The 72089-nt window shown below is 43.6% G+C and overlaps 2 protein-coding genes across 4 annotated transcripts; both read left to right on the forward strand.

Annotated features, from left to right (window-relative positions):
- The first annotated feature begins 10918 nt into the window (after window positions 1-10918).
- Window positions 10919-16233, forward strand: LOC142748461 (uncharacterized). Its single transcript, XM_075855553.1, has 2 exons — window positions 10919-11805; window positions 14821-16233. The coding sequence occupies exons 1-2, from the start codon at window positions 11097-11099 to the stop codon at window positions 15414-15416; spliced, it is 1305 nt and encodes a 434-aa protein (XP_075711668.1). The 5' UTR covers window positions 10919-11096; the 3' UTR covers window positions 15417-16233.
- A 7274-nt stretch (window positions 16234-23507) lies between these two features.
- C3H17orf114 (chromosome 3 C17orf114 homolog) lies at window positions 23508-46209 on the forward strand. 3 transcript variants are annotated; one of them, XM_075855554.1, is made up of 4 exons: window positions 23508-24649; window positions 35568-35637; window positions 44020-44099; window positions 45338-46209. In XM_075855554.1, the coding sequence occupies exons 3-4, from the start codon at window positions 44021-44023 to the stop codon at window positions 45508-45510; spliced, it is 252 nt and encodes an 83-aa protein (XP_075711669.1). In that variant the 5' UTR covers window positions 23508-24649; window positions 35568-35637; window position 44020; the 3' UTR covers window positions 45511-46209. The 3 variants fall into 3 exon arrangements, with proteins under 3 accessions (XP_075711669.1, XP_075711671.1, XP_075711670.1); XM_075855556.1 differs by lacking the exon at window positions 23508-24649 and adding an exon at window positions 32505-32591; XM_075855555.1 differs by lacking the exon at window positions 23508-24649 and having other exon boundaries at window positions 35448-35637.
- The last annotated feature ends 25880 nt before the right edge of the window (window positions 46210-72089 follow it).

Genomic DNA, 72089 nt, shown 5'->3' on the forward strand with positions numbered 1-72089 from the left:
AACAGAACACCGGTTTCCCATTGCAATCATTGGGCAGATGTTCGGAGGCGTTCTGCTTCCGATTTTACGGCCCGAAAAACAGCCGAAAATAAGCCGTGTGAACGTACCCTAATTCTCCTTTGCTCCCCCCCCCCCGCCTCTCCTTAAAGATCTGCTGCTTCAATGAAGATCAAATAAACTATTTTAATTTAAAAATAAAAAAATATATAAAGACCTCCATTGTATGGACTTCAAACTGATACATTTTTACCTGCGCTGATCCATTGTAACAAACTGTTAGGCTCCATGCACACGATCGTATTTTTCATTCATTCCTATTGGTCACGGACACATTGAGGCATTTTTACTGATGGTCGTTCGTGCTGAAAAAAATGCTAGAACCCGTCCTATTCCTGTCAGTAATTACAGCACAGACTCCCCCCTATAGAAGTCTATGGGATGTTCCGCAATTACGGACAGCTGCGGATGTGCGTCCGTATACAGTCTGTATTTACGGAAGCGTTGCTAGGTAACGTGTTATCATTTGCAACCTCCCTCTCTTTGTCTGGATCCGCATTTACGGACAGTATTTCGGGATAGATGAAAATACGATCATGTGCCTGGGGTCTCAGTCAGGATGATTAGCTAAACGGTTCAGACTGACACAATCGGGTCCGGCTAGATGAGAAGTTTTAGGTCTCTACAACCCCTGGATGTAAATAAGAATGATTCTATTCACTGAACGCAAGCAGTGATCTTAAAAATGGAAAGTAATTGATAGAAAAAAAATAGATTGGAAGTTTTAAAACACTTGTAATCGGATAGTTGCCCAGGTGTGATGTCACTACCAAACGCCGCCGCCCCCCCCCTCAACAGGGTGCAGGTTCTCCTTGTAGAGAGAAATAGAAAGGTAAGGAGATCGAAAAGCAAAGCTTTCTGGGAAAGTACCCAGAAGGAAGACTCTATCGCCACCTATAGGCTAGTCATATCATGACCAATCAGAACGCCTCAGTTCTGGCTACAGATGTGGGGTTTGTGGCATTGGCGTGGTACTGGGGGCACCATTGAGAACATGGCGGGCAGGTGGTTGGGCAGGAGGGGTTAGAACTGAATCTAGGGCTCATGGGTGACATCTGTTGGTGGTCTTATACCGCCATAGCCATAGTGATACAGCTTTTCCGGACCCCTGACTGGTAGATCTGACTGCTGTAATGCTCCATTGAGGCAACAAGTATGTGCAGGTTTATCATTCAGGGGTCTGGAAAAGCTGGGTGACGGCTCCTGAGTGGAGCCCTGATGACCATAGTGGTTGTCACCCAGCTTTTCCAGACCTCTGCAGGGTAAATGTGTCTAGTGCTTGTTATCCGGCTCTTATACCAGTGGTCACTATATGTGCGGCTGTAGGATGGGGTGAGGGGTGATGCCGTCGCCCACAGACGTGACTATGGAGGCCTCGGAGCAGGACGCCCGCCGTAACAATTCTCTATAGCGATCTCTCTCTATTCTGATAACCTTTGTTAACCCTTAGTCCACCTGGGAGCGCCCCAAATAACGTTACACCCACAACTCTGCAAATATTGTAAGAGGGCGTGATTATTTAAAGTGCTTCATGTCCTCAACATGAGGCCAAAAGGGGTTTAAAGGGACACTACCCCTGCAGCCTGTCCATGATGCGGCCTATCTGCTGTCATTCAGTGCAGTCTACTGTTCCCTGTTATCAGCCGTTCGGCTGGTTGTTTATAAATGGGATTTTTAAAGATGTTTTCACCACTTTCAAGACTTCTGCTTGCTGTCAGTGCTTAGAAGCATTTTGGTTTTTACTTCCACAGGCTCAAAAAAGAAAACCTACCTTGACTTAATATTTTTCTCAGCTGAATGTTTGTTACAATTATTTCACGTCTAGGCTGCTTATGAGCTAAACATCCTGGACTCCAGACTGATACATTGTAACAAAACTGTCCGGACAGGAGAGATTTGTGCTGCAGAGGATTGTCTAGACTGGATACAATTGTAACAAGACCTCAGCTGTACGAGCAGAATCAGGTCAGAATCCGTTTTTAACTGGATGGGAATGAGAATGCTTCTGTTCACTGACCGCAAGCAGAGATCTTGAGTTGACAAGAAATTGATACCAAAAGTTGCTTAGAATGCTTCAGAACCTTGCAATTGGGAAGACGGGCACTCAATAAACAGGAGCCCAGGTGCCACATTAGTCCCAAGTGTGTGTTTCCGTTCACTGACCAGAAGCAGAGTTTCTGAAAGGGTGAGGAATTAAAACACACCGTGTATTGGAAAGTTGCAGCACGTTTTGTTGGACAGTGATTGGTCATAATTATTGTAAGATTGGACTGGCCCTTTAATGATACGGTTGCAGTTATCTTGATGCAGATGTGTATGTAGCCTGCGTCTATCTCCTGATCACATGACTTCCGATCCTGGACTCCGGAGACGTCGTATGTAAATGATCTGTAAATATCTGATTAATGCTCTCGTGTGATCCAACCCCCAAGGGAGCCGCGAGATGTCTGGAGATGGACGGTCAGCAATGTTACTATCCCCCCAGCAGTCATATACAATGTTACTATCCCCCCAGCAGTCATATACAATGTTACTATCCCCCCAGCAGGCGTATATAATGTTACTATCCCCCCCAGCAGTCATATACAATGTTACTATCCCCCCAGCAGTCATATATAATGTTACTATCCCCCCAGCAGTCATATACAATGTTACTATCCCCCCAGCAGTCATATACAATGTTACTATCCCCCCAGCAGTCATATACAATGTTACTATCCCCCCAGCAGTCATATATAATGTTACTATCCCCCCAGCAGTCATATATAATGTTACTATCCCCCCAGCAGTCATATACAATGTTACTATCCCCCCAGCAGTCATATATAATGTTACTATCCCCCCAGCAGTCATATATAATGTTACTATCCCCCCAGCAGTCATATACAATGTTACTATCCCCCCAGCAGTCATATATAATGTTACTATCCCCCCAGCAGTCATATATAATGTTACTATCCCCCCAGCAGTCATATATAATGTTACTATCCCCCCAGCAGTCATATATAATGTTACTATCCCCCCAGCAGTCATATACAATGTTACTATGTCCCGTCCCCCCCTGTCGGATACAATGTTACACTCTGACCACCTGTCGGATACCATGTCACTACCTGCACACCTGTCTGATACAATGTTACTATCAACTCACTTTTTGGATACAATATTACTATCTGCCCACCTATCGGAAATAATGTTACTATCCGCCCACCTATCGGATACAATGTTACTATCTGCCCACCTGTCGGATACAATGTTACTATCTGCCCACCTATCGGATACAATGTTACTATCTGCCCACCTATCGGATACAATGTTACTATCTGCCCACCTATCGGAAATAATGTTACTATCCGCCCACCTATCGGATACAATGTTACTATCTGCCCACCTATCGGATATAATGTTACTATCCGCCCACCTATCGGATACAATGTTACTATCCGCCCACCTGTCGGATACAATGTTACTATCTGCCCCCCTGTCGGATACAATGTTACTATCTGCCCACCTGTCGGATACAATGTTACTATCTGCCCACCTATCGGATACAATGTTACTATCTGCCCACCTGTCAGATACAATGTTACTATCTGCCCACCTGTCGGATACAATGTTACTATCTGCCCACCTGTCGGATACAATGTTACTATCTGCCCACCTGTCGGATACAATGTTACTATCTGCCCACCTATCGGATACAATGTTACTATCTGCCCACCTGTCAGATACAATGTTACTATCTGCCCACCTGTCGGATACAATGTTACTATCTGCCCACCTGTCGGATACAATGTTACTATCTGCCCACCTATCGGATACAATGTTACTATCTGCCCACCTGTCGGATACAATGTTACTATCTGCCCACCTGTCAGATACAATGTTACTATCTTCCCACCTGTCGGATACAATGTTACTATCTGCCCACCTGTCGGATACAATGTTACTATCTGCCCCCTGTCGGATACAATGTTACTATCTTCCCACCTGTCGGATACAATGTTACTATCTGCCCACCTGTCGGATACAATGTTACTATCTGCCCCCTGTCGGATACAATGTTACTATCTGCCCACCTGTCGGATACAAAGTTACTATCTGCCCACCTGTCAGATACAATGTTACTATCTGCCCACCTGTCAGATACAATGTTACTATCTGCCCACCTGTTCTATACACTGTTTCATATGTGTAAATATACAATGACATTGGTCCATATTGCCAAATCCTGACCCCTCGTCACTACAGATATGATACAAGGGTCACCCTAAATGGAAATTAAGCAGGAACACCCCAAAGTTATCAGATGACCGGAGGGCACACGGGGGAGACTTTTTTCATGATCAACCATTATCCTGGTGGATGAACAAGGGGGCAAATGAAGCAATCCATGCACCAGATCCTGGGTTCAAAAACATTAAGTTGGTGTCCTCCTTTTATCATGTCATTTTCAGTCTAACATTGATGTTTTTATAATATATCTTTATAGCGATCAGAGCTTCACCTATCTGATACATTGCTCCAAATCCTCTGCACAGAAGAAGAGCTAAATACAATTCTGCTGCCTGCAGCCACCAGTAGAGGGAGCTCACTACATACAGATATATACAGCTCCCAGAGAGTTACATTATAAGATTCTGCTGCCTGCAGCCACCAGTAGAGGGAGCTCACTACATACAGATATATACAGCGCCCATAGAGTTACATAAGATTCTACTGCCTATAGCGACAACTAGAGGGAGCTCACTGCATATGTTTTTATTATTGAGTTCAATGTATTGCCAGTATGCATTGAGCTGTCCTGCCAACTGCTCGTCCCCCAACCTAACCTGATGGGCCTTCGCCACTGTCCATCTCTACAAGTATATAGAAGTGATTTAGATATAGTCTAGGATTAGTTAGAAGGACTTATCCATTGTTCTAGATGTTCCACAATCCATAATAATGAACGTTATTTACAGTCCGCAGAACATTGACTCTGGGATGAGAGCACCTGCAGAGCGTGCGCAGTGTACATAATGTTCTGCACTGTCGTTGCTGTGTATTTTCAGTATCGGGAAACAGATTAGAAAATACTCCGTACAATATGGGACACAATGGAAGGACAAGTGGAGAATGTAAAGCACGATATACCGGGGGAGGGGCAGAGGGAACATTTACCTTTACATGTAGGTTATAGGCATCCGGTCAGTGTAGGATGTAAAAACCCTGCGTTATGTCCTATGCTTGTATATATGACCCAGACATTGACTATTGATTGCGAGGTTCAGGATGGCACTATGGCAGTCGGGATCCCTGAGCAAATAGGGGAGGGGGAGAACATTACTGCTGACTGTTCATTTCACTATTGCAAAGCTTAAAGCGAATATCCATCCTTGAACTCTAAAAGGGTCTGGTATTATGGCCCCAAATTCCCTGCATAGACCTAAATGAAAACAATTCTGTCTGCCTGAAGTCACCACTAGGGAGCGCTCAGGAGCTTACAGCAGACGGTGTATAGTCAAACTCATTTTTCACTGAGGGCCACATCAGCCTTATGTCTGCCTTCAAAGGGTCGATTGTAAGGCCCCATGCACACGAACGTAAAGACGCCCGTAATTGCGGCACGTTTTTACGGGCCCATGGACTTCTATTGGCCACGGGTACCTCCCCGTATGCTTATGGAAAGGTGCCCGTGCCGTTGAAAAATATAGAACATGTCCTATTTCAGGCCGTAATTACGGCACGGGTAGCCCATAGAAGTCTATGGGGCTCCCGTAATTACGGGTGACTACGTGTGTGCACCCGTAATTACGGGAGCGTTGCTAGGCGACGTCAGTAAATAGTCACTGTCCAGTGTGCTGAAAGAGTTAAACGATCGGCAGTAACTGTTTCAGCACCCTGGACAGTGACTACCGATCCCAATATACAGCTACCTGTAAAAAAAAAAAAAAAGACGTTCATACTTACCCAGAACTCCCTGCTTCTTCCTCCAGTCCGGCCTCCTGGGATGACATTTCAGCCCATGTGACCGCTGCAGCCAATCACAGGCCAATTACTGGCTGCAGCCAATCACAGGCCAATCACTGGCTGCAGCGGTCACATGGACTGTCGTGTCATCCAGGGAGGTCGGGCTGGATGTCAAGAGAGGGACGCGTCACCAAGACAACGGCCGGGTAAGTATGAATTTATTTTTACTTTTATTATGGAAAGGGCTGTCCCTTCTCTCTATCCTGCACTGATAGAGAGAAGGGGCTGCCGATTAGTGCAGTGTAATTTTGCAGCGAAAACGTGCCCGTAAATACTGGTGCAATACGGGTCGAATACGTGTGACCAAGGACCCGTACTTACGGAAGGAAAAAAATAAGTTCGTGTGCATGAGGCCTAAGACTGTATAAATGTAATGGCGCACTTAGCTGTTAAGGAGAATTTACATGTATATTAATCCACTGTGCCCCAGATGGTAATAATGATCCCTCAGTGTTCGACACAATAAAAGTGCCCCCTCAGTAATAATGCCCCAGTTGAGCCCCCTGTAGATAGCACTACACACACATCGCCACCTGTAGAGAGTGTCACACAGCCACCCACTGTAGAGAGTGTCACACAGCCCCCCCTGTAGAGAGTGTCACACCGCCCCCCCTGTAGAGAGGGTCACACCGCCCCCCCTGTAGAGAGTGTCACACCGCCCCCCCTGTAGAGAGGGTCACACAGCCCCCCCTGTAGAGAGGGTCACACAGCCCCCCCTGTAGAGAGGGTCACACAGCCCCCCCTGTAGAGAGGGTCACACAGCCCCCCCTGTAGAGAGGGTCACACAGCCCCCCCTGTAGAGAGGGTCACACAGCCCCCCTGTAGATAGTGTCACACAGCGCCCCCCTGTAGATAGTGTCACACAGCGCCCCCTGTAGATAGTGTCACACAGAGCCCCCTGTAGATAGTGTCACACAGCGCCCCCCTGTAGAGAGTGTCACACAGCGCCCCCCTGTAGAGAGTGTCACACAGCGCCCCCCTGTAGATAGTGTCACACAGCGCCCCCCTGTAGAGTGTCACACAGCGCCCCCCTGTAGAGTCACACAGCCCCCTGTAGAGAGTGTCACACAGCCCCCTGTAGAGAGTGTCACACAGCCCCCTGTAGATAGTGTCACACAGCGCCCCCCTGTAGAGAGTGTCACACAGCGCCCCCCTGTAGAGAGTGTCACACAGCGCCCCCCTGTAGATAGTGTCACACAGCGCCCCCCTGTAGAGTGTCACACAGCGCCCCCCTGTAGAGTCACACAGCCCCCTGTAGAGAGTGTCACACAGCCCCCTGTAGAGAGTGTCACACAGCCCCCTGTAGAGAGTGTCACACAGCCCCCTGTAGAGAGTGTCACACAGCCCCCTGTAGAGAGTGTCACACAGCCCCCTGTAGAGAGTGTCACACAGCCCCCCTGTAGATAGTGTCACACAGCGCCCCCCTGTAGATAGTGTCACACAGCGCCCCCCTGTAGAGTGTCACACAGCGCCCCCCTGTAGAGTGTCACACAGCGCCCCCTGTAGATAGTGTCACACAGCGCCCCCTGTAGATAGTGTCACACAGCGCCCCCCTGTAGAGAGTGTCACACAGCGCCCCCCTGTAGAGAGTGTCACACAGCCCCCTGTAGAGAGTGTCACACAGCCCCCTGTAGAGAGTGTCACACAGCCCCCTGTAGAGAGTGTCACACAGCCCCCTGTAGAGTGTCACACAGCCCCCTGTAGAGAGTGTCACACAGCCCCCTGTAGAGAGTGTCACACAGCCCCCTGTAGAGAGTGTCACACAGCCCCCTGTAGAGAGTGTCACACAGCCCCCCCTATAGATAGGGTCAAACAGCGCCCCCCTGTAGATAGGGTCAAACAGCGCCCCCCTGTAGAGAGTGTCACACAGCCCCCTGTAGAGTGTCACACAGCCCCCTGTAGAGTGTCACACAGCCCTCCCTGTAGATAGTGTCACACAGCGCCCCCCTGTAGAGAGTGTCACACAGCGCCCCCCTGTAGAGTGTCACACAGCCCCCTGTAGAGAGTGTCACACAGCCCCCTGTAGAGAGTGTCACACAGCCCCCTGTAGAGAGTGTCACACAGCCCCCTGTAGAGAGTGTCACACAGCCCCCTGTAGAGAGTGTCACACAGCCCCCTGTAGAGAGTGTCACACAGCCCCCTGTAGAGAGTGTCACACAGCCCCCTGTAGAGTGTCACACAGCGCCCCCTATAGATAGGGTCAAACAGCGCCCCCCTGTAGATAGGGTCAAACAGCGCCCCCCTGTAGAGAGTGTCACACAGCCCCCTGTAGAGAGTGTCACACAGCCCCCTGTAGAGAGTGTCACACAGCCCCCTGTAGAGTGTCACACAGCCCCCTGTAGAGAGTGTCACACAGCCCCCTGTAGAGAGTGTCACAAAGCCCCGCATGTAGATAGTGTCACACAGCCCTCCCTGTAGATAGTGCCACACAGCCCCCCCTTGTAGATAGTGTCACACAGCGCCCCCCTCTAGATAGTGTCACACAGCCCCCCCTTGTAGATAGTGTCACACAGCGCCCCCCTCTAGATAGTGTCACACAGCCCCCTGTAGATAGTGTCACTCAGCCCCCTGTAGAGTATCACACAGCCCCCTGTAGAGTGTCACACAGCCCCCTGTAGTGTCACACAGCCCCCTGTAGAGTCACACAGCCCCCTGTAGAGAGTGTCACACAGCCCCCTGTAGAGTGTCACACAGCCCCCTGTAGAGAGTGTCACTCAGCCCCCCCCCTGTAGATAGTATCACAAAGCCCCCCCTGTAGATAGTGCCACACAGCCCCCCCCCCTGTAGATGGTGTCACACAGCCCCCCCCTGTAGAGAGTGTCACACAGCCCTCCCTGTAGATAGTGCCACACAGTCCGCCCCTTCTAGATAGTCCCACACGTAGGCCCCTGAGCGGAGAGCAGTAGCTTACTGCTGTTGCTCTCCACTCTGCCTGTCGTGATTCACATTTAGCAGGTCACGCGGCGGTGGTCTGAGTGAGGTCGAGGGACCGGCCTGGGAATGAAACAGTCCAGTCACCTGATCTGAGTAAGTCACCTGACCTCACGTCACTGACGTGAGGTCAGATGACTGGAGTGGACTACTCCTGGCAATGACCTCACTCAGATTTAATCACTTGGCCGCGGCCTGCATATTTTCTGATTGAAAATATGCCCGCGACCGCCTACTCTTCCCTTTGTACTGTGCATGTCTTTTTTGGTGCATGCGCAGAGCAATGCTCCGGGAGAACTATTTTTGCGGACTTAGAAGTCCTGCTGTTGTGGAGCTGCATGTAAAAACCTGATTAAGGTTTTTGCATGCACCGGACCTCGCCGGCGACAAAATGAGTTAGCGGGCCGGACACGGCCTTATGTTTGACGTGTGGCATATACATAGAGCTCAATAATTACATAATATGCGGTAAGCTCCCTCTAGTGGTGACGGCAGGCAGCTACAATTTTATCATTAATGTGATCCTCCAGTCCCCCCACAAAAAAAATTGAGTATACATTGTAGTAGTATAGTCAACTTACCTGCTGCTTCGCTCCATTCCTGCGTTCCGGCCCGCCGTTTTCCACTCTCCAAGATGACTGTTTCAGACTTGGCTATGGAGAGCTTCTTTGCAAGTCTGAGTTGCCTCCACCCCCTCTCCTGCTATACAATGGTCCATCACTGATGACGTCAGAGTTGCTGAACACAGAGTAGACGTGGGTTGACTACATCCGCACTGGTCCATCGGAAAGAGGGGAGGTCTATCTTAGGCTTCCAAAGAAGCTCCAAACAGCAAAGTCCGAGTCTGTGGTGGCCATCTTGGAGAGCGGAAATCAGGGAACCAGAACGGTCTATGGCGGGAAGTTGCAGCTCTAGATCAGAAAAACGGAGTTAAGATCTCTATGAAGTTATATCAAGAAGTAAAAAACAAATGGTGGAATCCATTGTAATCCTGTGTAATGTAGGGCCCCAGTGGTCACCAAAGTGAGGCCCCTTCTTTGTTGCAGCGCTACATTCTGGTTAACCCCTTCCTGACATCTGTTGTGTATATATACGGCGGAGGCCGTGGGGGAGGGATATAGCGCAGACTCACAGGCTGAGCTTGCTTTATAAGTTTAGCGTGTCGGCTGTAAGAAAAGGCCAAGACTTGCGTGCAACGAGCAGGATCCAGCTCCTTAAACCACTAAGATGTCGTGTTTTAATAGCGACCGCGGCATCTAAAAAAAATAAAAAAAATGTATTTGCTCCAAAAGCAACATAAAATAAAAAGTTATTAATATAACTGGTATCACCGAGTACGTAAGAGTCTGAACTATAAACCATTACTATATCACATTACACCATTTCATTATTGCTGTTTTTTGGTCACCTCATGTGCCTCAAAAATCTTTGCTCAAATTTGACCGGCAGAAAAAAAGTTAACAATTTTTTGTACCACATGGTGAACGCCGTAAAAATGAAACTCAAAACAATGGAGAAATCCACATTTATTGGCCCATTCCACAAATTTATTTTTTTCGCACATTCCCAGTATGTTATATGGTACAATAAATGTGCCGTAATAACCAAAACTTGTGCTGCAAAAAACAAGCCCTCATACGGCAATATCAATGTAAAAATAAAAACATTATGGCTTTTGGAAGGTGAGGAGGAAAAAGCAAAAATAAAAACACCTTCCCCAGCAGCCGCTTTTTGTTTTTAAGTGTTGTGGGTAAAGGGTTAACTCTCCTGCTCCCCTCTTCATTCCCACTGCTGCGCTCTTCTTATAACTATCGCAATCTCTAACCAAAAATAAAATTTTAACTCTAATATCATGGAGTCATTAATGATTAATTGGCCCAGGGAGACATGAGCTGAAGTGATAAGGAATGTAGGCAGGAAAGCTGCCACTTCACATAGTTCAGATAACAGAAGGAACGTGAGAGGAGACCAAGTGCTGAAGAAGAGGAGAACTTCCAGAACATCGATAGAGAAAAAGACCCTTAAAGTCATTGGGAGAAGGTGGACATTTTTGATAAGACCACCTGAAGACTCCAGAAACCCAACGTTGGCTCGACATGAATCTGTCTCGACGGATCTCCTCCATCCTTCAACTGCAGAGACCAACGTCTTCTAATCTCCATCTTCTCAAAGAAAACCAACCTCTCCAGACGTTGCAACTCCCAAGCCAAGTGGAGCTTACAGGAGCTCGAACCATTGTCCTGGAGGAATTGAATGATCTGTTCCAAGAAAGGATCTGTAATCTAGGAGGAAAGGAGAACATACTACTGGTGGGGGAGGCTGGATACAGTGCAGAAGATGATGGAGCGAGCAGTGGGATTTTAGAAGAATTGTCTTCTGCTCTCTTTCAATCACCCATAAAGCCCAACGTTCAGAAAGCCAACAAAAGCACTTTAGATGGACCCAACACGTCTCTGACTTGTACCACCTCAAAATCTCCATCTAAATCGAGGATTCTGGAATTTCCCATCATTCTGGCAGTGTTTCGGGTACGACTAATAATGGACTCTTCTAATTTGATTAAAGAGATCTTGAAGGATATCCGGCTGAGGACGAGGGAATTTGGATCGGCTGTTGTGGGAATTGTCTACTCTTGGGAAACATTTAAAGATGAGAAAAAGGTGGAGCCCAAGGAACAGCTGAGAAGCTTAATGAGCCAGGTCTTCAAAGACCAGCCATGGGGAGTCTGCTGCTACAACAGTTCTGAAACGAAGTCCATCTTGGAGGTAAAGCAGATCATTACTGAAACTATGGGAGTTACGACAGGTAAATACATAATTTCTCTAGCTGAAATAAAATGTTCCAGATAAAAATTATACTGTACTGATCCAGAGTTACATCCTGTATTATACTCCAGAGCTGCACTCACTATTCTGCTGGTGGAGTCACTGTGTACATACATTACATTACTTATCCTGTACTGATCCTGAGTTATATCCTGTATTATACTCCAGAGCTGCACTCACTATTCTGCTGGTGGAGTCACTGTGTACATACATTACATTACTTATTCTGTACTGATCCTGGGATACATCCTGTATTATACTCCAGAGCTGCACTCACTATTCTGCTGGTGGAGTCACTGTGTACATACATTACATTACTTATCCTGTACTGATGCTGAGTTATATCCTGTATTATACCCCAGAGCTGCACTCACTATTCTGCTGGTGGAGTCACTGTGTACATACATTACATTACTTATCCTGTACTGATCCTGAGTTATATCCTGTATTATACTCCAGAGCTGCACTCACTATTCTGCTGGTGGAGTCAGTGTGTACATACATTACATTACTTATCCTGTACTGATGCTGAGTTATATCCTGTATCATACTCCAGAGCTGCACTCACTATTCTGCTGCTGGAGTCACTGTGTACATACATTACATTACTTATCCTGTACTCATCCTGAGTTACTGTCACGAAGGGTCTGTGGACCCACTGGGCCGTACCGCCTTGGCGGTAAGGCAGCTGGCCAACAGGGAGCAGGTGAAAGTCTATAGTTCTATAGGTACCTGTGGCAGCTCAGAAAGCAGCAGGGCGGGCTCGGCAGGGACTTAGGTGTCAGGCGAGGTGAAGCAGGTCAGACATGGATGCAGAACGGCACGACTATGGCACAGCTCCGTGCTAGACCAGGAAGGTATGGATTGTTAGGAACAGGAACTGGAAACAGGTATAGGGACAGGGACTGGAACAGGAAACACACTAGGAGGCCATCACATAGACAAACTATAGGGAACACAACAACGCTCAGGCATAGAACTAGGGGGCTGGACCCCTTTTATAGTCCAGGGTACTCAAGGGTCAATGTTCATCCATGAGGTCCGGTGCGCGCGCTGCCCCTTTAAGAGCGGGCACGAACGTGCGCGCGCACCCTACCGGATCCGGCAGAGGTGAGTGGACGTGAGCGCTGGCGTCTCTTGAGGAGGAGGCTGGGGCCAGCGCTTGCCGACTCGTGGCTGCGGCTGTCAGGTGGAGGTTGGAGCTGACAGCCCACAGCCACGGACATTACAGCTACATCCTGTATTATACTCCGGAGCTGCACTCACTATTCTGCTGGTGGAATCACTATGTACATTCATTACATTACTTATCCTGTACTGATCCTGAGTTACATCCTGTATTATAATCCAGAGCTGCACTCACTATTCTGCTGGTGGAGTCACTGTGTACATACATTACATTACTTATCCTGTACTGATCCTGAGATACATCCTGTATTATACTCCAGAGCTGCACTCACTATTCTGCTGGTTACACTCCTGGTAAACCCCTGTCTTTTTCATATGTAAACTGTAACATTGTTAACATGAATTTTAGGCTATTTTTCCAGTGAAATCTAGAATAGAAACCTCATGAGTGTATTGGGTAATATTGGTATTTAGCCTGCGTCACATGACAAATAATTATACAATCGGGGGAGCCGTGTACGTTATTTCTTATTAAATTCTTGTGAATTAATACATTTTCCGGGATACAAATCCATGACCCATCCATTTTTTAGAATATTATTTTACGGACTAAATCTACAATCGGTTCTCATTTTGTCTCAAATTGATTGATTAAAAATAAATAATGCTGAATTTTGAGAAATATTTTGGTTTCACCTCAATTCTACTAAACTTTGGACTGGTGTCTGTAATTCTCGAGATGCCTCCTATCATGATGTCTATACCAGTGGGTTAACTCTGCCCGTCCCACCATTATTTTATTTCTATGAAGCCCATACTATATTATTGACTCCAGCCTGCCCCTCCCCCATCATTCCACTTCTTCCTTATCGTTTTACACTGCTCTGTGTTTAATCATGGAGGAGAGCCTGATAACAAAACATAACTGTGGCCAAGTGATATTTATTTTAAGATTTGCTGGAAAAATACCATTGATTTGACACTGTCGGGGGAGGGTAAAACTTCTAATTTACCTCGTCCTTACCCCTCAAGGAAATGGACAGACTTCTGGTTCCTTGTCCATATTAGATCATTAAAAGTGCCATCAAGACGTCTTAGACTTGGCAGCTAGATCAATAAAGATCTTCCATAATGTCTTGTCTTCTGGTTGGGTCTTCACGCTATTACTGGTAAACCTTTCTGTCTTGTCCCCTTAACTCTTCCAACCATAGTTGTCTACTCAGAGTATATCCATAATCTATGGCTTTAGTCTGCTAGCATTTCTTCTGCAGTTTTGCTATCAGTGTGTGAAGAGTGGGAGAAGAGGGTTGCATTGACAATCCAACACAATGGGCAGCACTTTGAACACATTTTATAAGTGGTCAGAAACTTGTAAATAACTCATGAAAGAATAAAGTAACGTTAAAACTAAGCACACCATTGTTTTTCTTGTGAAATTCTCGATAAGTTTGATGTGTCACATGACCCTCTTCCCCATTGAAAAACTAAAGTTGGATACAAAATGGCCGACTTCAAAATGGCCGCCATGGTCAACACCCAGCTTGAAAAGTTTCCCCCCTCCCATATACTAATGTGCCACAAACAGGAAGTTAATATCCCCAACCATTCCCATTTTATTTAGGTGTATCCATATAAATGGCCCACCCTTTAGACTGTACATGGCAGTATTATCTTGGCACTATATGACAGTATGGTAGTACTTTGTGGGCTGCAATTATAAAGAAAAAATTGGGCCTCCTTTGCTTGATGCCTAGGGCCCCCTTTTCTATTGAACTGGCCCTGTAACATTGATAGGTTTTACACAAATCCATCAATTTCTTTAGTAATCAATATAATTCCAATGCAATTTCATTTTTTTTTTCCACAGATGGATATCAGATAATAGAAGATGATGGAATTCAGCTAGGAAGATCATTTCGAGAACTGGTTGGCCAGTTGGGAGGTAAAGAGAGATTTCTCCTCCTGGGGAACATCTGTCCATCAGCCCGTAACTCCGAAAAAGCTCGGGTTTTCAAAGAGATTACCCAAGCCTTATTTGACGATGGCCTCTATAAAATGGACATCCAAGAAGAAGTGGACAAAACATGGAGACCAGAGAGGGAAAAGAAGCCAACCAAGGAGTGTATACAGCTCCCCAAACCAAGTTCTTTCCCTTACCCGCTTATCTTGGTGGTCTTTCGCTCAACGTTCCTCGAGGAGGAGGTCAATGTGGTTCAGATCAAAGAGATACTTGCTGACATCAAAATAAGGATTACAAGGCGTTCTACCCATGTGATTGGGGTGGTTTGTAGTGACAAGAGTCTGGAGCGTATGAAGGAGCAGAAATACCAGATTCTGTTGCAGAAGATCCTACGTCAGACGTTCAGTTGCCCGACAGGCGTCTGCAGCTTTGTGAGGACAAACCTAGAATCGGTGGAGGGAGTGAAGAGATGCCTGTGCAATGTCTTAAATAATAGGAATTAATTTCTTCAATATAATCTGATGGGGTCATTTAATATTCCTTATACAGTGAAATCTCCACAAAGGACCACCTCTTTGAGAAAACCTCATCTTTATCTAGAAGAGATTTTCTGTAATAGATTTTTAATTCCATCATATGTATATTTGCTGCCATTTTTGAGAGGACCAACCTTCTAGAAGACCATTTTTCAATGCAGTTTTTGGTGGTTATCTTTAAGAGGTTTCACTGTATATCATCAAAGACTGAAATGTCTCAAACTTCTTTCTATACTTGGTGGCTTTTTGCTCAACATCCCTATAGGATAAAATCAAGATGGCTCCGGTCAAAGTTATATTGAGCTGAAAATGTCATCTACTCAAATAGTTGAGATTTTTGAAGCAAAAAGCAACGAGGGATCAAGGAGCTCTGACCGAGGAGCTGCAAGGGGGCTATGCAGCCCATAGTTTGGGGTTTAGGAGGTTCAGTTCCGCTTGGTACCGATGGTGGTTCAATAAAGATGGCGAAGACCGCATGAGATGTCTGGAAGAGGGGAGTGTTGAGTATCAAGATTTTGGTGAGGTCTAAAGGTGGGAAGAAAGGGGAAGCGTGAAAGGTATGAAAGAGTAGGGGACTAGACAGGGTTTCCTGTGGGCAGGCACAGGTGAGGTCAAGTGGAACGTATTAGGACCATCCCATGTGAGTCCATCATGGGTATGAATGGCAAACTAGAGCCGGAGAAGACTTGTTTATCTAGAAAGGCATTGGTGGGCTGGAGGCCGGAGCGGGTTGTTCATTGAGTAAAACGTGAGGGGCCGGAGGTTGGGGAGGGAGATGTAATAGAAGGCTTGTTTTGACCTAAGTAGAGGGGGGGGGGGGGGTCATTTGTCATGACTGAGCGAGTCTCTTAGTGGGAAGCCGTATAGCTGCTTTGACCAGCAAGGTCTGCAGTGAGTATCCCGAAGAATTCTTAGTGTCCCACAGCAAAACTCAGAATGGTGTAACACAGAGCTCCGCCTACTACGCCTTCATTGGTGCAAATCAGGAATGTTGCTAGCCTGAAAATATCTAGGACATTTTGGGGCACCGGTTTACCAAGTTCATCCCTGCACAGTTTACCACCCAGCCTCCATGCTTTCATACAGCATACCTTCCGTGACAGCCACGGCTTGCTACCACAGCACCCACAATGCCCCTTATATCAGCCACAAAGCCCTTTATCTTACCAAGAATGCCCCTATGCCAGGCACAATGCCTCCTCTCTTCCGGAAACCCATCCCACGCTTACCTCTTGTGGATGGGTTTTTCTGTCTTATATCGCAACACAAACATCCACACGACAGAATGAGCAACTCTTGGGGCTAATTCACACGAGTATTTTGGCGCTGTTTTTGACGTGGAAACCGCAACAAAAAGCATACAAAATTGCCTCCCATTGATTTCAATGGGAGGCGGAGGCATTTTTTTCCTGCAAGCGGTAAAATACACTTGGGAAAAAAAGAAGCGACACGTCCTCTCTTCGGGCGATTCTGTCTCTAATCTCCCATTGACGTCAATAGAAGGCAGAGATCGGGTTTTTTGTGTCAACTGCTGGCCCAAGACAGCCGGGGCACATGCCCTGGCCTAGTGTTGCCACTGCAGTTAATATACATTATTTTGATTTTAGGTACAAAATTCTGCGCTACTTAATTTCATAATATATCTGTTTTAGATTTTTTTTTTTTCCTTGCTTAATTATAAAATTCTTCCTGACTGCAGCCACCACTAGAGGGAGTTACCTGTACACGGATTTACACAGCTAGTACTGAACGCAATGGGAGCTGTATAAATCTGTAAATACTGTGAGCTTCCCCTAGTGGCGGCTTCTGGTTGCTGCTATGACAATCTCGAAGAAAGCAGGGGAAGCAGTTAAAAAGGGCTGTCCACTCTCCTGTGTGGTGTAGTATAGAGGATCTGTCCCATCCTGACTTGCCTGTTTCAGGAACTACTTACATTCCCCATGAAATCACAATTCTGTCTAATCTTTTCTTAGAACTCTGTATTGTGCCGTTCCTCTATTATTCTTCCTGGAAATTTCTGAATGTATTGACAACTGGGTGTTACCAGTTGGGGGTGTGTCCCTACACAGACTGACACTGTCCAATCAGTGCTGACAGAGTGAGACTGTAGGGACACGCCCCTTTGACCAGCGGAATGGTATCACCCAGTTGTCAATTCATTCATAAACATCAAAGAGGAATAACAGAGGAACGGCACAACAGAGTTCTACGAAAAGGAGCTCCAGAATTAATATTTCAGTGGAAATACAAGTATTTACCAAAATAGACAAGTCATGAGAGGTGACCGGTCCCCTTTAAGTGCACGGACCCCATAACATTTCCTGGTTGAGTACACGACTCACTAATGTTCAGTACAATATTTACTTTGCATTGATGCTTCCTTGTGTAATGCCAAAGCGGGGGTGAAGTGAGAATCTTGTGCAAATGCTCGACTAATGTTAATAAACTTTTCCTGAATTACGGCCCCGTATCGCCTACATTGTCTATAGAAGAGTCCTGTGTATTCCGGTTGTAGATCTTTGTCTTAGGGTCTATTACTCAATACTGGGCCAGGTTTATAGCTCTTTTCTATCAGTATCTCCTTTCTTTGTAATAGAGTTTACAGACTAAGAGGAGATGACTTGACTTTCTAGCTCCCCGGGCATGTGTGGGCTGTCATGTGGCCATTCCAACATCAGTACATGATCCAATTAGGCACAAGGTTGAATCGAGATTATTTAAAAAGTGTAATTAAGAATTGTACTTGAAATGCTGCTTATCTGACAGCCGTGCACGTTAATTTTAGGCTGGGTTCACGCGACCATGTTACGTCCGTAAAGTACGGAACGTATTTCGGCCGGAAGACCCGGCCCGAACACAGTGCAGGGAGCCGGGCTCCTAGCATCATAGTGATGTACGATGCTAGGAGTCCCTGCCTCTGCGTGGAATTACTGTCCCGTACTGTAATCATGATTACAGTACGGGACAGTTGTCCTGCAGCGAGGCAGGGACTCCTAGCATCGTACATAACTATGATGCTAGGAGCCCGGCTCCCTGCACTGTGTTCGGGCCGGGTCTTCCGGCCGAAATACGTTCCGTACTTTACAGACGTAACATGGTCGTGTGAACCCAGCCTTAATGGTTGTCACTTGTCTCCAGCGAGAATAAGGATCGGGCACGTCCCAGGGAGAGTTGGGACCCTCCCATACACAATCGATCGTCTGCCAATCCTGTCAAAATCAGTGGGTTTGGGCAACTTTTATCTGTTTATTAGCACCTTTAACACGTCGTCTTCCCACAATGCACTGCCGAATGGCAAAAGAAAAATTTGCAACATTGTAAAATGCCCCACATGGAGAACTATTACTGATCCACAGAGTCCATTTCACTAGAACTTCTCCATGTTGAAACTGTCGGGGTCCTACCAGATTTTTTTTTAATTGTCTCTATGACTGGAAAACCATGTCCAAATGTATGAACATTGTCTGTACCCCCGACCCAACACATTATTGATGATGAAGTGACCCCTTACCAAATGACTGGTGGGGCTTTAGATCTGGTGCTCCCTTATTACTGGTGATGAAACCAACCGAAGTGCCCACTGGCCAGAGACTGCACTGAGTTGGGATTGTGGGATACTGTGCAACCAACAAAAACTGCAACCCCCAAAAACATTTCCCACACAAATTAAAGATGTTCCCACAGGCCCCCCTTTACTACACAGAATAATAATAAATAATAATAATCTTTATTTATATAGCGCCAACATATTACGCAGCATTTTACAATTTAGAGGGGACATGAAACAAACAATATCAGACATTACATAGTGACAAAGTTCATTTACAATTCAAACCTGGGGAGTGAGGACCCTGCTCGCAAGAGCTTACAATCTATGAGGACATAAGGGAGACACAAAGTGTAATAGTGTTTGTTCTGTACAATGGTCCGGCCATTTTTATACACATGCGGTGGTAACATAAAGCTGCACGAGCCGGTCACCAGCCAGTATCCGTGTATGACGGACATGAAGAGAAGGAGTGTGAGGGAATCTTATTCTGATGACTAATCTAAAAGGAGGGCCATGGAAAGGAGTCAGATTAGGGAATGTTATAGGCCTGTCTAAATAGATGTGTTTTCAGGGCACGTTTAAAACTGTGGATATTGGGAATTAATCGGATTGTCTGGGGTAGCACATTCCAGAGAACTGGTGCAGCACGAGAGAAATCCTGGAGACGGTAGTGGGAGGTTCGCATTATGGAGGATTTTAATCTAAGGTCGTTGGCAGAACGTAGAGCCCGAGTAGGGTGGTAGACAGAGATGAGGGAGGAGATGTAAGGAGGTGCAGCACTGGGGAGAGCTTTGTGGGTGAGAGTAATAAGTTTGAATTTTATTCGGAAGGGGATGGGCAACCAGTGCAGTGACTGGCACAGATTAGAGGCGTTGGTGTAGCGGTTGGTCATAAAGATGAGCCGGGCTGCTGCATTGAGGATAGATTGGAGAGGGGAGAGTTTAGTGAGGGGAAGACCGACTAGTAATGAGTTACAGTAGTCAAGACGAGAGTGAATCAGAGCAACAATGAGAGTTTTGGCAGTTTCCTCCGTAAGAAAAGAGCGGATTCTGGAGATGTTTTTGAGGTGAAAATGACAGGAGCGTGAAAGTGATTGTATGTGAGGAGTAAAGGAAAGATCTGAGTCAAAAATAACCCCGAGACAGCGGGCGTGCTGCTTAGGAGTGATGGTAGTGCCACACACAGAGATGGAGACATCAGGTTTAAGGAGGTTAGTAGATGGTGGGAACACAAGGAGCACAGTTTTAGAAAGATTCAGTTTCAGATAGAGAGAGGACATGATGTTAGAGACAGCGGACAGACAATCACTGGTGTTCTGTATTAGAGCAGGGGTGATGTCACGGGAAGAGGTATATAATTGGGTGTCATCAGCGTAGAGATGGCACTGGAAGCCAAATCTGCTGATGGTTTGTCCAATAGGAGCTGTGTAGAGAGAAAAGAACAGCGGACCTAGGACTGATCCCTGAGGAACCCCGATAGCAAGGGGAAGAGGAGAAGAGGTGGAACCAGCAAATGACACACTGAATGAGCGGTCAGAGAGATAGGAGGAAAACCAAGAGAGAGCCGCGTCCTGGAGGCCAATAGAATGGAGCATGTTAAGTAGGAGTTTGTGGTCTACAGTGTCACAGGCTGCAGAGAGATCCAGAAGAATCAGGAGAGAGGATTTACCGTCCGATTTAGCCGCCAAGAGATCATTTGAGACTTTAGTAAGGGCAGTTTCTGTGGAGTGTAGAGTGCGGAAACCAGATTGTAAGGGGTCAAGAATGGAGTTAGCAGAGAGATAGCAGATAAGGCGAGAGTAGACCAAGCGTTCCAGGAGTTTGGAGATGAAGGGCAGATTAGAGACTGGTCGGTAGTTGGCAGCGCTGGATGTGTCAAGAGTTGGTTTTTTCAATAATGGGTTTATAATGGCGTGTTTAAAAGCGGAGGGAAAGATACCAGAGGAAAGAGAGAGGTTAAATATTTTAGTCAGGTGACCAGTGACAGCTGGGGAGAGGGACTGGAGGAGGTGTGAGGGGAGAGGATCACTAGGAGGACGACACATGGGCGTTATATTAGAAGGTTAAGGACTTGGGACCCCGTCTGACTACCCTGAGCTGAGAGACGCTGCGAAGAACAACTCGGCCGCTACCAGCGGATCAATGGGAGACAACCCTGTTATTGAGAGATCGGGCACCATCCGCGACCAAGGCCATACAGCCTACAATTATGAACCGCCAAAAAAACTTCAGCCAAATTATTGCAAACCAAAAAAAAAGTTGCCCGTTCTGGCCTATGTGCGGGCGTCTCATGTGGGGAACGGAGCCATCAGGTGAATATTCTTCTGTCAGCTGATAATAGACGCAGGAGGGCGATGAGGAGACGTCACATTATTCAGCGTCTGCTGTGAAGAGGGAGTGGGGGAAAGTTCTGGTCATGTGAAATTCCTCCATCTGACTCAATAATCTCAGTATCACAATCACAAATCACTGACAGCAAGAAGATGAGACCCTACCAGAAGGACGACGGATAGGAAATGTCTGACACTTGGGGTACAGGATAAGGACACTGATACTTGGGGTACAGGATAATGACACTGACACTTGGGGTACAGGATAATGACACTGACACGTGGGTTGCAGGATAATACACTGACACTTGGGGGACAGGATAATGACACTGATACTTGGGGTACAGGATAATGACACTGACACGTGGGTTGCAGGATAATACACTGACACTTGGGGTACAGGATAATGACACTGACACGTGGGTTGCAGGATAATACACTGACACTTGGGGGACAGGATAATGATACTGACACTTTGGGTACAGGATAATGACACACTGACACTTGGGGTACAGGATAATGACACTGACACTTGGGGTACAGGATAATGACACTGACACGTGGGTTGCAGGATAATGACACTGACACTTGGGGGACAGGATAATGATACTGACACTTTGGGTACAGGATAATGACACACTGACACTTGGGGTACAGGATAATGACACACTGACACTTGGGGTACAGGATAATGACACACTGACACTTGGGGTACAGGATAATGACACTGACACGTGGGTTGCAGGATAATGACACACTGACACTTGGGGGACAGGATAATGATACTGACACTTGGGGTACAGGATAATGACACACTGACACTTGGGGTACAGGATAATGATACACTGACACTTGGGGTACAGGATAATTATGCACTGACACTTGGGGTACAGGATAATGACACTTGGGGTACAGGACAGTGACATGAGTATTTTGGGGCTATGTTGAGCCTTCGGGCCGGAGCTGTCAGTAGATTTCAGTCCTGTCTTCTGAGGGTCACACTCACTTCTGCGGCAGGAACATGTCCTGTAATGGAGGTGTCGGTGACATATTTGGGGGGCTCTGTCCGGAGTTGAGTGCACAACATTCGTTGCTGTCCTGTCCGGTATAAATCCCACGTCTCCCGCTCCAGGATTTACAGGAAGGCGTCTGAGACGTTATATCCAGTTTATTGGTTGTGAGGAATGCTGCAGAAGAGAAAAATGAGAAAATGAAAAGTTTACACCCCCCCCACCGGAATCTTCTTATTAATGGACGATTCTCCGCACCATCTACGGCTGCGCTTCCCCATTGACAGGTTCCCTGGGGTATCTTTTCTTGGCAGGAGATTGGACCAAACATTTTTGGAATTGCCTGACTGATCCCTTCAGTGTAACGCCAGAGACCCCCCCCCCCCCCACCATAAACTGTAACATGGACCAATGGCCTCCCCTGAATCCCTATGCGCAGTCCTTCTCTTATAATCTCCGCTGTCTATCCTCCAGTCGTCTGCTGGATCAGAGAGTAGCTGCCGGACATCCACCATTGTCGGCCATATTGGCCCTCATAAGGCTAATTTATGTGTCACCTTGTCACCTAGAAGGATCTCAGCCCTCACCCTCCCTCTGTCAGTTCTGCCTGGCAGTCAATAGAGACATACTTCAATCACATCATCTGGTATCAGTGACTAAATCTCTGACACGTCCCTGATAGACACAAATACAGACCAGACGCTTCACCCCCATATATAGCCCTAAAACCTCAAAGAATGCTGGGAAATGTCATCCAATGGTGACGGAGGAAGTAGCTAACTTTGGAGGGGGGGGGGGTTCTGATATACCGGCATTACGATTGCTGGGGCGGATGGTTTAATACTCAGTCTAGGACCTAACAAAAGGTTTGTTACAATGTATCAGTGTAGAGTATTCCAGCCTACTACTGCTCATACAGCCGAGGAGTTTGTTACAATGTATCATTGTAGAGTTATCAGCCTTTGTGCTGCTGCTGTGTTGAGCTCACAGAGGATTGTAACATCCCAACCTAGTCCTGTTCCTACAGCTGATGAGCTTGTTACAATGTATCAGTGAGTAATTAATATCCTGAAGCTCAGGACAGGAGAGAGATTTGTGCTGCTGCTGTGTATAGCTCATAGAGAATTGTTACATTGCAACTTAGTCCTGTTCATACAGCTGATGAGCTTGTTACAATGTATCGGTGAACAATTTACAGCCTGGAGGACAGGAGAGATTCGTGCTTGTGCTGTGTTTAGCTCACATAGGATTGTTTTCATACAGCTGATTGGCCTGTTACAATGTATCAGTGCAGTGTTTATCAACCTGGAGCCCAGGACAGCAGAGAGATCTGTGTTTAGCGCTTAGGATTGATCCGTACTGATGTAGTCCTGTTCATACAGCTGATTGGCTTGTTACAATGTAACATATCCCATGCATGAAATATTCTCTTCATCTTACTGGACCACATTATACATTTGTGTTCTTCACCGGTGGCGCTCCAGATGTTATAATACTACAATTCCCAGCATGCCCTGTAGCTTTGGATATCCTCAGGATGGGGACAGCTGGTTTGCAGGGGGCTCAGATGTGCACGGTGTGTTCTTTGCCACTAGGGGCCATTGTGGCAGAAAAGACGCCGTCTATTTAGCACATTGGGAGGGGTCCTGCAGGTGAATTGCTGGCAGGGAGGGGTTAATTGGGTTTACTTCTACATTCTCATTCATAAATTTACCCAAACCCAAAATTTCCTTTAGGACACGATCGAAAAAGTGTTCTCAGTCCTCACAGGTCGTAAAAAAGGAATGTGATCGATGCCAAGACGCCCGTGTGTTCAGCCCAAAAAATCACGGGCACCATCTTAATGCATTGTCGAAAGCAAGGAGCGGGGACTATCAACAAGACTCAGACCTTAGGGGCATTTGTCCCCAATCTCGGGACCCCACCCCTGGCATTGCTTCCCTGGTTATCAAAATCATAAAACAGAAAAAAAAATTAGAAAATGTAAAATAAAAATGTGAAATTTTTGTTGTTTTTGGAGTAACGGTGATTTTTTTTTTTTTTTGCTGCGGTTATTACGGAGTTAAACTGACGGAGGAGGCGCAGCCGAGGTTTACGGGACGTGGCCCACATTGGAGGACTTGGCGCACAGACCTGTTTACATGAGAGATACATGGAGAAGGTGGGGGGACGAGAACCAGGAGGATCCTGAAGGGGTCGACGGCTTGTAGGACATTCTTGGCCGAGAACATTTGCACCTCCAAAAAGTTCCCCTTCATCGTCCTCTGGTGTGACATCACTGCGGCCTGTGGCTTAGTTATCGCCTACAGAGGTAACAGATGCGGAGTGACAACCACTGATGACCGACTTTACAGGAACCACAGGGGGTGTCACTCAGCTTTCCACAGACCCTGAATAACATATAAATCCACATTGCCACCCACATTTTCTCGCTTCTACTGCTCTGTGTCAGTCTTCACTGCAGTTCTGGCATTCTGTTCTTAAACTAGAAATTTGTGGAGGGAGGAAAAAAGTGTTGTATATCCTTTCCAGATGTGACCCCCATCATTCCACAGACCTTGAATGGCTTATAAATCTGCATTGTTATTCCTCAAACAGACAGAAAGTGTCAGTCTTCACTGCAGTTCTTGCATTCTATTCTTAAACTAGAAATCTATGGAGGAACAGCGCTGTTAGTTAGTTTATTGATATATAAATCTCCATTTGTATCCCTCACTTCAATTGTTCTATCTCTTTATATACAAGATAAACAAATATATAAGTTTCCCTGTTGTATTATGTCCAGCCTGTAGGGGGCGATGCAGTTGAATGAAGATCTGGATAGAAATTGTTATGCAATTGTCACTTTTAGATTGTAAGCTCTTGGGAACAAGCTTTTCTGCATCTGTCACTAGTGAAAATAGGTCTACTTTTATCGCTGACACCACAGTTCCCGGGTTGTCAACGCGGAATTCCTGCACCTTTCTAGAGAATTTTTCTTCTCTGCATATAGTAGATTCAGACATCTGACTCACCAAAGCTTACAATCTTCAGATGAACCACTGGATTATCAAAATAGACTTTTTTTTTTCTTAAAGGGGAACTCCACATAGCGCATATCATTGCCGTATCAGGTTGTTAGTCTGGATCTGAATATTCAGATTCATCCCAGAACTTTCAGTCCATATAAAATGGTTTTCATAGATGAAGCACAGGATAAGAAAGCCATGAATGAGAGGTTGTCACAACTAAATAAAGGGGCGTTCTTGCAATTTGGGGGCACACGTAGGTGGAACAGGGTGGGGCTTAAAATGTTTCATGATTTGGGATTGAAATAAAGGTGAGTGCTGTTGTCACTAAATCTCCTCCAGGCTCTTCCTATAAATTATTTCCCTGCCTCTGCCTGCGGTGGACTCAAGTTTGCACACTGCCTGTGACATGCTGCATGCTGCTGCACAGAGAACAGTCTGCCGCCTCTCCTGTGCCTTAGACCTTCATCTCTGTCTCACCAGCATCTTGCTCACAATTTGGGACGATTTGATGATTTATATAACTATAGCTTCTGTTAGATGTGATCTGGACACACCCTGCCATGTGGTGCCTGAGCAAAGCACTATGGGAAATATAGGTTCCAGAGCATGGAGCACTGCTATAATGTGGGCTAGGTTAGGGGGTTGTTCAACCAACAACTTCACTCTCCAACTGCGGATAAGGCAAAATGGACTTTATTTCTATGGTGTGATAAGTGGCTGCCAGAACACTTTCTGCCGCTTATCTCATGATAAACAACAGACTCAAACAAAATAAAATTAATTTTCAGTGTTTTGTCAGAGTTACCTGGAAGTTCACCAATGTGGTGGAGGAATATATGGTCTGGCCCTCGTGTAGGTCATCCAATAAAAATAGCAGCGAGTGTGTCCTGAACCTCGGAGCAGGAACTCATAGTGGCAACTCCGCCCACTGATCAGAGAATATAATTAGACTATAGATAAGGGCATAGGAAAGGACAGAGGGATTGTCCATACATATAGGGACATGCCTAGAGGTTAGGTGGGGGAGGGGCTGCTAGAGTGTTATCACGGTTTATGGGTGGTCACTCGGCCATGTATGGTGGAGGGGTGAGGGACTGTGTACAACCACTTTGACCCGAGGAGGACAGGTGTAATGAATACATGTGTGAATACGTGCTTACATAATAGTCAAGACTGGTTAACGAGGTTAAATAGTAACTGAGATGAGAAAGTATGTGACCCCTGAGTAAATAACATCTATTGTGAAATACCAGAAAGGAATCAACTGGGTCTATCACCTTAGATAAGATATGAGACATTATCTGTGTATTAGGTATAGGCTGTGTTCTCATGTCTGTGTATTAGGTGGAGGCTGGGTTGTGATGTCTGTGTATTAGGTGGAGGCTGTGTTGTGATATCTGTGTATTAGGTTGAGGCTGTGTTGTGATGTCTGTGTATTAGGTGGAGGCTGTGTTCTGATGTCTGTGTATTAGGTGGAGGCTGTGTTCTGATGTCTGTGTATTAGGTGGAGGCTGTGTTGTGATTTCTGTGTATTAGGTGGAGGCTGTGTTCTCATGTCTGTGTATTGGGTTGAGGCAGTGTTGTGATTTCTGTGTATTAGGTGGAGGCTGTGTTGTGATGTCTGTGTATTAGGTGGAGGCTGTGTTGTGATGTCTGTGTATTAGGTGGAGGCTGTGTTGTGATGTTTGTGTATTAGGTGGAGGCTGTGTTCTGATGTTTGTGTATTAGGTTGAGGCTGTGTTGTGATGTCTGTGTATTAGGTGGAGGCTGTGTTCTGATGTCTGTGTATTGGGTTGAGGCAGTGTTGTGATTTCTGTGTATTAGGTGGAGGCTGTGTTGTGATGTCTGTGTATTAGGTGGAGGCTGTGTTGTGATGTCTGTGTATTAGGTGGAGGCTGGGTTGTGATGTCTGTGTATTAGGTAGAGGCAGTGTTCTGATTTATGTATATTAGGGCTTATTCACACGAACGTATAATACGTCTGTGCAACGCGCGTGATTTTCACGCCCCTCGCACGGACCTATGTTAGTCTATGGGGCCGATCAGACAGTCAGTGGTTTCCACGCAGAGTGCGTCCGCTGCGTAAAACTCACGACATGTCCCATATTTGTGTGTTTTTTGCGCATCACGCACCCATCGAAGTCAATGGGTGCGTGAAAATCACACGCAGCACCTGGAAGCACTTCCGTGGGACGCGCGTGATTCGCGCAACAGCAGTAAAAACAAACTATGAATGAAAACAGAAAAGCACCACGTGCTACAAACATACAAACAGAGTGTCATAATGATGGCGGCTGCGCGAAAAGCACGCATCATACGCTGCTGACACACGGAGCTGTTATGTACCTTTTGCGCGCGGAAAACGCTGAGTTTCTTGCACGCGCAAAACACAAACGCTCATGTGAATCCGGCCTTAGGTGGAGGCAGTGTTCTGATGTATGTGTATTGGGGGGGATACTGTTCTGATGTCTGTGTATTAGGTGGATGAGGTGTTGTGATAGCTGTGTATTAGGTGGAGGCTGTGTTGTGATGTCTGTGTATTAGGTTGAGGCTGTGTTGTGATGTCTGTGTATTAGGTGGAGGCTCTGTTGTGATGTTTGTGTATTAGGTGGAGGCTGTGTTCTGATGTCTGTGTATTAGGTGGAGGCTGTGTTCTGATGTCTGTGTATTAGGTGGAGGCTGTGTTGTGATGTCTGTGTATTAGGTGGAGGCTGTGTTGTGATGTCTGTGTATTAGGTGAAGGCTGTGTTCTCATGTCTGTGTATTAGGTGGAGGCTGTGTTGTGATGTCTGTGTATTAGGTGGAGGCTGTGTTGTGATGTCTGTGTATTAGGTGGAGGCTGTGTTGTGATGTCTGTGTATTAGGTGGAGGCTGTGTTGTGATGTCTGTGTATTAGGTGGAGGCTGTGTTGTGATGTCTGTGTATTAGGTGGAGGCTGTGTTGTGATATCTGTGTATTAGGTGGAGGCTGTGTTCTGATGTCTGTGTATTGGGTTGAGGCAGTGTTGTGATTTCTGTGTATTAGATGGAGGCTGTGTTCTGATGTCTGTGTATTAGGTGGATGCTGTGTTGTGATGTCTGTGTATTAGGTGGAGGCTGTGTTGTGATATCTCTGTATTAGGTGGAGGCTGTGTTCTGATGTCTGTGTATTGGGTTGAGGCAGTGTTGTGATTTCTGTGTATTAGATGGAGGCTGTGTTGTGATGTCTGTGTATTAGGTGGAGGCTGTGTTGTGATGTCTCTGTATTAGGCGGAGGCTGGGTTGTGATGTCTGTGTATTAGGTGGAGGCTGTGTTGTGATATCTGTGTATTAGGTTGAGGCTGTGTTGTGATGTATGTGTATTAGGTGGAGGCTGGGTTGTGATGTTTGTGTATTAGGTGGAGGCTGTGTTCTGATGTTTGTGTATTAGGCGGAGGCAGTGTTGTGATGTCTGTGTATTAGGTGGAGGCTGTGTTGTGATGTCTGTGTATTAGGTGAAGGCTGTGTTCTGATGTCTGTGTATTGGGTTGAGGCAGTGTTGTGATGTCTGTGTATTAGGTGGAGGCTGTGTTCTGATGTCTGTGTATTGGGTTGAGGCAGTGTTGTGATTTCTGTGTATTAGATGGAGGCTGTGTTTTGATGTCTGTGTATTAGGTGGAGGCTGTGTTGTGATGTCTGTGTATTAGGTGGAGGCTGTGTTGTGATGTCTGTGTATTAGGTGGAGGCTGTGTTCTGATGTCTGTGTATTGGGTTGAGGCAGTGTTGTGATTTCTGTGTATTAGATGGAGGCTGTGTTTTGATGTCTGTGTATTAGGTGGAGGCTGTGTTGTGATGTCTGTGTATTAGGTGGAGGCTGTGTTGTGATGTCTGTGTATTAGGTGGAGGCTGTGTTGTGATGTCTGTGTATTAGGTGGAGGCTGTGTTGTGATGTCTGTGTTTTAGGTGGAGGCTGGGTTGTGATGTCTGTGTATTAGGCGGAGGCTGGGTTGTGATGCCTGTGTATTAGGTGGAGGCAGTGTTGTGATGTCTGTGTATTAGGTGGAGGCTGTGTTGTGATGTCTGTGTATTGGGTTGAGGCAGTGTTGTGATTTCTGTGTATTAGATGGAGGCTGTGTTTTGATGTCTGTGTATTAGGTGGAGGCTGTGTTGTGATGTCTGTGTATTAGGTGGAGGCTGTGTTGTGATGTCTGTGTATTAGGCGGAGGCTGGGTTGTGATGTCTGTGTATTAGGTGGAGGCTGTGTTGTGATGTCTGTGTATTAGGTGGATGAGGTGTTGTGATAGCTGTGTATTAGGTGGAGGCTGTGTTCTGATGTCTGTGTATTAGGTGTAGACTGTGTTGTGATATCTGTGTATTAGGTTGAGGCTGTGTTGTGATGTCTGTGTATTAGGTGGAGGCTGGGTTGTGATGTTTGTGTATTAGGTGGAGGCTGTGTTGTGATGTCTGTGTATTAGGTGGAGGCTGTGTTGTGATGTCTGTGTATTAGGTGGAGGCTGTGTTGTGATGTCTGTGTTTTAGGTGGAGGCTGTGTTGTGATGTCTGTGTATTAGGCGGAGGCTGGGTTGTGATGTCTGTGTATTAGGTGGAGGCAGTGTTGTGATGTCTGTGTATTAGGTGGAGGCTGTGTTGTGATGTCTGTGTATTGGGTTGAGGCAGTGTTGTGATTTCTGTGTATTAGATGGAGGCTGTGTTTTGATGTCTGTGTATTAGGTGGAGGCTGTGTTGTGATGTCTGTGTATTAGGTGGAGGCTGTGTTGTGATGTCTGTGTATTAGGCGGAGGCTGGGTTGTGATGTCTGTGTATTAGGTGGAGGCTATGTTGTGATGTCTGTGTATTAGGTGAAGGCTGTGTTCTGATGTCTGTGTATTAGGTGGAGACTGTGTTGTGATATCTGTGTATTAGGTTGAGGCTGTGTTGTGATGTCTGTGTATTAGGTGGAGGCTGGGTTGTGAAGTTTGTGTATTAGGTGGAGGCTGTGTTCTGATGTTTGTGTATTAGGCGGAGGCAGTGTTGTGATGTCTGTGTATTAGGTGAAGGCTGTGTTCTGATGTCTGTGTATTAGGTGGAGGCTGTGTTGTGATATCTGTGTATTAGGTTGAGGCTGTGTTGTGATGTCTGTGTATTAGGTGGAGGCTGGGTTGTGATGTTTGTGTATTAGGTGGAGGCTGTGTTCTGATGTTTGTGTATTAGGCGGAGGCAGTGTTGTGATGTCTGTGTATTAGGTGGAGGCTGTGTTGTGATGTCTGTGTATTAGGTGAAGGCTGTGTTCTGATGTCTGTGTATTGGGTTGAGGCAGTGTTGTGATGTCTGTGTATTAGGTGGAGGCTGTGTTCTGATGTCTGTGTATTGGGTTGAGGCAGTGTTGTGATTTCTGTGTATTAGATGGAGGCTGTGTTTTGATGTCTGTGTATTAGGTGGAGGCTGTGTTGTGATGTCTGTGTATTAGGTGGAGGCTGTGTTGTGATGTCTGTGTATTAGGTGGAGGCTGTGTTCTGATGTCTGTGTATTGGGTTGAGGCAGTGTTGTGATTTCTGTGTATTAGATGGAGGCTGTGTTTTGATGTCTGTGTATTAGGTGGAGGCTGTGTTGTGATGTCTGTGTATTAGGTGGAGGCTGTGTTGTGATGTCTGTGTATTAGGTGGAGGCTGTGTTGTGATGTCTGTGTATTAGGTGGAGGCTGTGTTGTGATGTCTGTGTTTTAGGTGGAGGCTGGGTTGTGATGTCTGTGTATTAGGCGGAGGCTGGGTTGTGATGCCTGTGTATTAGGTGGAGGCAGTGTTGTGATGTCTGTGTATTGGGTTGAGGCAGTGTTGTGATTTCTGTGTATTAGATGGAGGCTGTGTTTTGATGTCTGTGTATTAGGTGGAGGCTGTGTTGTGATGTCTGTGTATTAGGTGGAGGCTGTGTTGTGATGTCTGTGTATTAGGCGGAGGCTGGGTTGTGATGTCTGTGTATTAGGTGGAGGCTGTGTTGTGATGTCTGTGTATTAGGTGGATGAGGTGTTGTGATAGCTGTGTATTAGGTGGAGGCTGTGTTCTGATGTCTGTGTATTAGGTGGAGACTGTGTTGTGATATCTGTGTATTAGGTTGAGGCTGTGTTGTGATGTCTGTGTATTAGGTGGAGGCTGTGTTGTGATGTCTGTGTATTAGGTGGAGGCTGTGTTGTGATGTCTGTGTATTAGGTGGAGGCTGTGTTGTGATGTCTGTGTTTTAGGTGGAGGCTGTGTTGTGATGTCTGTGTATTAGGCGGAGGCTGGGTTGTGATGTCTGTGTATTAGGTGGAGGCAGTGTTGTGATGTCTGTGTATTAGGTGGAGGCTGTGTTGTGATGTCTGTGTATTGGGTTGAGGCAGTGTTGTGATTTCTGTGTATTAAATGGAGGCTGTGTTTTGATGTCTGTGTATTAGGTGGAGGCTGTGTTGTGATGTCTGTGTATTAGGTGGAGGCTGTGTTGTGATGTCTGTGTATTAGGCGGAGGCTGGGTTGTGATGTCTGTGTATTAGGTGGAGGCTATGTTGTGATGTCTGTGTATTAGGTGAAGGCTGTGTTCTGATGTCTGTGTATTAGGTGGAGACTGTGTTGTGATATCTGTGTATTAGGTTGAGGCTGTGTTGTGATGTCTGTGTATTAGGTGGAGGCTGGGTTGTGAAGTTTGTGTATTAGGTGGAGGCTGTGTTCTGATGTTTGTGTATTAGGCGGAGGCAGTGTTGTGATGTCTGTGTATTAGGTGAAGGCTGTGTTCTGATGTCTGTGTATTAGGTGGAGGCTGTGTTGTGATATCTGTGTATTAGGTTGAGGCTGTGTTGTGATGTCTGTGTATTAGGTGGAGGCTGGGTTGTGATGTTTGTGTATTAGGTGGAGGCTGTGTTCTGATGTTTGTGTATTAGGCGGAGGCAGTGTTGTGATGTCTGTGTATTAGAGACTTCTGTAGACGCATGTCTTTTTCATATAGTGTTTTGTTGTTTAGATTTTACTAGCGGTTAAAGGGACAGTACTATGTGCATCATGTTTATGCATGCATTATGTAGATTTATAATTAAAGTGGCAGTGTCATGTGTATAAGGAGGTCAGGCTGTATGGATATATACATTTAATGTATGGCAGGAGTTAAGGGGGCAGTGTCCTGTGTACACAGTAGATAAGGGAGCTATGATCATGTAGGGAGCAGTGGAGGGAGGAGTGACATAAGACACTCACACTCACATACACTCAGTCTGGCAAAGTGTGAACTTGGATAAGTTTGTTCTGGAGTGAGAAACATTCGGGGTAAGTAATGATTTCTTCTATGATCTCGCAGATTACGTCTGGTGATGTGTGACACAGTTCAGATTGTGTGTGTGGAGATTGTGAAATAGATGCAGCTCAGATTATTTGTTGTGTGGTGCAGTTTGTATGAATGTCAGAATTATTTTAAATTGTGTGTGTGTGTGTGTGTGTGTGTGTGTGTGTGTGTGTGTGTGTGTGTGTGTTTGTTTAAGTTATTTGAGCACACGTGTGTGTGTGACACAGATTGTGAGTGTTTGATCCAAATTGTGTGAGAGTGTATGGTAGAGATTGGGAGAGTCTAAAATACAGCTTGTCTTTGTGTAAGATACAGACTATGTGAGTGTTTATGGTACCGTTTACAAATTGCAAGACTGTATGATACATATTGTGAGAGCGTATGGTACATATTGTGAGAGCGTATGATACATATTGTGAGAGCGTATGGTACATATTGTGAGAGCGTATGATACATATTGTGAGAGCGTATGGTACATATTGTGAGAGCGTATGATACATATTGTGAGAGCGTATGGTACATATTGTGAGAGCGTATGGTACATATTGTGAGAGCGTATGGTACATATTGTGAGAGCGTATGGTACATATTGTGAGAGCGTATGCTACATATTGTGAGAGCGTATGCTACATATTGTGAGAGAGTATGATACATATTGTGAGAGCGTATGGTACATATTGTGAGAGCGTATGGTACATATTGTGAGAGCGTATGGCACAGATTGAGAGAGCGTATGGCACAGATTGAGAGAGCGTATGGCACATATTGTGAGAGCGTATGATACATATTGTGAGAGCGTATGGTACATATTGTGAGAGCGTATGGTACATATTGTGAGAGCGTATGGTACATATTGTGAGAGCGTATGATACATATTGTGAGAGCGTATGGTACATATTGTGAGAGCGTATGGTACATATTGTGAGAGCGTATGATACATATTGTGAGAGCGTATGGTACATATTGTGAGAGCGTATGATACATATTGTGAAAGCGTATGGTACATATTGTGAGAGCGTATGGTACATATTGTGAGAGCGTATGGTACATATTGTGAGAGCGTATGATACATATTGTGAGAGCGTATGATACATATTGTGAGAGCGTATGGCACATATTGTGAGAGCGTATGATACATATTGTGAGAGCGTATGGTACATATTGTGAGAGCGTATGGTACATATTGTGAAAGCGTATGGTACATATTGTGAGAGCGTATGCTACATATTGTGAGAGTGTATGATACATATTGTGAGAGCGTATGGTACATATTGTGAGAGCGTATGATACATATTGTGAGAGCGTATGGTACATATTGTGAGAGCGTATGATACATATTGTGAGAGCGTATGGTACATATTGTGAGAGCGTATGGTACATATTGTGAGAGCGTATGGTACATATTGTGAGAGCGTATGGCACAGATTGAGAGAGCGTATGGCACAGATTGAGAGAGCGTATGGCACAGATTGAGAGAGCGTATTGCACAGATTGAGAGAGCGTATTGCACAGATTGAGAGAGGATGTTTGTGTGTGCCAGAGATTGTAAGAGTGTGTATGATACAGATTACAGTCTGTATCATACAGACGCACACAGTCTCCATCACACACACACTCAGTCTGTATCATACACATACACATACACACACACATTCTGTATCATCCACACACACTCGCGCAGTCTGTATAATGCGCACAGTCGGTATCATACTCGCACCGTCTGTATCATACACACACTCGCACCGTCTGTATCATACGCACACTCGCACAGTCTGTATAACTTGCACAGTCTGTATCATACACACACTCGCACCGTCTGTATAACGCGCAGTCTTTATCATACACACAATCGCGCAGTCTGTATAATGCGCACGGTCGGTATCATACACACACTCGCACGGTCAGTATCATACGCACACTCGCACGGTCAGTATCATACGCACACTCGCACGGTCAGTATCATACGCACACTCGCACGGCCAGTATTATACGCACACTCGCACGGTCAGTATCATACGCACACTCGCACGGTCAGTATCATATGCACACTCGCACGGTCTGTATCATACGCACACTCTCACAGTCTGTATCATACACACAATCGCGCAGTCTGCATTATGTGCACGGTCGGTATCATACACACACTCGCACGGTCAGTATCATACGTACACTCGCACGGTCAGTATCATACGCACACTCGCACGGTCAGTATCATACGCACACTCTCACAGTCTGTATCATACGCACACTCTCACAGTCTGTATAACGCGCACAGTCTGTATCATACAAACACTCCCAGTCTGCATTACACACGCTCACACAGTCTGTACCACACACACTCCGTCTGTACCACACACACACTCACAGTCTGTATCACAAACACGCTCACACAGTCTGTACCACACACACTCACAGTCTGTACCACACACACTCACAGTCTGTATCACAAACACGCTCACACAGTCTGCATTACACACGCTCACACAGTCTGCATTACACACGCTCACACAGTCTGTACCACACACACTCACAGTCTGTACCACACACACTCACAGTCTGTATCACAAACACGCTCACACAGTCTGCATTACACACGCTCACACAGTCTGCATTACACACGCTCACACAGTCTGTACCACACACACTCACTGTCTGTATCACACACACACTCACACAGTCTGCGTCCCACACATACATCTGTATTATACACACTTACAGTGATGACATATTTTATACTGGGTGGGGGTCACTGGTTGATGTATAATTGATGACTGTGTTATACACCCTCTGACATTGTGTGTGTGATTGTGTAATACACTGGTTGTGTACATGGATATATTTGGGAGGCAGCTGACAGAGGCTCCATTGAGGAGTGGGGGGCGGCTCCACGTACGTGTGGGGTTACATGGTGCACAACTCTCTTTTTTTAGGATGTTGAAAAACCAGTTTCTCGTCTATAGGTCCCAGTGGAATTTCTCTACATTGAAGACGTGCGGAAATCTCTGCAGACCCCGGAGCTACTGGAGAAAGGTGAGATGGGAGGAAAGTGCAAGCTCTTGGGTCCGGTGTGACTGAGGGTAGCGAGGAATCACATTACTGAGTCCAGTTACATATTGATCTATTCTGCAGATTATTACATCACTGACCTCTCCAAAGAGCTGCAGAACATCGCTCTGCCCCATCCTGCCAGATACATACTGATCTATTCTGCAGATTATCACACCTCTCTAGATCTGCAGAGCATTGCAATGTATCGTTTGTATTATTTTGGCTCAGGATTTACCCCATAAACTTGTAGGAACTCGTCGGGCTGATGATACATCGTTACAAAGATTGCACAATATGTGCAAAATGTTACATCAAGTAGTGATAATGGCCCAGCCCTTGTCAGTTATCCAATGGAAGTCCACAACAGTCAATAGTAAAATGGCTGATAACAGGGAGCAATAGTTTGCACTAAACGTCACAGCTAATGGAGAGATGGTCTGCAGGGTTAAAGTCCCTTTAAAGGAATGGCATTATTATTTGTTTTCTTATCACCATATCCTTTAAATCTCAGCCTCCCCCCCCCCCCACTCCAATCAGATATGGCTGATAACAGAGAACAATAGGTTGCATTTAAGCACACAGAAAATAGAAAAACTTTAAGGTCATTAAAGGGACAGACACTATTATAGATAAGCAACCAGTTACTGTGTCTAGGAATTTATCTTCAAGAGGACAAAGACTCGTCCGCCCTGCTTTACCCTCCCCTCATTCTATGTAATGTATGGGCCGTGTGATCATTAGGCGGACACACCATTATATAGCCCCCTCCCCCACCACTAATTCTGCAATAGATCCTAATGTAGATTCCAAGGCAGATGATTCTTACTTATTTCTGATCCTGGTAAAGCTGGGTGACAACCAATATGGCCACTCCCATACAATGGTATAACTAGGCAGTCGTGCCATTCAGGAGTCTGGGAAAGCTGGAGGACAACGCCTTGAGCCCCCTCCCCCCTCCACTTTATTAGACAGGGCCAAGGGCTCTGTTAGGCGCAGCGTTCATCATAGGAGGACAGCAGGGATACTCAATGTAAATAATTTATGGCCTGGACCATCATTCATTGCGATGTGCACATTATGCGAAAGAGAACGCCGCCCACTTCCACAAATAACTGATTGGGGGGGCATCTAGTGTTGGGAAGCCCCCTTATTCAGGTTATCGAAGCAGGACCTGCAATATCAGACTGAGTTTTCAAAAATGGACAATCCCTTTAAGTGTAGTGTCGTGCATTTCTTAAAGGGGAATACCTCTATAAACAATCTGTTGACATAACATGGGTGAGGTCCCCTCATCACCTGTAAAGGGTTGCTGGAGCTCTGTAACGTGCCTGGACCTTTAGGGACATTTTCAGAACTTGAAATCTACGATAGATTGATAGGTCTGAAAAGCCATTGATTTCAGGGATCGCTGTGATTAAATAGAAGCCAATCATCTATTCTACAGCACACATGGCGCGGAGTCCCTTATAAGTAGAATCTCCTTCCCTCTTGTTACCCTCAGAGACCCCATAGACAAATTGTCATTATAATGAGTCTTCTCCACCGTCTTCGAAGGAATGTCCTACTGCTTCTAGGATGGAGGGGGGAGGGGATCAGCGCCCAAGGATAAGAGATGAACAATAAAGAGCCAATAATGGTGGTGTTAGAGGTTGGCACTGTGCCTGCAGAGATTCTCCCAATTTATGGGCTGCCCGAAACCTGTGGACTGAGTAGAAACCTCAATGAGGTCTTCTGGTAGTGGAGAACCCACTATTGGGGCATGATGCGGTAGTAGAGGGGACGGTCCACTATTGGGTTTTTCCCAGAGCTGGCCTTAGGGGTGTGCAACCTGAGTGATCACACATGGCACATGAGCCGGCCCTGCTAAAAGTGGTGTAGCAGGAGGCACGATACTCAAGGTTTGTGACCACCATGAATCTTAATATTAATTGTATAGCCGTATTATGGAGACATTATATTGCGCTGGGATTAATGGCTTTATGTATGGCCCTGTTATTTGGTGACTGCATGTTGGCACTTGAGCACTGTATGTGAGAGGCATTATGTGGCACTTCTACTTATGCACCATGTTGTGTGGCACTGTACGGAATGGTCATTGAGGAGGGGCACCAACAGAAGGTACTGCACATGGCACCATCCAATGTAAGGCTGGCCCTGGTCTTGCCAAAGCTTTGGGTCTCCTCAAGAATTGGCTCTTGCATTGTAGAACCACTGACGATGGATTTTCGTAGAGTCGGAGGATGACACCTTCCCGTAATCCATCAGGAATAATTTATTAATGTTATTGGTGTGGACTTTGTATAAATATATTTGGTTTTCAGCCGCACCCCGGGGTATTGATTGACACCCAGTTATAGGTGACGTTCCTCACTGTTCTCCAGAGATGTTCCTCTGTGTTCCTTATGTAAATTTATAAGTGGGAAATACATCTTGAACTAGAATTTCAGGTCTATCCTTTGCCATGCAGTAATGAGATATGATAAACAGGGGTGTAGGCACCAGGAGGGCAGAGATACCTCATGTGGTTGTGGACATTGTATAACAGATGGAATCTGCTGGGTCACCATGGGTAACGCCACTATTCTTAGCTGGTGTCTTCTTGGTATCTTCTTAGTGACATCACTTGTCTTGGCCAGCGTCTTCTTGATTCCTCTGGGTAACACAACCTTTCCTAACCAAAAACATTTGGTGTCTTGAGAACCATCATTGATTTTCTTATGGACAAAACCACCTTCTCTGCCCGAATCTTTTTTTAATACCATAAGTAATAACAATGGGAATGTTCTTGGTTGTCATGGGTTTCACCCCATCCTTGACCTCAAACTTTTCATTGGCATGAGACCACTGTTCCAAGCTGGAATATTTTTGGTTGCCGTAGACATCACTCCCGGTCTTTGTACCAAAAAAGATTCATGCCAAGAGTCACATCAGTGTTTTTAGCTGGAGTCTTCTTGGTTCTAATGGTCAACGCCACTGATCTTAGCAGGAATATTCTTGGTTCTGATGGTCAACACCACTGATCTTAGCAGGAATATTCTTGGTTCTGATGGTCAACACCACTGATCTTAGCAGGAATCTTCTTGGTTCTAATGGTCAACACCACTGATCTTAGCAGGAATATTCTTGGTTCTGATGATCAACACCACTGATCTTAGCAGGAATCTTCTTGGTTCTAATGGTCAACACCACTGATCTTAGCAGGAATATTCTTGGTTCTGATGGTCAACACCACTGATCTTAGCAGGAATCTTCTTGGTTCTAATGGTCAACACCACTGATCTTAGCAGGAATATTCTTGGTTCTGATGGTCAACACCACTGATCTTAGCAGGAATATTCTTGGTTCTGATGATCAACACCACTGATCTTAGCAGGAATCTTCTTGGTTCTAATGGTCAACACCACTGATCTTAGCAGGAATCTTCTTGGTTGTAATGGTCAACGCCACTGATCTTAGCAGGAATATTCTTGGTTCTGATGGTCAACACCACTGATCTTAGCAGGAATATTCTTGGTTCTGATGGTCAACACCACTGATCTTAGCAGGAATATTCTTGGTTCTAATGGTCAACGCCACTGATCTTAGCAGGAATATTTTTGATTGCTATGAGGAACATCAATTATTTTAGCTGATGTCTTCTTGGTTTCTACAGGCACCTTACGCCTTAAGCTGCAATCTTTTGGTTGCCATAAGCAACACCATTGTCCCTGGCTAAATCTTCTTGGTTGCCATCGTTAACATCAGAGATCTACGCAAGGCCAACATCAAGGTTCTCAGCTGTTATCTTCTTGGTTTCTATGGGCACCACCACATTCTTCATCTAACAAGAATCTTTTTGGCACTCATGGATCTTAGCAGGAATCATTTTGGTTGCATGAACACCAACACTGTAGTTATATGAAATATTTTTGGTTTGTATGGGCAACAACACATTTCTTGAAAAGATCTCCTTGAGAACCATGATCAATATCTTCTTAACGGGATCCTTCTTAGTCGTTATGGTCTACACCACTGGTCTTTGGCTGTTAAAGAGGCTCTGTCACCACATTATAAGTGGTAAACCTACAAAAGGACCTCAAAATAAGGTACAACAGGACAGAGGAGAAACCCCAAGCCAACTAGGAAAACAACCTATAAGCGCACGAGCGCCAGGGACATAACATCCCAGTAGAATCTGAAAGTAAATACCATGGATAATAAGAAAATATATACTTTTATTAATGTATCACAATACATGGTATAACAATATCAAATGTATTAAAAGACTGTATATGGCGGATCATATATCAAGAGGAGTAACAAAGCGGTAAGTATGACAAAATACCATGGGAAGCACAGAAAACATAACCAAAAAATCCCCACATCTTAATGCGACCATTTGATATTGTTATACCATGTATTGTGATACATTAATAAAAGTATATATTTTCCTATTATCCATGGTATTTACTTTCAGATTCTACTGGGATGTTATGTCCCTGGCGCTCGTGCGCTTATAGGTTGTTTTACCACATTATAAGTGGCCTATATTGTACATGATGTGATTGGCGCTGTAATGTAGATCACAGAAGTGTTTTTTATTTAGAAAAACAATAATTTTTGACGGAGTTATGGCCTATATTAGATTTATGCTAATGAGTTTCTTAATAGACAACTGGGCGTGTTTTTCTTTTTGGCCAAGTGGGCGTTGTACAGAGGAGTGTATGACGCTGACCAATCAGTGACCAATCAGCGTCATACACTTCTCTCCATTCATTTACACAGCGCATAATGATCTTACTAGATCACTATGTGCAGCCACATACACACATTAACGTTACTCGAGTGTCCTGACAATGAATAGACATTACCTCCAGCCAGGACGTGATGTCTATTCAGAAGCCTGACACTTCAGTAACGTTTGTGCTTGATTTACAGCACAGCACATTGAGATCACGCTGTGTTGTCATTTACAGCGTAATCTCGCGAGATTACGCTTCCTGTGCTTTAAATCTCACACAAACGTTAGCGAAGTGTCAGGATTGTTAATATACATCACGTCCTGACTGGTAGTGATGTCTATTCACTGTCAGGACACTGCAGTTACATTAGTGTGGGTGTATGTGGCTGCACATAGTGATCTAGTAAGATCACTATGTGCTGAGTAAATGAATGGAAAGAAGTGTATGACACTGATTGGTCAGCGTCACACACTCCTCTGTACAACGCCCAGTTGTTCATATAGTAAAACACGCCCAGTTGTCCATTGAGAAAGTTATTAGCATAAAGTTAAAATAGGTCATAACTCCGTCAAAAATGATCGTTTTTCTAAATAAAAACCACTGGTGTAATCTACATTACAGCGCCGATCACATCATGTACAATATAGGCCACTTCTAATGTGGTGACAGAGCCTCTTTATTACTAGGACCACTGTTCTCTACATTACAGCTCCGATCACATCATGTACAAGATAGGCCACTAATAATGTGGTGACAGAGACTCTTTATTACTAGGACCACTGTTCTCTACATTACAGCTCCGATCACATCATGTACAAGATAGGCCACTAATAATGTGGTGACAGAGACTCTTTATTACTAGGACCACTGTTCTCTACATTACAGCTCCGATCACATCATGTACAAGATAGGCCACTAATAATGTGGTGACAGAGACTCTTTATTACTAGGACCACTGTTCTCTACATTACAGCGCCGATCACATCATGTACAAGATAGGCCACTTATAATGTGGTGACAGAACCTCTTTAAAAAGCCGATATAACGGAATGTTATATTATAGGACTCCTCCCGGATAATGGACAAGTAAGGGGCAACCCATTAGGTAAATAGGGCCATGCTTTAAGAATAGATAGAACTGCCCTTTAAATTATATTTTACATTCTCAACAATGTCTTCTTAAAGGCACAGGAACCTAATTCAATGCAAAGACTTTGTTAGAGAACTAATTTCAGCCGGCAGAGATGTGGACGTCTGTACTCAGCGCTGCTTTATAAGGAAATAATAACGCTGTAAGATATATGTATTCTATAAATCTGTCCTCTCATCCTGACCAGAAACGCGTGATTCTGTGGAATGAGTCTTTGGGTTATTACGATTTCTTCTTATATTCACGGCTCCCCCATCCCCCTCTATAATGGACGCCTCCTGGATTCTTTCTTTCGGATCCAGTTCCCTGCAGATTAATGGAATCAACTTTCATCCCCAACACTACATCCTGCTGTGTCAGTAACCTCTGACCCTTGACCTGCAAGACTTCACCACTATAGTATTACATGAGGTTCCTAAAACAGTACCACACATGCTAAGCTTAGATACAGTGGCTCGTCAGACAGTATCACACATGATAGGATTAGATACAGTGGCTCGTCAGACAGTATCACACATGATAGAATTAGATACAGTGGCTCGTCAGACAGTATCACACATGATAGGATTAGATACATTGGCTCAGCAGACAGTATCACACATGATAGGATTATATACACAGCTCATCAGACAGTATCACACATGATAGGATTAGATACATGGCTCAGCAGACAGTATCACACATGATAGATTTAAATACAGTGGCTCAGCAGACAGTATCACACATGATAGGATTAGATACATGGCTCAGCAGACAGTATCACACATGATTGTATAAGATATAGGGCTCAGCAGACCGTATCACACATGAGAGGCTTAGATACACTGGCTCATCAGACTATCACATGAGAGGCTTAGATACAACAGATTAGAAGACAGTATCACACATGATTGATGATCCTGTGTATCTAATCCTATCATGTGTGATACTGTCTACTGATCTGTTGTATCTAATTCTATAATGTGTGATACTGTCTGCTGAGCCATGTATCTAATCCTATCATGTGTGATACTGTCTGCTGAGCTGGTGTGTCTAAGCCTCTGATCTGTGATACACAGGCTCATCAGACAGTATCACATGATAGGCTTAGATACACTGGCTCTTCAATCATGTGATACTGTCTAAAGAGCCTGTGTATCTAATCCTGATGGTATCACACATGAGACGCTTAGATACAGTCTGATGAGCGAGTGTATCGCAGATGAGCGGCTTAGATACACCATCTTAGCAAACCGTATCACACATGATAGAATTAGATACACAACTCAGCAGACAGTATCACACATGATCGGATTAGATACACATCTCAGCAGACAGTATCACACATGATAGGATTAGATACACAGCTCCGCAGACAGTATCATACATGATAGGATTAGATACACAGCTCAGCAGACAGTATCACACATGATAGGATTAGATACACAGCTCAGCAGACAGTATCACACATGATAGGATTAGATACACAGCTCAGTACAGTATCACACATGATAGGATTAGATACAGTGGCTCAGTAGACAGTATCACACATGATAGGATTATATACACAGCTCCGCAGACAGTATCACACATGATAGGATTAGATACACAGCCCAGCAGACAGTATCACACATGATAGAATTAGATACAGTGGCTCATCAGACAGTATCACACATGATAGGATTAGATACAGTGGCTCATCAGACAGTATCACACATGATAGGATTAGATACAGTGGCTCATCAGACAGTATCACACATGATAGGATTAGATACACAGCTCAGCAGACAGTATCACACCTGATAGGATTAGATACACCATCTCAGCAGACAGTATCACACATGATAGAATTAGATACATTGGCTCATCAGACAGTATCACACATGATAGAATTAGATACAGTGGCTCATCAGACAGTATCACACATGATAGGATTAGATACACCATCTCAGCAGACAGTATCACACATGATAGAATTAGATACAGTGGCTCATCAGACAGTATCACACATGATAGGATTAGATACACAGCTCAGCAGACTGTATCACACATGATAGGATTAGATACACAGCTCAGCAGACAGTATCACACATGATAGGATTAGATACACAGCTCCGCAGACAGTATCACACATGATAGAATTAGATATACCATCTCAGCAGACAGTATCACACATGATAGAATTAGATACAGTCGCTCAGCAGACAGTATCACACATGATACGATTAGATACACCATCTCAGCAGACAGTATCACACATGATAGGATTATATACATATAGGAAAAGAACACCGTGATGGGAGCCTGTGCATGTAATATGGTGTATAGGGGGTGGGTGACGTGTACAGGTGGAGGCCGTATATACAGTGTGTGACATGAGGTATGTCTGGTATGGGAGATATGTCTGGATCTGTATATAGTCTTTTCTGAGAACAATATGACGCTCTCCCGGCAGTGCTGTACATCGCTGTGTATATGGAAGGTGAGGACTGACTCCTGTCTGCTTTTTCTCAGGATGGGAGTGAAAGTTCTGCGGTGTTTTCCCTGGTATGGAAGGAGGAAAGAGCGGAAAAAGAGCAAAAGTAGTCAAGAAGGTGAGAAGTGGTCGTTATAGAGAGAGGGGTGCAGTGTACACAGGAGGGGTGCAAGGTAAAATGATGAGGGGGTGCAGTGTACACAGGAGGGGTGCAAGGTAAAATGATGAGGGGGTGCAGTGTACACAGGAGGGGTGCAAGGGAAAAATGGTGAGGGGTGCAGTGTACACAGGAGGGGTGCAAGGTAAAAATGGTGAGGGGGTGCAGTGTACACAGGAGGGGTGCAAGGTAAAAATGGTGAGGGGGTGCAGTGTACACAGGAGGGGTGCAAGGAAAAAATGGTGAGGGGGTGCAGTGTACACAGGAGGGGTGCAAGGTAAAAATGGTGAGGGGGTGCAGTGTACACAGGAGGGGTGCAAGGAAAAAATGTTGAGGGGGTGCAGTGTACACAGGAGGGGTGCAAGGAAAAATGGTGAGGGGGTGCAGTGTACACAGGAGGGGTGCAAGGAAAAAATGGTGAGGGGGTGCAGTGTACACAGGAGGGGTGCAAGGAAAAAATGGTGAGGGGGTGCAGTGTACACAGGAGGGGTGCAAGGAAAAAATGGTGAGGGGGTGCAGTGTACACAGGAGGGGTGCAAGGTAAAAATGGTGAGGGGTGCAGTGTACACAGGAGGGGTGCAGTATACATACGGTGAGGGGGTTCAAGGTGAATACAGTGATGGGGTGCAGTGTACACAGAAGGGATATAGTGTACATATGGTCAGGGGGTGCAGTGCACATACAGCGAGGGGCTGCAAGGTAAATATGGTGAGGGGGTTCCGTGTACACAGGAGGGGTGCAGTGCACATACGATGAGGGGTGCAGCGCACATACGGTGAGGGTGCAGCGCACATATAGTGGGGGTGCAGAACACATACAGTGGGGTGCAGCACACATACAGTGGGGCAGTGCACATACAGCGAGAGCAAGTTCACATACAGTGGGTGCAGTGTACAAAAGTGGGGTGTAATGCACATACAGTGGGGGTGTGCTGTGCATGCAGTAGGGTGCACTGCATATGCAGTGAGATGCAGTGTGTATACAGTGGGGGTACAGTGTAATACAGCGGAACACTGTGCATATACAGTACACATACAGTGGGGTGCAGCGCACATGCAGTTGGATGCAGTGTACAAACAGTGGGGTGCAGTGTACACAGGAGGGGTGCAGTGTACATACAGTTGGGACAGTGCACATACAGTGGTGGCTCAGTGTACATACAGTAGGATCATTTTACCCATGTTAATTCTTTTTTTCAGAGACCCCTGTGGCCACCCCCCCTCAGGAGGAGAAACCCAGACTCCGCTCCACCAATTCAACAGGCAGCGATACGGACGGCCAACAGAGCCGGGCCTACTTCAGCGGCAAAGCCAGGGTGTCATTCCGCCACGAGATGGACTCCACCATGTTTGTGAACGATTCAACCTTCTGAAGACGGCTCAGAACCACCTCTAGCACACCCCGAGATCATCCTCCATGTTCCGGAGCTGAGGACCCTAAACAATTATTCCATGTAACAGTGAACGTCAATAAGAGGGGACTACAATCTCATCATCCAGCGGAGTAATAACTGAGAAACATGCAGTGCTCTAGATATACCAATAGGTGGCGCCACTGGGCCGAATATAATCCCAGAAGACAGTGTATTTCAGTAACCGGCACAAGAACCCACTGCAGCCCCCATCACTGTACGTCGCACACATAGATGTAGGATATAGCTTCACTCAAACATTCATAGACACGCATGGGTTATTGCTCTATGTTATCAGCCACATAGGGCGGGGGTCTGGTTTATTCTCACGTTATTATGCGATATATTTCTTTTAAAACTTTTACATTTTTCCGATTAGATATATAAGGGGCAGATCTGCTTAGCGACACCTAGTGGCTGATGTGAGAACTACACATGACTCACATATACAGGCGCATCCTGATAATCTGTCATCCTCATGCTGGACCATCAGGTGCCGGACTAACAGACTTTTGGGTCCAGCCACACTACACACCAGCCTATGATAAAAGAGGCCACTACAAGTCCCAGCATTACCATGTATGATCATGAATTGTAGATATTTTTGTAACTTCGCATTTACAGATTTCACTGTAATCATAAAAATGTTAATAAACTAAACATCCGTCTCCCCTCTTGAATTTAAACACAAAGTATATTAGAAACTTAACACCATTTTGAGTATCTCTGCTTGCTGTCAGTGAGAGGTAACCCTTCCTGATCCAGTCCAGCTAGTGTATTACAATGTATCAGCGCAGGAGTCCAGCATAGAGCAGAGATTTGAGCTGCTTCTGTGTTTAGTTCAAAGGGATATCTGCACTGACACATTGTAACAAACCCTTTGTGGGAATGTCACCTATAGCTGGACAAGGGTTAATATTCTGCCATCACATCCTGACAAAATTCTGCAGTCAGTAGAGCTGACACTCTAATCTCACTGTTACATTATCCTCTGTCACCACTATTGGTGAAACTCTGTGATTTTAGAGGAGGGAGAACGGATCTGCACACAATGTTGAGATTTAATTATCCTGAGGTATACTCTAGTCACATCCAAAGCAACACACCTGCAGGTTTCCTCTTGAAGCTTTCTACCCGGAGGACCTTTCAGTATAAGGTAATAAAAAATTTTTTGCCATACTATACACATATAGAACAGTCACACTGCACAAATACTACTACTATACTGTACACAACTACCACCACCACACTGCACACATACTACTATACTGTACACAACTACCACCACCACACTGCACACATACTACTATACTGTACACAACTACCACCACCACACTGCACACATACTACTATACTGTACACAACTAATACCACCACACTGCACACATACTACTATACTGTACACAACTAATACCACCACACTGCACACATACTACTACTATACTGTACACACCTAATACCACCACACTGCACACATACTACTATACTGTACACAGCTAATACCACCACACTACACACATACTACTATACTGTACACAACTAATACCACCACACTGCACACATACTACTACTATACTGTACACAACTAATACCACCACACTGCACACATACTACTACTATACTGCACACCATTAATATCACCACACTGTACACATACTACTATACTGTACACAGCTAATACCACCACACTGCACAGATACTACTATACTGTACACAGCTACTACCACCACACTGCACACATACTACTATACTGTACACAGCTAATACCACCACACTGCACACATACTACTATACTGTACACAACTAACACCACCACACTGCACACATACTACTACTATACTGTACACCCCTAATACCATCACACTGCACACATACTACTATACTGCACACAGCTAATACCACCAAACTGCACACACACTACTATACTGTACACAGCTAATACCACCACACTGCACACATACTACTATACTGTACACAACTAATACCACCACACTGCACACATACTACTACTATACTGTACACAACTAATACCATCACACTGCACACATACTACTACTACACTGCACTCAACTAATACCACCACTACCACCACACTGCACACATACTACTACTATACTGTACACAACTAATACCACAACACTGCACACATACTACTACACTGCACACAACTAATACCACCACACTGCACACATACTACTACTATACTGTACACAGCTAATACCACCACAATGCACACATACTACTACTACTATACTATACACAACTAATACCACCACACTGCACACATACGACTACTATACTGCACACCATTAATATCACCACACTGTACACATAATACTACTATACTGTACACAGCTAATAACACCACACTGCACACATACTACTACTATACTGCACACCATTAATACCACCACACTACACACATACTACTTCTATACTGTACACAACTAATACCACCACACTCCACACATACTACTATACTGTACACAGCTAATACCACCACACTGCACAAATATTACTATACTGTACACAGCTAATACCACCACACTGCACACATACTACTACTACTACTACTACTACTACTACTACTACTACACTGCACACATACTACTACTATACTGCACACAACTAATACCACCACACTGCACATACTACTATACTGTACACAACTAATACCACCACACTGCACACATACTACTACTATACTGCACACCATTAATACCACCACACTACACACATACTACTTCTATACTGTACACAACTAATACCACCACTCTCCACACATACTACTATACTGTACACAGCTAATACCACCACACTGCACACATACTACTATACTGTACACAGCTAATACCACCACACTGCACACATATTACTATACTGTACACAGCTAATACTACCACACTGCACACATACTACTACTATACTGTACACAACTAATACCACCACACTGCACACATACTACTACACTGCACACAACTAATACCACCACACTGCACACATACTACTACTATACTGTACACAACTAATGCTACCACACATACTACTATACTGCACACAACTAATACCACCACTGCACACATACTACTATACTGTACGCAACTAATACCACCACACTGCACACATACGACTACTATACTGCACACCATTAATATCACCACACTGTACACATAATACTACTATACTGTACACAGCTAATAACACCACACTGCACACATACTACTACTATACTGCACACCATTAATACCACCACACTACACACATAATACTTCTATACTGTACACAACTAATACCACCACACTCCACACATACTACTATACTGTACACAGCTAATACCACCACACTGCACACATACTACTATACTGTACACAACTAATACCACCACACTGCACACATACTACTACTATACTGTACACAGCTAATACCACCACACTGCACACATACTACTATACTGTACACAACTATCACCACCACACTGCACACATACTACTACTATACTGTACACAGCTAATACCACCACACTGCACACATACTACTATACTGTACACAACTATCACCACCACACTGCACACATACTACTACTATACTGCACACAACTACCACCACCACCACCACACATACTACTACTATACTGTACACAACTAATACCACCACACTGCACACATACTACTACTATACTGCACACAACTAATACCACCACACTGCACACATACTACTACTATACTGTACACAACTAATACCACCACACTGCACACATACTACTACTATACTGTAAACAACTAATACCACCACACTGCACACATACTACTACTATACTGCACACAACTAATACCACCACACTGCACATATACTACTACTATACTGTACACAACTAATACCACCACACTGCACACATACTACTACTACTACTACTACTACTACTAATACTACTACTACTACTACTACTACACTGCACACAACTAATACCACCACACTACACACATACTACTTCTATACTGTACACAACTAATACCACCACTCTCCACACATACTACTATACTGTACACAGCTAATACCACCACAATGCACACATACTACTACTACTATACTATACACAACTAATACCACCACACTGCACACATACGACTACTATACTGCACACCATTAATATCACCACACTGTACACATAATACTACTATACTGTACACAGCTAATAACACCACACTGCACACATACTACTACTATACTGCACACCATTAATACCACCACACTACACACATACTACTTCTATACTGTACACAACTAATACCACCACACTCCACACATACTACTATACTGTACACAGCTAATACCACCACACTGCACAAATATTACTATACTGTACACAGCTAATACCACCACACTGCACACATACTACTACTACTACTACTACTACTACTACACTGCACACATACTACTACTATACTGCACACAACTAATACCACCACACTGCACATACTACTATACTGTACACAACTAATACCACCACACTGCACACATACTACTACTATACTGCACACCATTAATACCACCACACTACACACATACTACTTCTATACTGTACACAACTAATACCACCACTTTCCACACATACTACTATACTGTACACAGCTAATACCACCACACTGCACACATATTACTATACTGTACACAGCTAATACTACCACACTGCACACATACTACTACTATACTGTACACAACTAATACCACCACACTGCACACATACTACTACACTGCACACAACTAATACCACCACACTGCACACATACTACTACTATACTGTACACAACTAATGCTACCACACATACTACTATACTGCACACAACTAATACCACCACTGCACACATACTACTATACTGTACACAACTAATACCACCACACTGCACACATACTACTATACTGTACACAACTACTACCACCACACTGCACACATACTACTATACTGTACACAACTAATACCACCACACTGCACACATACTACTACTATACTGTACACAGCTAATACCACCACACTGCACACATACTACTATACTGTACACAACTATCACCACCACACTGCACACATACTACTACTATACTGTACACAGCTAATACCACCACACTGCACACATACTACTATACTGTACACAACTATCACCACCACACTGCACACATACTACTACTATACTGCACACAACTACCACCACCACCACCACACATACTACTACTATACTGTACACAACTAATACCACCACACTGCACACATACTACTACTATACTGCACACAACTAATACCACCACACTGCACACATACTACTACTATACTGTAAACAACTAATACCACCACACTGCACACATACTACTACTATACTACACACAACTAATACCACCACACTGCACATATACTACTACTATACTGTACACAACTAATACCACCACACTGCACACATACTACTACTACTACTACTACTACTACTACTACTACTACTACTACTAATACTACTACTACTACTACTACTACTACTACTACTACACTGCACACAACTAATACCACCACACTACACACATACTACTTCTATACTGTACACAACTAATACCACCACTCTCCACACATACTACTATACTGTACACAGCTAATACCACCACACTGCACACATACTACTATACTGTACACAGCTAATACCACCACACTGCACACATATTACTATACTGTACACAGCTAATACTACCACACTGCACACATACTACTACTATACTGTACACAACTAATACCACCACACTGCACACATACTACTACACTGCACACAACTAATACCACCACACTGCACACATACTACTACTATACTGTACACAACTAATGCTACCACACTCCACACATACTACTATACTGCACACAACTAATACCACCACTGCACACATACTACTATACTGTACACAACTAATACCACCACACTGCACACATACTACTATACTGTACACAACTACTACCACCACACTGCACACATACTACTATACTGTACACAACTAATACCACCACACTGCACACATACTACTACTATACTGTACACAGCTAATACCACCACACTGCACACATACTACTATACTGTACACAACTATCACCACCACACTGCACACATACTACTACTATACTGTACACAGCTAATACCACCACACTGCACACATACTACTATACTGTACACAACTATCACCACCACACTGCACACATACTACTACTATACTGCACACAACTAATACCACCACACTGCACATATACTACTACTATACTGTACACAACTAATACCACCACACTGCACACATACTACTACTACTACTACTACTAATACTACTACTACCACTACTACTACTACTACTACTACTACTACTACTACTACTACTACTACACTGCACACAACTAATACCACCACACTGCACACATACTACTATACTGTACACAACTACCACCACCACACTGCACACATACTACTAAACTGTACACAAATAATACCACCACACTGCACACATACCACTATACTGCACACAACTAATACCACCACACTGCACACATACTACTACTATACTGCACAAAACTAATACCACCATACTGCACACATACAACTATACTGTACACAGCTAATACCACCACACTGCACACATACCACTACTATACTGTACACAACTAATACCACCACACTGCACACATACTACTATACTGTACACAACTAATACCACCACACTGCACACATACTACTACTATACTGTACACAACTAATACCACCACACTGCACACATATTACTACTATACTGCACACAGCTAATACCACCACACTGCACACATACTACTACTATACTGCACACAACTAATACCACCACACTGCACATACTACTACTATACTGTACACAGCTAATACCACCACACTGCACACATACTACTATACTGTACACAGCTAATACCACCACACTGCACACATACTACTATACTGCACACAACTAATACCACCACACTGCACACATACTACTATACTGTACACAGCTAATACCACCACACTGCACACATACTACTATACTGTACACAACTAACACCACCACACTCCACACATACTACTACTATACTGTACACAGCTAATAGCACCGCACTGCACACATACTACTATACTGTACACAACTAATACCACCACACTGCACACATACTACTACTACTACTACTACTACTACTACTACTACTACTACTACACTGTACACCACTATTACCACCACACTGCACACATACTACTACTATACTGCACACAACTACCACCACCACCACCACCACTACACATACTACTACTATACTGTACACAACTACTACCACCACACTGCACACATACTACTATACTGTACACAACTAATACCACCACACTGTGCACACATACTACTATACTGTACACAACTAATACCACCACACTGCACACATACTACTACTACTACTACTACTACTACTACTACTACTACTACTACTCTAATACTACTACTACTACTACTACTACTACTACTACTACTACTACTACTACTACTACTATACTACTACTCTAATACTACTACTACTATACTACTACTCTAATACTACTACACTGTACACCACTATTACCACCACACTGCACACATACTACTACTATACTGCACACAACTACCACCACCACCACCACTACACATACTACTACTATACTGTACACAACTACTACCACCACACTGCACACATACTACTATACTGTACACAACTAATACCACCACACTGTGCACACATACTACTATACTGTACACAACTAATACCACCACACTGCACACATACTACTACTATACTGTACACAACTAATACCACCACACTGCACACATACTACTATACTGTACACAACTACTACCACCACACTGCACACATACTACTATACTGTACACAACTAATACCACCACACTGCACACATACTACTATACTGTACACAACTATCACCACCACACTGCACACATACTACTATACTGTACACAGCTAATACCACCACACTGCACACATACTACTACTATACTATACACAACTAATACCACCACACTGCACACATACTACTACTATACTGTACACAACTAATACCACCACACTGCACACATACTACTACTATACTGTACACAACTAATACCACCACACTGCACACATACTACTACTATACTGCACACAACTAATACCACCACACTGCACACATACTACTACTATACTGCACACAACTTATACCACCACACTCCACACATACTACTACTATACTGTGCACAGCTAATACCACCACACTGCACACATACTACTATACTGTACACAGCTAATACCACCACACTGCACACATACCACTATACTGCACACAACTAATACCACCACACTGCACACATACTACTATACTGTACACAGCTAATACCACCACACTGCACACATACTACTATACTGCACACAACTAATACCACCACACTGCACACATACTACTATACTGTACACAGCTAATACCACCACACTGCACACATACTACTACTATACTGCACACAACTAATACAACCACACTGCACACATACTACTACTATACTGTACACACCTAATACCATTACACTGCACACATACTACTACTATACTGTACACCATTATTATCTCCCCACTGTACACATACTACTATACTGCACACAGCTAATACCACCACACTGCACACATACTACTACTATACTGTACACAACTAATACCACCACACTGCACACATACTACTACTATACTGTACACACCTAATACCATTACACTGCACACATACTACTATACTGTACACAGCTAATACCACCACACTGCACACATACTACTACTATACTATACACAACTAATACCACCACACTGCACACATACTACTACTATACTGCACACCATTAATATCACCACACTGTACACATACTACTATACTGTACACAGCTAATACCACCACACTGCACACATACTACTATACTGTACACAGCTAATACCACCACACTGCACACATACTACTACTATACTGTACACACCTAATACCATCACACTGCACACATACTACTATACTGCACACAGCTAATACCACCACACTGCACACATACTACTATACTGTACACAACTAATACCACCACACTGCACACATACTACTACTATACTGTACAAAACTAATACCATCACACTGCACACATACTACTACTACTACTACTACACTGCACTCAACTAATACCACCACTACCACCACACTGCACACATACTACTACTATACTGTACACAACTAATACCACCACACTGCACACATACTACTATACTGTACACAGCTAATACCACCACAATGCACATATACTACTACTACTACTATACTATACTATACACAACTAATACCACCACACTGCACACATACTACTACTATACCGCACACCATTAATATCACCACACTGTACACATACTACTACTATACTGTACACAGCTAATACCACCACACTGCACACATACTACTACTATACTGCACACCATTAATACCACCACACTACACACATACTACTTCTATACTGTACACAACTAATACCACCACACTCCACACATACTACCATACTGTACACAGCTAATACCACCACACTGCACACATACTACTATACTGTACACAGCTAATACCACCACACTGCACACATATTACTATACTGTACACAGCTAATACCACCACACTGCACACATACTACTACTACTACTACTACTACTACTACTACTACTACTACTACTACTACTACTACTACTACTACTACTACTACACTGCACACATACTACTGCTATACTGCACACAACTAATACCACCACACTGCACATACTACTATACTGTGCACAACTGATACCACCACACTGCACACATACTACTATACTGTACACAGCTAATACCACCACACTGCACACATACTACTACTATACTGCACACCATTAATAACACCACACTACACACATACTACTTCTATACTGTACACAACTAATACCACCACACTCCACACATACTACTATACTGTACACAGCTAATACCACCACACTGCACACATACTACTGTACTGTACACAGCTAATACCACCACACTGCACACATATTACTATACTGTACACAGCTAATACCACCACACTGCACACATACTACTACTATACTGTACACAACTAATACCACCACACTGCACACATACTACTACACTGCACACAACTAATACCACCACACTGCACACATACTACTACTATACTGTACACAACTAATACCACAACACTGCACACATACTACTACCACCACCACACTGCACACATACTACTACCACACTGCACACAACTAATACCACCACACTGCACACATACTACTACTATACTGTACACAGCTATTACCACCACACTGCACACATACTACTACTATACTGCACACAACTAATACCACCACACTGCACACATACTACTACTACTATACTATACACAACTAAAACCACCACACACATACTACTATACTGTACACAGCTAATACCACCACACTGCACACATACTACTATACTGTACACAGCTAATACCACCACACTGCACACATACTACTATACTGTACACAACTAATACCACCACCACACTGCACACATACTACTACTATACTGTACAGAATTAATACCACCACACTGCACACATACTACTATACTGTACACAACTAATACCACCACACTGCACAAATACTACCACACTGTACACAACTAATGCCACCACACTGCACACATACTACTACTATACTATACACAACTAATACCACCACACTCATACTACTATACTGTACACAGCTAATACCACCACACTGCACACATACTACTATACTGTACACAACTAATGCCACCACACTCCACACATACTACTATACTGTACAGAACTAATACCACCACACTGCACACATACTACTATACTGTACACAACTAATACCACCACACTGCACACATACTACTATACTGTACACAACTAATACCACCACACTGCACACATACTACTATACTGTACACAACTACCACCACCACACTGCACACATACTACTACTATACTGTACACAGCTAATACCACCACACTGCACACATACTACTATACTGTACACAGCTAATACCACCACACTGCACACATACTACTATACTGTACACAACTAATACCACCACCACCACACTGCAAACATACTACTACTATACTGTACACAACTAATACCACCACACTGCACACATACTACTATACTGTACACAACTAATACCACCACACTGCACACATACTACTATACTGTACACAACTACCACCACCACACTGCACACATACTACTACTATACTGTACACAGCTAATACCACCACACTGCACACATACTACTATACTGTACACAGCTAATACCACCACACTGCACACATACTGCTATACTGTACACAACTAATACCACCACACTGCACACATACTACTATACTGTACACAACTAATACCACCACACTGCACACATACTACTATACTGTACACAACTACCACCACCACACTGCACACATACTACTACTATACTGTACACAGCTAATACCACCACACTGCACACATACTACTATACTGTACACAGCTAATACCACCACACTGCACACATACTACTATACTGTACACAACTAATATCACCACACTGCACACATACTACTATACTGTACACAACTACCACCACCACACTGCACACAAACTACTACTATACTGTACACAACTAATACCACCACACTGCACACATACTACTATACTGTACACAGCTAATACCACCACACTGCACACATACTACTAAACTGTACACAGCTAATACCACCACACTGCACACATACTACTATACTGTACACAACTAACACCATCACACTGCACACATTCTATTATACTGCACACAGCTAATACCACCACACTGCACACATACTACTATACTGCACACAACTAATACCACCACACTGCACACATACTACTATACTGTACACAACTAATACCACCACACTGCACACATACTACTACTATACTGTACACACCTAATACCATTACACTGCACACATACTACTATACTGTACACAGCTAATACCACCACACTGCACACACACTACTATACTGCACACAGTTAATACCACCACACTGCACACATACTACTACTATACTGTACACAACTAATACCATCACACTGCACACATACTACTACTACTACTACACTGCACACAACTAATACCATCACACTGCACACATACTACTACTATACTGTACACAACTAATACCACCACACTGCACACATACTACTATACTGTACACAGCTAATACCACCACACTGCACACATACTACTACTATACTATACACAACTAATACCACCACACTGCACACATACTACTACTATACTGCACAACATTAATATCACCACACTGTACACATACTACTACTATACTGTACACAGCTAATACCACCACACTGCACACATACTACTACTATTCTGCACACAACTAATACCACCACACTGCACACATACTACTATACTGTACACAGCTAATACCAACACACTGCACACATACTACTACTACTACTATACTGTACACAGCTAATACCACCACACTGCACAGATACTACTATACTGTACACAGCTACTACCACCACACTGCACACATACTAATATACTGTACACAACTAACACCACCACACTGCACACATTCTACTACTATACTGCACACAGCTAATACCACCACACTGCACACATACTACTATACTGCACACAACTAATACCACCACACTGCACACATACTACTATACTGTAGACAACTAATGCCACCACACTCCACACATACTACTACTATACTGTACACCATTAATATCAACAAACTGTACACATACTACTACCACACTGCACACATACTACTACTATACTGTACACAACTAATACCACCACACTGCACACATACTACTACTATACTGTACACAACTAATACCACCACACTACACACATACTACTACTACTACTATACTATACACAACTAATACCACCACACTGCACACATACTACTATACTGCACACAGCTAATACCACCACACTGCACACACACTACTATACTGTACACAGCTACCACCACACTGCACACATACTACTATATTGTACACAACTAATACCACCACACTGCACACATACTACTACTACTACTACTACTACTACTACTACACTGCACTCAACTAATACCACCACCACCACCACCACCACACTGCACACATACTACTACTATACTGTACACAACTAATACCACCACACTGCACACATACTACTATACTGTACACAGCTAATACCACAATGCACACATACTACTACTACTACTATACTATACACAGCTAATACCACCACACTGCACACATACTACTACTACTACTACTACTACTACTACTACTACTACTATACTATACACAGCTAATATCACCACACTGTACACATACTACTATTATACTGCACACAGCTAATACCACCACACTGCACACATACTACTACTATACTGTACACAACTAATACCACCACACTGCACACATACTACTACTACTATACACAACTAATACCACCACACTGCACACATACTACTATACTGCACACAGCTAATACCACCACACTGCACACAGCTACCACCACACTGCACAAATACTACTATACTGTACACAACTAATACCACCACACTGCCCACATACTACTACTACTACTACACTGCACTCAACTAATACAACCACCACACTGCACACATACTACTACTATACTGTACACAACTAATACCACCACACTGCACACATACTACTATACTGTACACAGCTAATACCACAATGCACACATACTACTACTACTATACTATACACAACTAATACCACCCCACTGCACACATACTACTACTATACTGCACACCATTAATATCACCACACTGTACACATACTACTACTATACTGTACACAGCTAATACCACCACACTGCACACATACTACTACTATACTGCACACCATTAATACCACCACACTCCACACATACTACTATACTGTACACAACTAATACCACCACACTGCACACATACTACTACTACTATACTGTACACAACTAATACCACCACACTGCACACATACTATTTCTATACTGTACACAACTAATACCACCACACTCCACACATACTACTATACTGTACACAGCTAATACCACCACACTGCACACATACTACTACTATACTGTACACAACTAATACCACCACACTGCACACATACTACTACTATACTGTACACAACTAATACCACCACACTGCACACATACTACTATACTGTACACAACTAACACCACCACACTGCACACATACTACTATACTGTACACAGCTAATACCACCACACTGCACACATACTACTACTATACTGTACACACCTAATACCATTACACTGCACACATACTACTACCACACGGCACACACACTACTATACTGTACACAACTAATGCCACCACACTGCACACATACTACTACTATACTGTACACAACTAATACCACCACACTGCACACATACTACTATACTGTACACAGCTAATACCACCACACTGCACACATACTACTACTATAATGTACACAACTAATACCACCACACTGCACAGATACTACCACCACACTGCACACATACTACTACTATACTGTACACAGCTAATACCACCACACTGCACACATACTACACACAACTAATACCACCACTGCACACATACTACTACTATACTGCACACAACTAATACCACCACACTGCACACATACTACTACTACTACTACTATACTATACACAACTAATACCACCACACACATACTACTATACTGTACACAGCTAATACCACCACACTGCACACATACTACTATACAGTACATAACTAAAACCACCACACTGCACACATACTACTATACTGTACACAACTAATGCCACCACACTCCACACATATTACTACACTGCACACAACTAATATCACCACACCGTACACATACTACTACTATACTGTACACAGCTAATACCACCACACTGCACACATACTACTACTACTACTACTATACTGCACACCATTAATACCACCACACTACACACATACTACTACTACTATACTGTACACAACTAATACCACCACACTGCACACATACTACTATACTGTACACAACTAATACCACCACACTGCACAGATACTACTATACTGTACACAGCTACCACCACCACCACACTGCACACATACTACTACTATACTGTACACAACTAATACCACCACACTGCACACATACTACTATACTGTACACAGCTAATACCACCACACTGCACACATACTACTATACTGTACACAACTACCACCACCACACTGCACACATACTACTACTATACTGTACACAACTAATACCACCACACTGCACACACACTACTATACTGTATACAGCTAATACCACCACACTGCACACATACTACTATACTGTACACAACTAATACCACCACACTGCACGAATACTACCACACTGTACACAACTAATACCACCACACTGCACACATACTACTACTATACTGCACACAACTAATACCACCACTGCACACATACTACTACTACTACTACTACTACTACTACTACTACTACTACTACTACTACTACTACTACTACTACTACTACACTGAACACAACTAATACCACCACACACATTCAACTACAATACTGCACACAACTAATACCCCCACACTGCACACATACTACTACTATACTATACACAACTAATACCACCACACACATACTACTATACTGTACACAGCTAATACCACCACACTGCACACATACTACTATACTGTACATAACTAATACCACCACACTGCACACATACTACTATACTGTACACAACTAATGCCACCACACTCCACACATACTACTACACTGCACACAACTAATATCACCACACTGTACACATACTACTACTATACTGTACACAGCTAATACCACCACACTGCACACATACTACTACTATACTGCACACCATTAATACCACACTACACACATACTACTACTATACACAACTAATACCACCACACTCCACACATACTACTATACTGTACACAACTAATACCACCACACTGCACACATACTACTACTATACTGTACACAACTAATACCACCACACTGCACACATACTTCTACTCTGTACACAACTAATACCACCACACTGCACACATACTACTATACTGCACACAACTAATACAACCACACTGCAAACATACTACTACTATACTGTACACAGCTAATAGCACCACACTGCACACATACTACTATACTGTACACAACTAATACCACCACACTGCACACATACTACTATACTGTACACAACTAATACAACCACACTGCAAACATACTACTACTATACTGTACACAGCTAATAGCACCACACTGCACACATACTACTATACTGTACACAACTAATACCACCACACTGCACACATACTACTACTATACTGTACACAGCTAATAGCACCACACTGCACACATACTACTATACTGTACACAACTAATACCACCACACTGCACACATACTACTACTATACTGTACACAGCTAATATCACCACACTGCACACATACTACTATACTGTACACAACTAATACCACCACACTGCACACATACTACTACTATACTGTACACAGCTAATACCACCACACTGCACACATACTACTATACTGTACACAACTAATACCACCACACTGCTCACATACTACTATACTGTACACAACTAATACCACCACACTGCACACATACTACTATACTATACTGTACACAGCTAATACCACCACACTGCACACATACTACTATACTGTACACAGCTAATACCACCACACTGCACACATACTACTATACTGTACACAACTAATACCACCACACTGCACACATACTACTATACTGTACACAGCTAATACCACCACACTGCACACATACTACTACTATACTGTACACAACTAATACCACCACACTGCACACATAATACTATACAGCACAGCTAATACCACCACACTGCACACATACTACTATACTGTACACAACTAATACCACCACACTGCACACATACTACTATACTGCACACAACTAATACCACCACACTGCACACATACTATTATACTGTACACAGCTAATACCACCACACTGCACACATACTATACTGTACACAGCTAATACCACCACTCTGCACACATACTACTACTATACTGTACACAACTAATACCACCACACTGCACACATACTACTATACAGCACAGCTAATACCACCACACTGCACACATACTACTATACTGTACACAACTAATACCACCACACTGCACACATACTACTATACTGTACACAGCTAATGCCACCACACTGCACACATACTACTATACTGTACACAGCTAATACCACCACACTGCACACATACTACTACTATACACAACTAATACTACCACACTGCACACATACTACTATACTGTACACAACTAATGCCACCACACTGCACACATACTACTATACTGTACACAACTAATGCCACCACACTGCACACATACTACTATACTGTACACAACTAATACCACCACACTGCACACATATTACTACTATACTGTACACAACTAATACCACCACACTGCACACATACTACTATACTGTACACAACTAATACCACCACACAGCACACATACTACTACTACTACTACTACTACACACAACTACCACCACCACCACACTGCACACATACTACTACTATACTGTACACAACTAATACCACCATACTGCACACATACTACTGTACTCTACACAACTAATACCACCACACTGCACACATACTACTGTACTGTACACAACTAATACCACCACACTGCACACATACTACTATACTGTACACAACTAATACCACCACACTGCACACATACTACTATACTGTAGACAACTAATGCCACCACACTCCGCACATACTACTACTATACTGTACACCATTAATATCACCACACTGTACACATACTACTACTATACTGCACACAGCTAATACCACCACACTGCACACATACTACTACTATACTGTATACAACTAATACCACCACACTGCACACATACTACTACTATACTGTACACACCTAATAACATTACACTGCACACATACTACTATACTGCACACAGCTAATACCACCACACTGCACACACACTACTATACTGTACACAGCTACCACCACACTGCACACATACTACTGTACTGTACACAATACCACCACACTGCACACATACTACTATACTGTACACAACTAATACCACCACACTGCACACATACTACTATACTGTACAAAACTAATACCACCACACTGCACACAACTACCACCACCACACTGCACACATACTACTATAATGTACACAACTAATACCACCACACTGCACACATACTACTATACTGTACACAGCTAATACCACCACACGGCACACATATTACTATACTGTACACAACTAACACCACCACACTGCACACATTCTACTACTATACTGCACACAGCTAATACCACCACACTGCACACATACTACTATACTGCACACAACTAATACCACCACACTGCACACATACTACTATACTGTACACAACTAACACCACCACACTGCACACATTCTACTACTATACTGCACACAGCTAATACCACCACACTGCACACATACTACTATACTGCACACAACTAATACCACCACACTGCACACATACTACTATACTGTAGACAACTAATGCCACCACACTCCACACATACTACTACTATACTGTACACCATTAATATCACCACACTGTACACATACTACTACTATACTGCACACAGCTAATACCACCACACTGCACACATACTACTACTATACTGTATACAACTAATACCACCACACTGCACACATACTACTACTATACTGTACACACCTAATACCATTACACTGCACACATACTACTATACTGCACACAGCTAATACCACCACACTGCACACACACTACTATACTTTACACAGCTACCACCACACTGCACACATACTACTATACTGTACACAACTAATACCACCACACTGCACACATACTACTACTACTACTACTACACTGCACTCAACTAATACCACCACCACCACCACCACCACCACCACCACCACACTGCACACATACTACTACTATACTGTACACAACTAATACCACCACACTGCACACATACTACTATACTGTACACAGCTAATACCACAATGCACACATACTACTACTACTACTATACTCTACACAACTAATACCACCACACTGCACACATACTACTACTATACTGCACACCATTAATATCACCACACTGTACACATACTACTACTATACTGTACATAGCTAATACCACCACACTGCACACATACTACTACTATACTGCACACCATTAATACCACCACACTACACACATACTACTACTACTATACTGTACACAACTAATACCACCACACTGCACACATACTACTTCTATACTGTACACAACTAATACCACCACACTCCACATATACTACTATACTGTACACAGCTAATACCACCACACTGCACACATACTACTATACTGTACACAACTAATACCACCACACTGCACACATACTACTATACTGTACACAGCTAATACCACCACACTGCATACATACTACTATACTGTACACAGCTAATACCACCACACTGCACACATACTAGTACTATACACAACTAATACCACCACACTGCACACATACTACTATACTGTACACAACTAATGTCACCACACTGCACACATACTACTATACTGCACACAACTAATACCACCACACTGCACACATACTATTATATTGTACACAGCTAATACCACCACACTGCATACATACTACTATACTGTACACAGCTAATACAACCACACTGCACACATACTACTACTATACTGTACACAACTAATACCACCACACTGCACACATATTACTACTATACTATACACAACTAATACCAGCACTGTACACATAATACTACTATACTGTACACAACTAATACCACCACACTGCACACATACTACTATACTGTACACAACTAATACCACCACACTGCACACATACTACTGTACTGTACACAATACCACCACACTGCACACATACTACTGTACTGTACACAATACCACCACACTGCACACATACTACTATACTGTACACAACTAATACCACCACACTGCACACATACTACTATACTGTACACAACTAATACCACCACACTGCACACAACTACCACCACCACACTGCACACATACTACTATAATGTACACAACTAATACCACCACACTGCACACATACTACTATACTGTACACAGCTAATACCACCACACGGCACACATATTACTATACTGTACACAACTAACACCACCACACTGCACACATTCTACTACTATACTGCACACAGCTAATACCACCACACTGCACACATACTACTATACTGCACACAACTAATACCACCACACTGCACACATACTACTATACTGTACACAACTAACACCACCACACTGCACACATTCTACTACTATACTGCACACAACTAATACCACCACACTGCACACATACTACTATACTGTAGACAACTAATGCCACCACACTCCACACATACTACTACTATACTGTACACCATTAATATCACCACACTGTACACATACTACTACTATACTGCACACAGCTAATACCACCACACTGCACACATACTACTACTATACTGTATACAACTAATACCACCACACTGCACACATACTACTACTATACTGTACACACCTAATACCATTACACTGCACACATACTACTATACTGCACACAGCTAATACCACCACACTGCACACACACTACTATACTGTACACAGCTACCACCACACTGCACACATACTACTATACTGTACACAACTAATACCACCACACTGCACACATACTACTACTACTACTACTACACTGCACTCAACTAATACCACCACCACCACCACCACCACCACACTGCACACATACTACTACTATACTGTACACAACTAATACCACCACACTGCACACATACTACTATACTGTACACAGCTAATACCAAAATGCACACATACTACTACTACTACTATACTCTACACAACTAATACCACCACACTGCACACATACTACTACTATACTGCACACCATTAATATCACCACACTGTACACATACTACTACTACTATACTGTACACAACTAATACCACCACACTGCACACATACTACTTCTATACTGTACACAACTAATACCACCACACTCCACATATACTACTATACTGTACACAGCTAATACCACCACACTGCACACATACTACTATACTGTACACAACTAATACCACCACACTGCACACATACTACTATACTGTACACAGCTAATACAACCACACTGCATACATACTACTATACTGTACACAGCTAATACCACCACACTGCACACATACTACTACTATACACAACTAATACCACCACACTGCACACATACTACTATACTGTACACAACTAATGTCACCACACTGCACACATACTACTATACTGCACACAACTAATACCACCACACTGCACACATACTATTATATTGTACACAGCTAATACCACCACACTGCATACATACTACTATACTGTACACAGCTAATACAACCACACTGCACACATACTACTACTATACTGTACACAACTAATACCACCACACTGCACACATATTACTACTATACTATACACAACTAATACCAGCACTGTACACATAATACTACTATACTGAACACAACTAATACCACACTGCACACATATTACTATACTGTACACAACTAATACTACCACACTGCACACATACTACTATACTGTACACAACTAATACCACCACACTGCACACATACTACTACTACTACTACTACTACTACTACACACAACTACCACCACCACCACCACCACCACCACCACCACACTGCACACATACTACTACTATACTGTACACAACTAATACCACCACACTGCACACATACTACTGTACTCTACACAACTAATACCACCACACTGCACACATACTACTATACTGTACACAACTAATACCACCACACTGCACACATACTACTGTACTGTACACAATACCACCACACTGCACACGTACTACTGTACTGTACACAATACCACCACACTGCACACATACTACTATACTGTACACAACTAATACCACCACACTGCACACATACTACTATACTGTACACAACTAATACCACCACACTGCACACAACTACCACCACCACACTGCACACATACTACTATACTGTACACAGCTACTACCACCACACTGCACACATACTACTATACTGTACACAACTAATACCACCACACTGCACACATACTACTATACTGTACACAGCTAATACCACCACACTGCACACATACTACTATACTGTACACAACTAACACCACCACACTGCACACATTCTACTACTATACTGCACACAGCTAATACCACCACACTGCACACATACTACTATACTGCACACAACTAATACCACCACACTGCACACATACTACTATACTGTAGACAACTAATGCCACCACACTCCACACATACTACTACTATACTGTACACCATTAATATCACCACACTGTACACATACTACTACTATACTGCACACAACTAATACCACCACACTGCACACATACTACTACTATACTGTACACACCTAATACCATTACACTGCACATATACTACTATACTGCACACAGCTAATACCACCACACTGCGCACACACTACTATTCTGTACACAGCTACCACCACACTGCACACATACTACTATACTGTACACAACTAATACCACCACACTGCACACATACTACTACTACTACTACACTGCACTCAACTAATACCACCACCACCACACTGCACACATACTACTACTATACTGTACACAACTAATACCACCACACTGCACACATACTACTATACTGTACACAGCTAATACTACAATGCACACATACTACTACTACTATACTATACACAACTAATACCACCACACTGCACACATACTACTACTATACTGCACACAATTAATATCACCACACTGTACACATACTACTACTATACTGTACACAGCTAATACCACCACACTGCACACATACTACTACTATACTGCACACCATTAATACCACCACACTACACACATACTACTACTACTATACTGTACACAACTAATACCACCACACTGCACACATACTACTTCTATACTGTACACAACTAATACCACCACACTCCACATATACTACTATACTGTACACAGCTAATACCACCACACTGCACACATACTACTATACTGTACACAACTAATACCACCACACTGCACACATACTACTATACTGTACACAGCTAATACCACCACACTGCATACATACTACTATACTGTACACAGCTAATACCACCACACTGCACACATACTACTACTATACACAACTAATACCACCACACTGCACACATACTACTATACTGTACACAACTAATGCCACCACACTGCACACATACTACTATACTGCACACAACTAATACCACCACACTGCACACATACTATTATATTGTACACAGCTAATACCACCACACTGCACACATACTACTATACTGTACACAGCTAATACCACCACACTGCACACATACTACTACTATACTGTACACAACTAATACCACCACACTGCACACATATTACTACTATACTATACACAACTAATACCAGCACTGTACACATAATACTACTATACTGTACACAACTAATACCACACTGCACACATATTACTATACTGTACACAACTAATACCACCACACTGCACACATACTACTATACTGTACACAACTAATACCACCACACTGCACACATACTACTACTACTACTACACACAACTACCACCACCACCACCACACTGCACACATACTACTACTATACTGTACACAACTAATACCACCACACTGCACACATACTACTGTACTCTACACAACTAATACCACCACACTGCACACATACTACTATACTGTACACAACTAATACCACCACACTGCACACATACTACTGTACTGTACACAATACCACCACACTGCACACGTACTACTGTACTGTACACAATACCACCACACTGCACACATACTACTATACTGTACACAGCTAATACCACCACACTGCACACAACTACCACCACCACACTGCACACATACTACTATACTGTACACAGCTAATACCACCACACTGCACACATACTACTATACTGTACACAACTAATACCACCACACTGCACACATACTACTATACTGTACACAGCTAATACCACCACACTGCACACATACTACTATACTGTACACAACTAACACAACCACACTGCACACATTCTACTACTATACTGCACACAGCTAATACCACCACACTGCACACATACTACTATACTGCACACAACTAATACCACCACACTGCACACATACTACTATACTGTAGACAACTAATGCCACCACACTCCACACATACTACTACTATACTGTACACCATTAATATCACCACACTGTACACATACTACTACTATACTGCACACAGCTAATACCACCACACTGCACACATACTACTACTATACTGTACACAACTAATACCACCACACTGCACACATACTACTACTATACTGTACACACCTAATACCATTACACTGCACACATACTACTATACTGTACACAACTAATACCACCACACTGCACACATACTACTGTACTGTACACAATACCACCACACTGCACACGTACTACTGTACTGTACACAATACCACCACACTGCACACATACTACTATACTGTACACAGCTAATACCACCACACTGCACACATACTACTATACTGTACACAACTAATACCACCACACTGCACACAACTACCACCACCACACTGCACACATACTACTATACTGTACACAGCTAATACCACCACACTGCACACATACTACTATACTGTACACAACTAATACCACCACACTGCACACATACTACTATACTGTACACAGCTAATACCACCACACTGCACACATACTACTATACTGTACACAACTAACACAACCACACTGCACACATTCTACTACTATACTGCACACAGCTAATACCACCACACTGCACACATACTACTATACTGCACACAACTAATACCACCACACTGCACACATACTACTATACTGTAGACAACTAATGCCACCACACTCCACACATACTACTACTATACTGTACACCATTAATATCACCACACTGTACACATACTACTACTATACTGCACACAGCTAATACCACCACACTGCACACATACTACTACTATACTGTACACAACTAATACCACCACACTGCACACATACTACTACTATACTGTACACACCTAATACCATTACACTGCACATATACTACTATACTGCACACAGCTAATACCACCACACTGCACACACACACTACTATTCTGTACACAGCTACCACCACACTGCACACATACTACTATACTGTACACAACTAATACCACCACACTGCACACATACTACTACTACTACTACACTGCACTCAACTAATACCACCACCACCACACTGCACACATACTACTACTATACTGTACACAACTAATACCACCACACTGCACACATACTACTATACTGTACACAGCTAATACTACAATGCACACATACTACTACTACTACTATACTATACACAACTAATACCACCACACTGCACACATACTACTACTATACTGCACACCATTAATATCACCACACTGTACACATACTACTACTACTACTACTACTACACTGCACACAACTAATACCACAACACTGCACACATACTACTACTATACTGATTAGTAGAGGAGACCTCCACTTTTTAATTTTGATATTGAATTAAATTAGGTTTTCCCTCCATGCTCAGGTGTACACCACCTATTGAATTGTAGAAATGGTAGGTAAGGGGAGAGGAGGAAAAGGAGCGTGGTGGGTTAAATGTCGCCTTCAATTTTTATATTGATACCGACTGGTATAACAGCAGAAGGATTATGTTGTGCAATGTCCCCTTTTGTTATTGCCACATTGTATAATATTATTAAATTGTTACAATGTGTAGTTGCGACTTATATCTGATTCAACAAAGTAGAAAGCCTGGTAGTTGCTTTCACTACTTTGGTGAGAATAGAAGAGGTAGTGCTGCAAGGATAATTGATATATTATATCTGTGAAATTTCTTGCATAAGCACTCCGCAAGAGGTTGTATTCAGACTCCGTGAGCAGCTGCGTATTGCCTGAATGCGTTTTTTGCCGTTCCAGTTGGTTGGTTGGTTGTACTGTAGTGCAAAACGGACTGCAATTGTACCGGTAAGCAGTTAGTTTATCTGCTAGTGCGTTTTATTTAATGTATTCCCAACACTTTTGGTTCAATCCTAGTTAGATATGCACCATGGTCAACAACGTGAACATATAGTATCTATCG

Source organism: Rhinoderma darwinii, chromosome 3, assembly GCF_050947455.1.
Source record: "Rhinoderma darwinii isolate aRhiDar2 chromosome 3, aRhiDar2.hap1, whole genome shotgun sequence".
NCBI lineage: Eukaryota > Metazoa > Chordata > Amphibia > Anura > Rhinodermatidae > Rhinoderma > Rhinoderma darwinii.

Bases quoted from the DNA above. Each gene is read 5' to 3' on its own strand.
- LOC142748461 (XM_075855553.1), top strand. From the start codon at position 11,097: ATGAATCTGTCTCGACGGATCTCCTCCATCCTTCAACTGCAGAGACCA. The intron at 11,806-14,820 runs GTAAATACATAA...TTTTTTCCACAG, and splicing joins AACTATGGGAGTTACGACAG to ATGGATATCAGATAATAGAA.
- C3H17orf114 (XM_075855554.1), top strand. From the start codon at position 44,021: ATGGGAGTGAAAGTTCTGCGGTGTTTTCCCTGGTATGGAAGGAGGAAA. The intron at 44,100-45,337 runs GTGAGAAGTGGT...TCTTTTTTTCAG, and splicing joins GAGCAAAAGTAGTCAAGAAG to AGACCCCTGTGGCCACCCCC.